The sequence below is a fragment of the Cornus florida genome, unplaced genomic scaffold, assembly GCF_030987335.1.
Source record: "Cornus florida cultivar Cherokee Brave unplaced genomic scaffold, ASM3098733v1 CherokeeBrave_3.0.0_Hap2_Chr04, whole genome shotgun sequence".
Classification (NCBI taxonomy): Eukaryota; Viridiplantae; Streptophyta; class Magnoliopsida; order Cornales; family Cornaceae; genus Cornus; species Cornus florida.
Genome location: NW_026775574.1, coordinates 74,796,626 through 74,868,714, shown reverse-complemented (window position 1 = coordinate 74,868,714; position 72,089 = coordinate 74,796,626). Strand labels below are relative to the sequence as shown.

General features: G+C 36.5%; 1 protein-coding gene and 2 long non-coding RNA genes across 3 annotated transcripts; 2 read left to right on the top strand and 1 right to left on the bottom strand.

Moving 5' to 3' along the window:
• The first annotated feature begins 8,740 nt into the window (after positions 1-8,740).
• LOC132303555 (uncharacterized) lies at positions 8,741-11,078 on the top strand. Its single transcript, XR_009481278.1, has 2 exons — positions 8,741-9,207; positions 9,589-11,078. It is a non-coding gene; the product is annotated as an uncharacterized LOC132303555 (long non-coding RNA).
• A 9,988-nt stretch (positions 11,079-21,066) lies between these two features.
• On the bottom strand, positions 21,067-22,010 carry LOC132305133 (cytochrome P450 71D11-like). Its single transcript, XM_059802814.1, has 3 exons — positions 21,854-22,010; positions 21,251-21,720; positions 21,067-21,135 (listed from the first exon to the last, which is right to left on the bottom strand). The coding sequence occupies exons 1-3, from the start codon at positions 22,008-22,010 to the stop codon at positions 21,067-21,069; spliced, it is 696 nt and encodes a 231-aa protein (XP_059658797.1).
• Positions 22,011-36,887: 14,877 nt separating this feature from the next.
• Positions 36,888-40,829, top strand: LOC132302266 (uncharacterized). The gene is made up of 2 exons (XR_009480796.1): positions 36,888-38,263; positions 40,546-40,829. It is a non-coding gene; the product is annotated as an uncharacterized LOC132302266 (long non-coding RNA).
• The last annotated feature ends 31,260 nt before the right edge of the window (positions 40,830-72,089 follow it).

Sequence of the window (72,089 nt, the reverse complement as noted above, 5' to 3'; positions counted from 1 at the left end):
GCAAAAAAGCAAAAGCTAAAGCAAAAGATGCTTTTTCACTTTTTTTGACACCTTCATTATTGCTCTGTCATCATAAACATGATTGTGACAAGAGCAACCGTCACGCCTGACATCAGCATCGATGAAGCATTCATCTATCCGGCTACCTTGTGGTGCTATCTGATTTCCTTCCCTATGCTCATCCACTCATACCACACCACTCATGCCCATTCCAGGTCTTACTGTTTGGATCTTGGACTTACTGTTTGGATCCAGACTCACGGGAAGTGGTCTGAAGCCACCACTTTCTCAGCAGCCATAAAACTCATCATCTTCATAGCTGAAATGGGTGTTGACTGATCGCCACTTGGCTTTGATACCAAAATACATTTAATGAAGGACATCGTCTACAAAGTGTTAATGTGTGCCATGATATGCTCTGAAGTGGCGCCTGACCCGGAACAGGATCAAATCACTTTGTGCTCGTTGGAGAAATGACTGGTTTCGGCCTGCCTTGGCCTCATCAAGGGAACGGCTCCAGTCCCCGACCAGTGTTGTAGAAGAAATGAAAGTCACAGGGCTGGCACCGAAGTAGGAACAGTCTAGTCTGGGCTTGCACCCATCTCATACTATCCCGCCTCGGAATTTTTCCCCGGACCCAAACCCATTCCCTCCGCAAGACGCTGAATGAAGGGAGCATCCCTTTATAGGACGCGGCAGGTCACATCAAGAAAAACTTTCACCACATGGGCAAAAGCTGTTTGTCCTTTTTCTCTACCGACAGCAAAAAAGCAAAAGCTAAAGCAAAAGATGTTTTTTCACTTTTTTCGACACCTTCATTATTGCTCTGTCATCATAAAGATGATTGTGACAAGAGCAACCGTCATGCCTGACATCAGCATTGATGAAGCATTCATCTATCCGGCTACCTTGTGTTGCTATCTGATTTCCTTCCCTGCACTCATCCGCTTATGTCGCACCGCTCATGCCATCCCAGGTCTTACTGTTTGGATCTTGGACTTACTGTTTGGATCCGGACTCACGGGAGGTGGTCTGAAGCCACCACTTTCTCAGCAGCCATAAAACTCATCATCTTCACAGCTGAAATGGGCGTTGACTGATCGCCACTTGGCTCTGATACCATTTAACAAAAAGAAGATCGATCGTTGGCACACAAGATGATGATCTAGCCATCCGGAACAGGATCTGGTCATCTTATGCTCGGAAGAGAAATGACTAGTTTCGGCCTGCCTTGGCCTCATCAGGGTAACGGCTCCAGTTCCTTAAACATTAAAATAGATAAGGCGGTGTATAATCAACGAAGCACATATATATATAACAGAAATATAAAAGGCGGAATATAACCGACCAAGATATATAACAAGATAAATAACTGAATATTAAACTGATATTAAAATCAGAAAGTGATTACAAAAGATTACTGAAAATAACTTACAAATTAATGTAACTGTTAGAAGTCTGAAGAATATAGCATATTGGTGATGTATTACACTCAGAAGGGGAAAATAAACAAGAACTGAATATTACAAATGGAACTGAATTTTGAAAGCTGAATTATCTCTCAAAGTTTGTAAGAGAAGCCTGAATGAAGCCTCCTGAGCAATGGGACTGACCACTGCATTTATAGGCGAGGCTCGAGACATCTGAGGTGCAATTTCCAGCTTTCAAAAGTAACTTTTGACTTTTCGAACTGCTTTTAACTGTTGGTAACTGTAGGTGAATAGTGAGTTGCTATTCCTGTCGTTTGTGCCGACGGTTACTGTAAATGAATAGTTCTTTGTCGGGAGCACTGTAAAAATAGTGATTCTGCCGACAGTTACTGTAGAAATGTTGACTTTGTCCTGTTACTGTAGAAATACTAACTTTGGGTCAATCCAAGTTTTTAACAAAATGGATCATTTTGGTATGGGTCTTGACTATCCTGGAATACAGGGTCATCATATAAATGAACTGGGTGACTAGACTCAGCTTCAGAAGATGCATCATCAGCTTCTTCATCTTCTTGTAATAGCTCTTGGAGGCGATCAGTTAAGGAGGCAACCATTTTCTTGAGCTCTTCAATCTCCAACTTGGGAGTTTTCTTTGACTTAGAGGTGGTTGTAAAAGAAGGTTGTTTGGGTTGAGTTACTTGTTGTGGTTGTGAAACTGTTGTGAGTGGTGTTGGCAATTGCTGGGGAAATTCTCCCTCAATGTAACCAACGATTCTGTCAATTTGGAAAGCGTCCCACCATTTAACATAGTGACGACGGATAACCAAGGTTCCTTGGATATCGTATTGCCATTTGAATATCCATGGAACTTTGTATTTGTATAAGAATAGGAGGAGAATAGGGAACTGAGAGTTATGTTTATTAACTTTGTAAATAGTGTGGAAGTACTTGATTTGGTTGGCAAGGGTTAGGGGCAAGATCTCTGGAATGGAGCCATACTAAGACCACCATTTAAGAAACCAGGTAGGGATTTGAGCTTTGTTATTGAATTGGTTATCAAAATTGAGAAACCAGGAATGGGTGAATGACTCATTTTGGTGAAGCAGGATGATAAACCAGGCATTCATGTAATCATAGTAATTAAACATGTATTCATTATCAGGTAATGGTTTGCATAGAGCAGGGTGACTATCCCATTCTTCTAAGGACATGATTTTTTGTATATAGAGAGAATGGTAGAGAACCTTTTTCTTATCAGTTTGTCAAAGATTTGGTTAATACGGATGGACTTGGTGGAATACAGAATATTTTTGTAAAATTGAAGCGACTTGAAGGGATAACTGGAGCAATAATGAAGATTAGGAGGAAAATAAGACTGGGCCAATTCAATGGGGTCCTGTATGTGACTAAGAGAGGGCTCAATGTAGAATAAGGGATGAACCGGTTTTTTAATGTAGTTACTTGGTGATTTGGGAGCTGGTCTTGGCTCATATGACTGGGGGGAGCTTCTAGTAGTTACTTAGAAAGGATCAGGTGCAGGGTTAACGAGAGTAAACTTGAAGGTTGGTAACTGAGAAGTAAGTGGTTGGAATCTATTGGTGACTGCTAGGGCAGAAGATTGTGACTAGGATTGTGATCTGGTGACTGGGGTTTTGCCAGAGCAAATATCAAAAGGTTTAACTCGGTGGGGCCTCTGGGGAGGCTGTCTGTCTACCATCAGTTTTCTGCAAGAATTCTCTGGTAAGAAAATCTGGAATAGAATTGTTACTTCCTTTGATATAAGCTATATCAAAATCGAATATACTTAATATAGCTTGCCATCGGGCAAAAATCTATTTAGAAGCAATATTTTTAACATCTTTTTCTAAAACATATTTTGCACTTTGACAATCAACTCTGACTAAAAACTTTTGATTTAAAATATTATCTTGAAATTTACTAATACATAAAACAATAGATAAAATTTCTTTTTTAATAGTATTATAGTTACTTTGTGCTTTTGTCCAAACACCAGAATGGAATCGAACTAATTATTTAGGTGCATTTGGACTGACTCGTTGTTTGAGGATGCCACCCTAACCAATGTCAGAGGCATCAGTTTCAATTATTTTGAATGAATCAGTAATAGGAATGCCAAGACAAGGCAATGACTTGACATAGCGCTTAATAGTTTTGACTATATCAGTATGGACAGAGGTCCATGGAGGGGTTTTATTCTGAAGTCGATCAAATAGGGGCTTACATTGCTGGCGAAGATCTTTGTAAAAATCAGCAATGTAATTTAGAGACCCTAAGAATCGCTGTAACTGTGACTTCTCTAAAATTTGATTTGGGAATTTATCAGCAAATTGAAGAGACCTATCAATGGGACGGATTTGGCCTTGATGGATATGGTAACCAAGAAACCTAATATTGGTTTGGAATAATTTGATTTTTGTAGCAGAAACAACTAGACCATTCTTTTGAATTGTTGTTAGAAACGATTTCAAATGTTTCCAGTGTTCATCAGTTGACTTGGAGTAGATAAGAACATCATCAATATAAACAATGGAAAAGTGACTATAAGGATTGAAAATATCATTCATGATATTTTGAAATTCACTAGGAGCATTTTTTAATCCAAAGGGTATTACTTTCCATTCATAATGACCAAAGGGAGTAGTGAAGGTAGTTTTGTATCTATCGTTCTTTCGGAGACGAATCTGCCAAAATCTTGACTTCATATCAAATTTTGAGAAAATTACTGCTTGACTGAGGCGACTAATAAGATCTTTTTTTTATTGGGAATGGGATACCTAATCCATTCTAAGACCTTATTTAGTGGTTTGTAATTGATAACTAGGCGAGAAACACCTCTTTCTAATTCAGAATTTTTCTAAACATAGAAAGCTGGGCATGACCAGGGTGACTTACACTTTTTAATAATCTTCTTATGTAGAAGATCATTAATTTCTTTTTTACAGAATTCCATGACTTCAGGGCTCATTTGGATAGGCCTTGCTTTAGTGGGAATGTGCCTTCTCTTAAACCCTTTAATGTAAGGGAACTTCACATAATGTCTTTTTCTATGCCAAAAAGCAGTGGGCAGATCAGAACAAACTGTATTTTTAATTTGTTGTTCAAAATCTTGAATTTTTGTTTGAAGAACTGGATCAGTTAACTGAACATCAATTCTTTTGTAATTGACTTATTCTTTTAAAAAACCTAACTGTTAAGTCTTACTTTGAAGTAGATTTATTGATTTGGACACAGAGGAATCTATTACTGATTTCAATTCTTTCTTGGAAGGAGGACTCAGGAACTTAAACTGAACTTTGTGTCCAAAGGGTTGAGTGACTAATCCATCATTATCAGTGCTGAATGGGTAGAGGAGGTAGATGAATGGAACACCTAATATTAGCTTATCAGTCATATTTTTTACCAAGATAAATGATGTCTTAAAACATACATTGTTTTGGCAAATATGAGCTTTAGAAAGCTTGTATTTTATGTCCATTTTACTACCATTAGCTGAGCTTAGCCTTTCAGAGGTTTTCTCATAGTATTTAGTTGGTATGAGACCTTCCTGAATGCAATTAAGATCAGCTCCTGTATCAACCAAAGCAACGACTTCAAGTTTGAAATCTTTGTTGATGATAAGGGTAACTTTAGTATACCATTTCTGGAATGAAATGTGATTTAAAGTTTGGAGTTTATTAGAGGATTCAGAACCAAAGGGGTTTGAATGTTTTGATTCTGCTGAATGAGTAGAAGTTTCCTCATCAGAGGATTCAGAAGATTCTTTTCCGATAAAAGAAAAAGCAGGATTTTGCTTTAATTCCTGAATATCATTTTTGGTAACTTGGTGATCTGTCTTGAGATTTTTAATCTCAAATTTTATTATGTTAATTTCTGTTTGCAGATCTTGGATAGTGACTTCTTTAGGTTTGTTATTAAACATTTCTAAAGTTTTATATAGACTAAAATTGGGCTTACTAATTGTTGGGGCTTCAGGTTCTAAGTTACCTAATAATACCTTAAGTTTTTTAAGATATAAGGTTTTTAACTCAGGGTCATCTACCTTACTGATTAGATCAATGAGTAGATGTTCTTGTTCATCATTTTTTGTAAGATCATTAAGCGACTTACTAGGATTGCAGCAACTATCTTTACATCCTAGGGTAATATTGGGAGAACTAGGAGAAGCATCAGATGACTGGGAAGAGGAACCAACTTCTAGATCACTACTGCTATCATCGGTGTCTTTTAACTGGAGAATTTGGTAAATGGATTTTTTAATTTCACTAGGGATTTGTAACTGATTGATCTTGGTATTTGCATAACAGTCTTTTGCAAAGTGACCTTGACGACCACATTTGTAGCATTTATCATTTGTGGCAGGGGTATTCTTTTTCTTAAAATCCTTTTTCCTAAATTTCTTTTTAGGTTTAGGCTTTTGAGAATAATATTCATTTTTTGGAAAGACTGGTTTTTTATTTTTGTAATTCCTATGGTAACTTTTGTAACTCTTTTTTTGTGACTTGGGGTGTTGTCGAGAGAGAGATATGGGTGGAAAACCATATTGTTCACAAAAGGTTCCCATTTCATATTTAGCTCATTTTCTATCATCCTGTAACTGGTTACTAATTTTCATATCAATACACATCCTTAATCCTTCCTTTTGGATTAAGCTGATGATATTGCCATATGTGAGGTTATCATAATCAATGTTACCTGTGGCTTTACTAAGAGTATCTCGAATCTTATGGGCAAAGAGATTAGGTAATCCATTAATGAATTTTTCTTTCCAGAATGGTTTGTTACTATCATCTCTCATCATGACTCTGGATAAGAATACATCTTTATACCATCTAAAATCACTCATGGTTGGACAAGAGAGATTGGTAAGCTGGTCATGTATTCTAGAGGTGATGTTACTGGGAGTACCTATAAAATGATCAACTATGGTATAAACAAGAGTCTTGACTCCATCAGGAATAGCATGACCTATGGCTTCATAAAAAATGGGAAGACCATCATTGTCTTTTTGAATAGCATTTTTGATTTGTGTTCGAGAATCTTCAGTTAGATGTTTCTCCCACCAAGATTTTAACATCCCTGAAAATCCTGAAGCCAGCAGATCAACTATTTCGGGTTGACTAAGATTATGTGAGGTAACATAATTATTAGCCACCATGAAAATATGACTGAGTTTATTTAGAATTTCCTATTCTGATAAACCATCTATATTCCATTCATAGAGTTTATCAGAGGATACAGAAAATTGATTTTGAATATTTCTTTCTTCATATTGAAGATCAGGGGGTGTTGGCCTAGGATACCAATTTTTGGTAAGACTAGTTGGGTTGACACATTTATTGACTAATCGATTAATCTCTAGATTAGAAAAAGCATGTTCAAGTTGTTGAATATCAGAGGGGTAATTAGAGGTGAAAGAAAAACTATCAGAATCATCAGTATTATTGATGACAATGAGTGTTTTATCTTCTTTAATGGCTTTGCCTTTCTCCATGGTTTTGAGAAAAGTCTCAATCTGGAGAATGACAGAAGGATCAGGAAGGGTTTTGGGAAGGCCTTTTCGCTGTGTAGGCATAGAAATAATTGGTGACTTAAGTGGGGTAGAGATAACAGGTGGAATGGGAGGCTTATTAAGGGAAATTTCAATTTTATCTAGTTGAGTCCCAATAGTATGTAAATATTGGTTGGTAAAATTATTTTGTTCAATGACTTTCCTTGTGTCATTATCAATGACTGTGGTAGTAACTTTTAAAGGAGAGGCTGGGTTTTATGTTCCCATGTGATCTATAACCAAGGAGTCTAGTGGAGGATGGGAGGAGGAAACTGTTGATTTATCTGGTTTTTTCCACTTGACTTTAGTTAATACATTGACTTGATTATAACAGTTTTCTAGATAATCAAAAATTTTGATTTCTAGTTGATGCTCTATCATAAATTTCTGCCAATGACGGAGGATTCTTTGTTGTTCTTTCTCAGTATGAGTTTTCTGAAAATTTTTTCTTTTTTCTTTGTTTTGCTGAGAGGAATATTCATCTTGTAACTTGGGGAGATTATATTTAAAAAGTTTACTTATGGTGTTTAACGAAGGGTCTACTAGGTTGATGTTACCAATGAAATCTGAAGGGGAAGGTGAATTAGGTGCAGATTGAGACTTAGCTGGAAGAGTCTGCTCATAACAAGGATGACTAATTTGTTCTTCAATGTGAATACCTTTTAACTTAAGATCTTTGAACTGAGGATTAAGTCTTGAATTTTTTCTTTCAAGAGGAGGGACTGAGTTATTATCTTTGTCAGGATCTAGTCTGGAGGAAGTAGAAGGACGAGAATGAGTCAGAAGGCGTTGTTCATCAAAGCCTATTCTAACTGTTCCGTCAATATATTCTTAGATTCTATCAAGATTGTAGATATCATTTTGTATTTTTAATGGATGATTTTCATTCTCAAGAAACCACTCATTTGGTAAAGAAATATATTTCCAAGCAATAGTTTTCTTGAGTTGAATATTAGCATCAGCAGAACTACTTTCAATTAATAGAGTATGGCCCTTAGCATCCTTTTTTATTGCTTTAATGTTGAGATTTGTTCCTCTTGTCTTATAATAAATTCGGTAGATAAGACCTAGAGGTTGTGAACCAGGGTGCATTTTGTAACCAGAAGTTTTAATGTTAAGGGTTAATGCTTTTAATAAGTGAGGATCGATTAAACTGAAGGTTAGATCAAGGTAGCAATTAAAATGAACTGGACCATTACAGAGACTGGTTTGGACTATTCCTAGGAGACTATCATCATATTCTAGGAATCTAGCATCACGAAGAGCTAAAAGAACTGAGGCATTAAGACCAGCACCACCGAATGGATTAATGGCCACTTGGACTAATACTATGTGAATAAAATTGGATCCACGATCTTTATGTTTCTTGATTGCTTTACTAATGAGTAACTGGCATTTTTCATGTTCTATATATATATATATATATATATATTGTAATTTTAGTGGTGCAATATTAAAATTTCATAATATATAATTCCAAAAAGAAAAAATCACTACTATACTAGGGTTAAATGATCTAACACTCGTTTCAGTTTATTGCTATTGTATTAAATCTCATCCAATTTTGCTTTCACACCCCTTTTTAAAGTACTAAAAATGTGAGTTTATTATTATATCATTGACTTTATTTAACCATGAAAAATATGTTGCTGATGTGTATAAACAAAATGTGAAATGACAATATTACCACCTCTACTCTACTGTTATGAAACTTCACCGTTCTCTAAAATGGCTTCCAAGGCCGAGAGAAGAAGACAGCTGCCAAAGGAGGCGACGTCCTAATAGAAGAAGAAAATGTCAGAGAAGAGTGGAGGACCAAAGACCATGGGGATTTCAAGATGAGTTTCAGAACGGTAACCATGGGGATTTCTCGATGTCCGGTGAAGTGAAGGACCAGAGATTGGTTGGGTGTGAGGACCAGAGAGTTGGTCGGCGAGTTGGCAGGGGCGACAAGGATGGTGGGGTTCGATGACTGTTCTGGCGGTGGGTTGGCTGACAGAGGCGAACCATATGTTGTTGCCGACGATGATGATGACGGTGAAGTGATTGGATTGAGCAAGAAGAAACCCGGCCAGACCCGGACCCATCCATCGTTTAACGGCGTGCCCACACCTCACAAGATCCACAACGTCGTCGAACACCAGCAGCCGCTGCTACAACCGATTTAGGGCCTCTCTAAGCATAAATCCAGTCATCGTCCCATCAAAGGTACGTAATACCTTGTATATAGATATGTTATTCATATACAAATTCATACAAATACACGCATATATACACACACGTTGATTGTTTAATGGACACTATGCGATTTGACTAATTTTGCTGCTGTTGTTGGTACTGTAATGAGTTGGAATTAGAATTAACAAATGAAATTCATGAAGTGAGTAATCAATTGTGCTAAATTTAGTGAGAAATGTATGTGAATTTTAACTTGATCTGTATTTAATTTTACAATAAAATCATTCGGTGCTCTTTTCTGATATTTTAGTCCTTGCTACTTGGGGACCGATTAGTGTTCTTCAGAACTGTATTTTTTTTTTTCCTTCCGCTTTTGAATTGGTAATTTTGCATTCATTTTTTTGGAATTAGGTAAGGATAGCAGTTGACGTCAGCATCTTATCCTTTTTTGAGCAAAATCCTCAATCCTCGTGCATCAAAGACAGACTCTCGTCGTCATCGGTGGCACGTACAATTGCTGGAGACAAATGATAGAGATGGATCTTGAACAAAACAATGGATGTGGCGATTGTAGAAGTCGTGAATTGTGATCATCGGTCATCCCCATGGTCGTGATCTCCTCTTTCATCTCTTTCGTCTCTCCATTCCTTCTCTTTGAGCAAACCATCAAAAGATTTGAGAGAGAGAATGAAAAAATTGAAATCTTCTAATTCATTTGTTTACTGATTTTCTAAAGAGCTTCTCTCTGGGAGAGGATTTTGAGAGAAACCCGGTTGTTTTCTGGTCATTATTTTGCTTCTTTCAGTCTCAAGGCTTCTGTTTACGGCATTGTATTATTGATAAAGGGAAAACACATTGGTTTCTTGGACTTTTCCTTCATTTTCCTTCACTTTCTCTCCTTTTAACTCCTGTGTTCATCTGGTTTTTTTTTTTCTTTTTCTTTCAATCCAATGAGTCTTCAACACATCAAGAACTTGAAGATTCCAAGCTCAAAGAACTTGTTACCTAGTTTGGTCCTCTTTTAATCATGTACTCTCCGGTATTGATTTGTGAGAGGACTGGTGATGAATCCGTCATAGGAGAAGTGCATAAGAAAGAGAGGAAACGAGTGGAGGGTAAAAAGGTCTAACAATTTTTAAGAATAATAATGTATTTGAAATAATAGAGGGTAATTTAGGTATTTTATTTTACAATTTTAAAAAGAGGGGATGTGAGAGTTAATTAAATCAAACCTTAAGGAGTGTATTAGCAACTTTTGCTTAGGTTTAATATGTGAGCAATAAATTGAAACTCAGAGGATGTGAGAGCACTTAACCCAAAAAAAAAAAAAAAAAAATAGTGGACCCCACTAACATGCTAAGGATATCTAAGTTTACCTTTGGTGAGACAACATTTACTTTCTTGATATCACTAGTGAATATATTTTGTTAACAACCCATCAATTCTAAGAGTTTAAGGGAAAGGATGTAATTTTAATATTTAAATCCATCGAGACCTTCCCTAATGTATGTTGCATTATTTTGGCCCAACATGTTTCAATTTTAATTGTTAAGGAAAGAGGTGAGGTCTGATACTAATTTTAATTATTGGGGAAATGGGTGAGATTTGATACCATGTGGTCCATGTTAACAACCATAGGAAAGGATATTTAGTTAAGAAAAAAATTATACCTTCCACATTGAAATAAAAAAAAAAAAAGAAAAAAAAGTGAGATTTTAAGTAAGTATTTACATTTTACAGAGAAAACAAATGATAGAGAAAAAAATCATAAACGGATAAGAGAAATTTTACAATAAGAAAGAAAAGTGATAAAGAAAAAAATCAAATAATAAAAAGGCTAAAAAAAAAAAAAAAAAAACAAGAGAACTAAAAATATTTGGATTAAAATAAAAAGGTAAAAGGTTATTGGAAGAAAGAGATTATAATTGTGATTTGTTCCTTTTGGACTCAGCAAGAAAAAAAATTTGGATGATTGATTATGTTTATATTGAATGTTTAGTTTTGGATGTTACAAATAACAATAATGAATTGGAGGAGTAGATTTTCATCATCGGTTTAAGTTTTTATTATTGGATTATCATGACCTTGGATCTTAAAAGTGGTAGAGTTTTGAGATATCTATTTTATTTCCTTTTCTTCGGTAATTATGCTAAGATACCTTCTTTTTTTTTTTAATTTTTTTTGAAAGGTAAAGTTAAATTTTTATAAATAAAGACCAAATTACAAATGTTGATAGTTAGCCCAGTGTCATGCCCCGCAACCAAGAGGCTACACCACGCAGGCGCCACGCAGACGATGACATGGAATCTGCATGGACCGGAGCTTTCCAGACTTCTCTACACAAGTATGGAACTTTCCAAAATTCTCTAGATTAGTGTGGAGTTGTCTAGCCTTTTTCTGGACTTGTCTAGAGTTGTATAGAATTCTCTAGACTTGTCTTGAACATTGTACATAGTTCAAGAATTGTGTAGATATTTCTTTGAAGGAAACTAGACACTCAATCTAGGCCACACATTTGTATACATCTAGAATGTTCTTGTAAGGCCAAAGGCCTATAAATAGGATGTGGGAGTTCATTTGCTCCTTACCAAGTAACTAAGTTGTAATCTTCTCCTTTCAAGCAATACAAGTTCTATACATTCCCAAACTCTCTTGCTCACTTACCTAATCTCTTCCTACACACCTAAGTAAGCAAAACACTTGTCTAGCCTTAGTCTTCACTAAGCTAGCACACTCAGGTAGGCTGACTTAGCACTTCAAGGGGGCTTGAAAGTGTCTAAGGCTGCACAGGAGCTTGGAAAGGTTCAAGTCTGTGACAGTTGGTATCAGAGCTAAGGTCGTGAGGCATCACACCTTGTGTGTAGGAAGCTATGGCGGAGTTATCAGACGTAATTGGCACCCAAGAGGAGGATCTACGTGGAAGGGAAACAAATCTCCCTCCAGTCGGAGTGACGACGAGGGCTAGGTCGAAGGACATCATGGCAGGCTTAGAGGCATGTGTGGCAAACATGGAGGGGTCCATAGCCAACATGTTGGAGCAGCTTAAGGATGCTCACCAGCGCATGGATGGGCTAGAGTCGGAGAACGCTAAGGTCCAGAATGCTGTCAAAGGGTCACTCAATGCCTTAAATGGTGACTTTTGGTAGGAGCTCCAAGTACTTCAAGAAGTTATGTTGGGCGAGTTTGCCACCCTACGTGGCTATGTTGATCGGGAGCTTGGCACTTTCCGCAAGCAAATGGAGGAAATGCGAGCGGACTGGGCATTGTCCAAATAGGCGGTGGCGTTCGGCATAGCTACTATAGGGGTAGTAGTACCCCGAGTTGATATTCCCAAGCCTAAGTGCTACGGTGGGAACCGGGTAGCGAGGGAGTTGGAGAACTTCCTCTTCAGCATGGAGCAATACTTTGAGGCTACGGGCATGACAGATGAGACCATCAGGATACAAACGGCGACCCTTTACCTCACCGACCATGCCATGCTATGGTAGAGAAAAAGTATGGTGACATGGCCAAATGTACGGTCTCTATTGATACTTGGGCTGATTTTATAAGGGAAATTAAGAAGCATTTTTATCCTGAGAATACCGAGGATGAAGCCAGGGGCAGACTCCAAAGGCTAAAACAGGTTGGGTCGATCCGGGACTATGTGAAGGAATTCACTAATTTGACTCTTGAGATCCCGAATCTATCCGACAAGGACTCTTTTTTCTTCTTCATGGATGGTTTGCAGTTGTGGGCCAAGACGGAGTTGAGGCGGTGCAACGTGCAAGACCTTGCCACAACTATTGCAGAGGCGGAGTCTTTTATTGATTTCAACTCCAAGAAGGAACCCTCCTCCAAGCCAAAAGACAAAGACAAGGATAAGGGGAGGTATGCTGGCAAAGGTGGGGGAGACAAGGGCGCTACACCCCATAAGGATTGGTCCTGTAAGCCAGGTGATGGTGGCCATGGTGGCAAAGAGGGAAGGGAGAACAAGGAAGGAGCACCCAAGCCTAAGGGCTCATGCTTCATATGTGACGGGCCACATTGGGTGAGGGATTGCCCTAAGAGGAAGACCCTTAATGCCATGACAAACCACTATGAGGAGCAACAACAGCAACAGAAAGAGCAGATGGGTTCACTGCAAATCCTTAATGCCATCAAGGCTAAAACTGAAGTCCCTAAGGTGGCGGCTAAGGGGCTAATGTTCGTGGAGGCGAGCATCAATGGGACACCCACACGTGCTTTGGTGGACACGGGTGCATTCCACAACTTTGTGAGCCTTGATGAGGCCAAGAGGTTGGGCCTCAAGTATAGCAAAGAAGGGGACTCCATGAAGGCAGTTAACTTGGCAGCAAAGGCTATACATGGCATGGCACACGGCGTCCAAGCATGCATTGGCGAGTGGGGCGGCCACATAGATCTATCGGTGGTACCCATGGACGACTTCAAACTAGTCTTTGGGTTGGAGTTCTTAGACAAGGTGAGAGCTTTCCCCATTCCTTTTGCTAACACTATGTGTATTATAGAAGGCAACACAGCATGCATGGTTCCAGTAGAGTGAGGCGCTAAGTTAGAAGCCCATGCCTTGTCAGCCATGCAGTTCAAGAAGGCCTTCAGGAAGGGGGAGACTAGCTATCTTGCTACGTTGATGGAGATGCCCGATTATGAGCTAGTCCCTTCCCCACAAGAAGAGGTACCTAAGGAGGTACGAGCCGTGCTAGATGAGTACATGGACGTGATGCCTAAGGAGCTACCCAAGAAGCTTCCACCTAGGAGAGAGGTGGATCATAAGATTGAGCTAGAACTGGGTTTTAAACCCCCTGCTTTAGTGCCTTACCGGATGGCACCCCCAGAGTTAGAGGAGTTGCGGAGGCAACTCAAGGAGCTATTAGATACGGGCTACATTCGACCCTCGAAGGCCCCATATAGCGCACCGGTGTTGTTCCAAAAGAAGAAGGACGGGTCCTTGCGCATGTGCATCGACTACCGGGCGCTCAACAAGGTGACTATCAAAAACAAGTACCCCATTCCTCTCATTGCCGATCTTTTTGATCAGCTTGGTGGAGCACGCTTCTTTACTAAGCTAGACTTGCGCTCGAGGTACTACCAGGTGCGGATAGCGGACGAGGATAAGCCTAAGACTACATGTGTGATGAGGTATGGCTCTTATGAGTTTCTTGTTATGCCGTTTGGCCTCACCAATGCACTTGCTACTTTTTGTACTTTGATGAACAAGCTCTTCCATCCCTACTTGGATTGCTTTGTGGTAGTGTACTTAGATGATATTGTTATGTATAGCACCACTCTAGAGGAGCACGTGCAACACTCGAGGGCGGTCTTCCAAGTCCTACGAGAGAACGACCTATATGTGAAGATAGAGAAATGCTCCTTTGCCCAAGAAGAGGTGTTGTTCCTAGGGCATAAGATACGGGATGGCAAGCTGATGATAGATGAGGCAAAGGTGAGGGCCATTCAAGAGTGGGAGCCGCCTACTAAGGTGACAGAGCTATACTCATTTCTTAGGCTTGTTAACTACTACCGCCGCTTTATCAAGGGTTACTCGGCGAGAGCAGCCCCATTGACAGACCTTCTCAAAAAGGTGCGTGCTTGGAGTTGGACGGAGTCATGCCAGGGGGTATTTGATGACTTGAAGAGGGCAGTTACAGAGGAGCCGGTACTTAGCTTGCTCGACCACTCCAAGCCATATGAGGTGCATACGGATGCATCAGACTTTGCTATTGAGGGCATGTTAATGCGGAAGAACACCCCATAGCTTATGAGAGATGTAAGCTTAATGACACCGAGCAGCGCTATACAGTACAGGAGAAAGAGATGACGGCGGTCATCCATTGCCTACGTACTTGGAGGCACTACTTGCTCGGGGCACAATTTGTGATCAAAATGGATAATGTTGCCATTAGCTACTTCCAGACACAAAAGAAGCTTAGCCCCAAGCAAACTCAATGGTAGGACTTCTTAGCGGAGTTCACTTATCATTTTGAATACAAGTCGGGCAAGGCCAATGTTGTGGCGGATGCACTTAGTCGCAAGGTCGAGCTCGCAGCTATTAGTCGGCCCTAGCACCCTCTTATGGAGTGGATCAAGGAGGGGTTGTAGCATGACCCTCTAGCCAAAAGCCTTATTCAGCTGGCTAAGGAAGGGAAGACTCGGTGCTTTTGGCTAAGGGATGATTTACTTCTCACTACAGGGGACCGAATCTTTGTGCCCAGGTGGGGCAACTTGCAAAAGGAGTTAATACGGGAGTGCCACGACACCAAATGGGCTAGTTACCCAGGTATGCGATGCACACTAGTACTCCTTAAAGATTCATATTATTGGCCTTGGATGCGCGATGATGTGGAGACATATGTGAGGACTTCTCTTGTGTGCCAACAAGACAAGATTGAGCAACAGCATCCTGCAAGCCTATTGGAGCCATTGCCTATTCTAGATAGACCATGGGAGAGTGTCTCTATGGATTTCATCACTTGCTTGCCCAAGTCAAAAGGTTGCAGGAGCATTATAGTGGTAGTAGATCAGTTTAGCAAGTATGCCACCTTCATACCCGCACCAGCAGATTGCACGGTAGAGAGGGCAGCAGAATTATTTGTTGACCATGTGGTCAAGCTTTGGAGAGTTCCGCAAAACATTGTCAATGACAAAGACCTGTGCTTCACGGGTAGATTTTGAATGGGGCTCTTCAAGAAGATGGGGATGGATCTTAACTTCTCGACGAGTTTCCACCCCCAATCAAATGGGCAGACGGAGCGCATCATCGCTCTCCTGGAGCTTTATTTGAGGCACTATGTGAGTGCTAATCAGCGAGATTGGGCCAAACTCCTTGGGGTGGCACAGTTTTCTTACAACTTGCAGCGAAGTAAGGCTACCAATCATAGTTCATTTGAGGTTGTTACCGGACACCAACCTATGACACCCAACGCCATTGCTTCAACTTGCGATGGTAAAAGTCCGGCAGCCTACAAATTTGCCAATGGGTGGCACGAGCAGTCCGACCTGGCCAGGGTGTACCTTGACAAAGCGGCAAAGAAGATGAAAAAGTGGGCCGACACCAAACGAAGGCTGGTGGAGTACATAGTGGGAGACCAGGTGATGATTAAGTTACTACCCCAATAGTTTAAGTCCTTCTGGAGCGTGCATAAGGGGCTAGTAAGGAGGTACGAGGGCCTGTTCCCCATTGTCAAGCGGGTGGGCAAGGTCTCCTACATGGTGGAGCTTCCACCCAAGTTGAAGATACATCCAGTCTTCCATGTCAGCATGCTCAAGCCTTATCATGAAGACACGAAAGACCTTACTCAGGGCATATCGCAAAGGGCACCCACGGCCGTTGTCATATCATTTGACAAGGAAGTTGATTGCATCCTTGCGGATCGTGTGATGAGCAGGAGAGGTGTGCCCAAGTATACAGAGTATTTAGCGAAATAAAAGAACTTGCCAGATAGCGAGGCGAGTTGGGAGCACGAGGATACACTTTGGCAGTTCACGGAGCATATCTAGCTGTTCAAGCAAGAAGACGTGACGAGGGCGTTGCGAGCTTAGGTGGGGGAGAATGTCACGCCCGCAACCAAGAGGTTACGCCACACAGGCGCTACGCAAACGCCCAGCAGACGATGACATGGAGCCTGTATGGACTAGAACTTTCCAGACTTCTTTACACAAGTATAGAACTTTCCGGAATTCTCTAGATTAGTGTGGAGTTGTCTAGCCTTTTCTGGATTTGTCTAGAGTTGTCTAGAATTCTCTAGACTTGTTTTGAACATTGTACATAGTTCTAGAATTGTGTAGATATTTCTTTGGAGGATTCTAGACACTCAATCTAGGCCACACATTTGTATACATTTAGAATGTTCTTGTAAGGCCAAAGGCCTATAAATAGGAGGTGGGAGTTCATTTGCTCCTCACCAAGCAACCAAGTTGTAATCTTCTCCTCTCAAGCAATATAAGTTCTATACATTCCCAAACTTTCTTGCTCACTTACCTAATCTCTTCCTACACACCCAAGTAAGCAAAACACTTGTCTAGCCTTAGTCTTCACTAAGTTAGCACACTTGGGTAGGCTGACTTAGCGCTTCAAGGGGGCTTGAAAGTGTCTAAGGCCGCACGGGAGCTTGGAAAGGTTCAAGTCCGTGACACCAAGCAAACTAAAGGAAACCAACCCAGCTTACAAGGCTCGAAACCTGAAGGAAACCTAAGCTCCAAGAGCAACCAAATGACAATTATCTAATGCAGGATATAACACTACAGTGTGCAGGAGGAGAAGTTTCTCCCCAAATTAGGAATGATCTGGAGGTTTTGCCAGCGGTAGAATTACAGAGGCTGTGAGGTCCTATTCGTAGATGATATGCCTGGAGATTGGTGAATCTTTGAATGTAGAGGACATAAGTTTCAGCCTAATCCCATCCACTATTTGATGAAGCAGAGCATTTTGGGTTAGAAATTTCCTTTTGAAAACCCTTCTGTTGCTTTCCATCCATAAATTGTACACAAGGGGTGTTAGTGCTAACTTTGCAATTGAGCTACTGTGTACACCATTGCTGCATTTCTAGTGTTGGGATGCCAATGAAATAAGATTCTGCTATGATGATTGTTGGATATAGTACCCTCATTTTGCTTGAAGAAAAGACCACAGAGGCTTTGTGGAGTAACATTTGAAGAACAAGTGGTCATGAGACTCTGGATGAGAATTACACAAATTACTTAAAGTGGCATTGATATGAGATGTACACATTCTGTTCAGTGTGGATAATTTCTGCTGGATAGCCACCCAAAGGGTAAATGAGTGCTTTGGGATAAACCTCTTAGACCAAACAAGATGAGTCCATGGAAGACTTGGCAAGTGGTTGTTGAAGTGCTTCATAATGTGAGCAATAGAAAAAGCTCCAGTTGCAGATGGTATCCATTTCACTTTGTCACAGTTTTGTGGGTTTGGTATGGAAGTGTTATTAGCTTGCAGCAGTTGTGGAAAGAGGTTGGTGATGGCAGATGGAAACATCTAAGTGGAGTTGATAATGAATGAACTCAGCTTAGTTTTGGTATCAAAGCCAGTTTGAGTAAGCTTTTGAGGATTTAGGAAAAGGTGGAGTGGCCCAAGGCTACACCAGTTGTCAAACCAGAATTTAGTTGTTGATCCATTACCAATTTCAAGCTTGACAAGACGCTTGATTGTTGATCTTAGGCGGAGAAGTCTTCTCCAACTCCAAGAGCATTGGCCTGGAGTCTTGATTTCCCAAATGTTTCTTCCTTTGAGCAAATAGTGATTAATCCGCTTAGCCCATAGCATTTGCTTGGAGCAAATGATATTCCAAAAATGTTTCATAACTGCAGCCTCATTCCACAATGCTAAATTAGGGATGCCAAGCCCTCCATCTCTCTTGGGTAGACAACAAAGGTCCCAAACAACTTTGCAGCCTGTCTTCTTGAGGGAAGGGCCAGACCAAAGGAAGGATCTCATTAAGTTGTCCATGTCATGAATAATGGCCATTCGGAGGATGTTTTTAGAGCTCCAGTAGATTTAAGTTGAGAGAGATAAATATGTGAAAAGGAGAGACACGATTAAGATTTTTCTCGCTCTCTTTTAATGTATTTTTCCTTTAATGTAATAGGAAACTAATGTCCCTTTTCACATTCGTTTACAACTTCCACTTTTATTTATTTTAAATTACAGTTGAAATCTAAGTCACACCGAGCAGGAGTGAGTACGAGAGCGTGAAAGCGTTAAAGTCTAAAATAATTTTTTAGAGCATTTGTATATTAGGTTTAAATAAAATTATATAAGGTCATGACATATATATTTTATATATTTTAATTTATTTAAATTCATATGCAAATATATTCAAGATTATTTATTCCATTAATGATATATGTAATAAATAAGCTAACTTTTCTCACATACGTGATTTATTTGTGATATTTTCTAATTGGGAAGTTTTTTAATAATATATTTTGAAACATGTATAATTTATATATATATATATATATATATATATGGTAGTATAGCAACGCCAAACAGGTAGGGCACACTGAAATTTAAGTAATTAATGTATATATTGAGTAATAAGTAATAAATGCATATATAGTAATATAGGTGTTCCATATCAGTGAGACTAACAAATTTAGCTATATAAAGTAAATTCGTATGAAATTCACGAATTAAGAAAACAAATTCGTAAATTGCAAAAACTGAATTCACGTATTTTGTGCAAATTTGCTCCCAAATCGCAAATTTGCCTGCTGAGCTTGATAGCAGGGCCTCTTTGGACGAATTGTGTGACTAAGGTTGAAATAAGATAGTATACTAAAGAGGGCGCCCTTTTAATAGCCTTGCACTTATATTTTAGATTGCAATTGAAATAAGATAGCAATAATTTTGTACGAGAGATGATACTTTGTACTTCACTTTTTTTACGTTTGCACTCCATTCTTAGAAGAAATGACAATTCTAACCCTAATTTTATAAGTAAATGATTATAACTTTTTCAAATAACACAACTATCCTTTCAAATTTCTCTATTTATCTCTAATCTAAAATATTTTAGGTCTCTTTTGACAAGACAAATATATATATATATATATATATATATATATATATATATATCTTATTTTTTTTTAGAGGACCAATATATATATATATATAACAAAAAATATCTCTAATGAATAAATTATCCCTTTTGACGGGAGAAAAATCCAAATAAAAAATATCTTTATTGAAGAAATTCTCTCTTTTGTCAAGAACAAAAATGAAAAAGAAAAAGGAGGATTGGAAAAAAATTATCTCTTTTAATAAGACGAAAAAAAATAAAAAAGGGAGGTTATTTCTATTAAATAAAAACGAGGGCCTTACGAGTTCGTACAAGGGAGAATATTGTTACAAGTGGAATTTGTCCCATATCGGATTCGGATGAGAAATTTAATGGGTACATATAAAGAGATTGGGTATTAACTCCACCTAATAATCTAACCTTTTAGGTGAACACCCTACCCGTCACAACAAGATTTTTCTAAATTTATTTACATTTATAAAACTCTAAATCTTTTTTAATCCAAAAATTAGTAAGGAAAGCTTATGGCTTTTGACCCATGGCCTTTTAAAAAAAAAAAAGGTGTTTTAGAGGTTTATTGAACTTATCAAAGAGCTAAGCTTTTGAAATCTCAACACTTGCAAAACTTTGCAATAAAAACACCAAAAAGGAACAATACTCTTTATTCAATTATCTATGGAAGTCCATATAACACCGATTCTTATTTTACCTTTCATCTATATTGTTATACATGGAGGCTCACACTGAAATTGGAAATTCAATGTGACCATCCAATGCTTTCTACCTCCTTGTCTTAATATCTTACTCACGAGTTGAATGATGATAAGTAACAGGAATCAAACACAAATCCCTTTTCCTACTAATTGCTGAACCAAATATCTTAGTCATGTCTAGATTTTCTGGCTTCTACCCCTCAAGAAGTTTCTAGTCAAAGTGATACAATAAATTAGCAAGTGGTAGCTTAATATTAGCTATCCCGAACGATATGCCATGACATATTCTCCTGGCAACACCAAATGGTGTAAATTGGAAATGAGTCCCCTTGTAATCAACTGAACTATTGATGAATCTTTCTGGATGAAAGCCATCTGGATCACTCCAATTTTCAGGATCTCTACAAATTACCCATACATTGACAATGACTTTGGTTTTCACAGGTATCTCATATCCATTGATTTCACATCTCACTTTACTTTCTCTCGGAATTAATAAAGGGCTAGGAAGATGTAACCTCAGAGTTTCTTTGATAACTAACTCAATTCATGGATATCATCTTCATTTACAATATCTCCTTTTTTACTTAAAACTTGTCTCACCTCAACTTGTTCCTTTTCCATAACTTTTGGGTTTTTCAGCAATTCTGACATTTCCCAAAGATTACAGTTGAGGATGATGTCTCAATCCCTCCAGTGAATATGTCCTGAAAGAGTATTGAAATTGAGTTAGAATTAAGAGTAGAGAATACTGTAAAAGTAAATATTTGTGGAAGTTAATTTATTGATAGAATTGAATTAGCAAAAAGTAAATGTACTAACCATGAGAACTGACTTGAGTTTTGTCATAGTTAACGGGATATTAAGGTTACCCTTCTCCTGAACTTTTAAAAGTACATCTATCAGATCTTCGCAATCAACCTTACCATCTCTAGCTTTATGTTCATCAATAATGTTAGTAAATATCTCATCAATTTTTCGATGAATATTCTTAGCTCTAGGCCTCAGCCCACTTATCCAACCAAGTATTTTAACTGAAGGAAAGAGATCGGCAACATTGAAACCTCCTGCTACCTCCATAGTATCCCTGATAAGTGATAAGAATTCTTCTTTACCATGAAATTTTTTACCAATGACGACCTTAGAAACAACGTTGTATGTCATGGAGAAAAGCTTTTCAGTGAGATTGATGAGAGATCCAGCTATATGGGTCGAAATAGATTTGATCAAATTCAAGGCCTCTTCTTCCCTGATGGGTCGGAATGATTGGACACGCTTGGCACTTAGAAGCTCTAGTATACAAACTTTTCAAAGTTGTCTCCAGTGATCCCCATAAGGCTTGAAGGCAATGTCATTCCCAGATATGATATTCATAGCAAAAATAAAAGGCCTGCTAACAAAAATGATGTCATGTGTTTTCCTCACCTCTTTGGCAAATTCTGCTGAAGTAATCACAACAATAGGAAGTTGTCTGAGTCGCAGGTGCATCAGAGGTCCATATTTCATCGCCAAATCTCTTAGGCGGTGATGGGGTAGAGATCCGACAAATTGATGAATGTTTCCTATTAAAGGTAGCTTCCATGGCCCAGGAGGCAGTTTTGGAGAAGAACTGGTCTTGGTTTTCAATAGCATGAACAGAAACAGTAGGACTGTGAATAGAATTAGGAAGGACAGGATTGGGAACTCCATCATCACTTATCCAGATTTATGCTTGCTTGCTATGGCACATATAAGGTGATTAATTTAGTAGTCTGACAAATAATCATACAGTTTGGATAACATAAAATATAAAGCTTTGAATCTTATTTCAATTTGGATCGACTCTTTGTTGTTAATTAGAACTAAAACCTTATAATTTCATCAATCAGGCCAAGCCAAACAAGCCCTAAATTCGTAATACATCAACTGGTATAGATATATATATGTGTATGAACGGCTAGGCTTCTAAGTTTTTCGGTTGATAGATCAGAAAACATCCCAACTTGCATTTGGAGAGGGAAGGGCAACTAGAGCATCTGACCTCACTTAAATTTTTGTTTAATATTAGCCCCCATTGATAATTACTAGATTCGCCCTTGCCCTTATGGTATGCAAATACGATATATAAGTCCCTGTAAATTCTTAAAAGTTCATAATCTTTATTTTTTATTGTGAACAAGGACATATTGTCAGTAGAGTAATTACAAGACTAAAGTGTCCGTATGTATTTGAAGAAAAAAAAAAAAAAAAAAAAAAAAAAAAAAAAAAAAACAGATCTAAAATGATTAAAGTATTCTAACCAAAAGAGGAAAAAAATGGTGTTTATATGTAAAATGGTATAACGGTATTCTGGGAAGACCAAAATAGCAGTTTAGTAGTATTGTTTCCAAATAGCTGGTTTGAGAAGGCGTAATTTAATTATTTCGCTTTAGTGGCGTTAAGTGGGAGCAAGGCTTGGCTGTTTGATAGGCATCCCCTATAAAACGCATAACTATTTCACAGCGAAAAGCAACCCCTCCATATTCATGTTAGCAAGAAAACAAGGTGCATGAATCGCATTGCAAGTATTCTAATTACATGTAATATAAAAATTATTTCTAAACCATGAAATGTTATATGAAAATTAGGGTGAAAATGGGGAAGAGAGTTATTACTTATGCTCCATGAATTGTTATTATAAACACTGGCAAACCACAAACACAATCAATTCATGGATGTCATCTTATGTTAGAATGAAAATGTTATTTTTGCATTAAATGCCAAAGAGAGACAGCTGGTAAACGCGTAGAGGCGGCTTGCAACACTAGAGGACACAAAAATATCTTTGGTTTGTCAAGAGGAATTAGATATTATCTTAAGTGAAAACGCCGTTTCTGTGAGAGTAACCCAAACCATTTTAAATACCAAAAATATTATCTTAGTGAAAACAATAGTTATAGTGATTTTTTTTTAATTATTTTAATTATTATTATTATTTTTTACATAGGGCAAGGAGGGGGAGGGGGAGGGGGAGATGAGAAGGTGCAAACTTGGCTCCCAAGCACCATACGAGAGATGCACTCCACTAGACTACTAAGGCCTTATCAACAGTTAGAGTGAATTGAGTGATTTAAAAGTTTTGAATTGAACATATATGTAAAAAAAAAAAACAAATAGAGCCCTCCACTTTTTTTTTTTTTTTCCTAGGTGATACTCACACACACATATCTCTTTTAAGACTCGAACCTCGGACATCCTTTTGGGAAGTAAGAGGCTGATACCGTTAGGCCAATGGCCCGTTGGTGCCCTCCACTTTTTTTATATAGTGCGAACATAATTAATTAAAATTTGTTTAGCTGAGACTTTGAGTGATAATTATTGTATATTACATTCTTTTCTTATAATTAAATATATATATATATATATATATATATATATATATATATATATATAGTTACAAAATAAAAATAAAAAATGCATGCATGGGGAAGGCAAGAGGAGAGAAAGAGACTCACAGTGTTGGGGATATACTTCTATAGAGATGGAACTTTAGTTAGCATGCCTCTTCGGTGCAGAGTGGAGAAACAGAGAACAAAGAATGTGATTGTGGATGTAGAGACATTTTTTTTTTTTTTGTCCTGGAGTGTAGAGACAACTTTGCCCTGTATATTTATAGAGAAAGTTTAGACAGAGTAGTAATCAATACCTGTTACAGTCCAAAAAGAAGAATTAAGTTTCTTTAGGTATCAGTCCCTGTTAACAGTCCAAACTGAATGACTCCAGATAGATGGCTATGTCAACAAAAGACAATAAGATCACAGCCGTCGATCCACAGGGCCATCAGCCATGCACCAATTATTGAAGATGGTCATATCATTGACAGTTAGTGGAGACAATTGCACCCTGTTCGCGCAGTTTTTTGGTCTTACGCAGATCGATGAATTTTTGCGGGCATGTCAGAATATTTGTATAAAATACCCAAAATTATAAAATGAACACTAGCCTATCCCTTTTTCTATGGCTGACTTTCAGGCAATTGTGTTGGAGAGAGACTAGTAAGAACTCCCAGCAAGGTTCTTTTATGCCTTGATGCAAGGACTTTTTATCCAGGTGCTAAAATAAATAAAAATGCAATGACTAAAGAAAATTAGAATGAAAAGGGCTGAATTTAAATTGACTGTAAAGAAAAATGGCTGAAATGTGCATAATTAAAACTGACAGAATGGAAATTGACCGAAAGAAATGCAGTAAAACAAAATGCAGTGACAAAAATTTAAGTGATTGCCAACAAAATGCAATGACAAGAATTTAATCAATTGCCATTGAATTTAAAACATTTTGAATTGAAATAGCATAATTAAAACTGGTAGAATGGAAATTGCATGGAAAATAAATGAATGAAATAAACTGGCCGAATTAACATGACGTGAATCTAATCACAGATTGGCCATTGAATCCGTTTGCATGAAACAAATGACTGATAATGTAAATAACATAATTAAAGCATTGCAAAAGAAGAGTAAGTTACTGAAATTTAGTTTCTTTGAATGAAAATTGACATTTGGACAAAAAAAATAAAGAATTTGATAAGATAACGTAGAGTCAATTGAATGAATTTTGATTCATATTTTGTGGGTGGTGCTTAACGGTTTGGAAAGATTACAAATTTTCCTATTTATAGAATTTTCTCTCAATTGATTTTCTTAACTTTTTGCTATAAAATCTCTGCTGCCCTTGATTCCTTCCTTTTTGAAATTAAATTAGGCCAACAAATTATAGCCTAATTTGCTCCTTGCATGACACATGCCATCCCTTATCTTTGACTCCCCTTAACTGAGCCTTTAGTTGCTATTTTGAAGTAATATATTAGGCCTATTACACTTCTCTTACTTCTCTTACTGACACAATATTACCTTATTTGAATAAGTCAACTTTACGCTCCTTAAATATAGAAACTTCTTTGTCAACTTGGCAACCATATCTCCAAAATTATAGCAGCCCCAAGTGCAATCCATTTTATTTCTTCACATTATCTCCAAAATGACCTTCTTTTGGTGCCATGTCAAAGCCACTTATCACTATTTAATTCATCCACGTCATCGCTGAGATGGCTGCTAATTTTTGGTGCCAACAAATGCCCCCTAAATTTTAAATGTCTTATCGGCCACTCAGGTTGATAAGATTTTTGGAAGTTTAAAATGTATTGAAAAGAAACTGGCAGCTTACGAGTTTCTAAACTTTATTTCTTCCAGACCACCTCAAGTTGGTCTTTATTTTGCGTCAGCCAGGACTGGCCGATCCTAGTTCTTCCATTATTCCTACAGAGCTGGTTGACACCCCTCAAGGTATCGGCCATTTATAAATCCATGATAAACCTCACCATTGAAGTTTCCTAATTCTACTAGTAAGGTATAATCGTGATCGGTAGGGATCAAGTTGTTATGTAATGTCATTTGGGTCGATCTAACTGACTTCTCTATTGGAAGAATAATATTCTGCCAGTATGGAGCTTTTCTAATGGCTGATCCTCTTGAATTTTTATACTCCCATAGAGCTTTTGAAAGCACGTCATCCCATGTTTTTGAATATTCATCTTCTTTAATGATTTCAGTTATATCAGCTGGAAATACCAAGAATAATATTTCTTTTGTGGCCTATTTTTTCTCAGCCGAGTAAGCTTTCAGAATGTCAGCAGCCATAATTGTCTAACTCCTCCTTAATTCTTTATTTGGCACCTCAACAGCTGGCCGATGAAGCATTATCCTCGACCAAAATATCTTTCTGATTAACCCATTAGCCAGACTTCTTTTCATTGTGGCCCATACTGGTCACCCCATTTTATTTGTTCTTTTGAACAAAATAAGATTCTCTTCATGTAGCACTGTATCGGCCACGTTTTTTTTTTTTTCATTAAATGGCCGATTTATTTTCTTCCACAGATTTCTCTTTAACCTAACATTTTTTAATTTCCATTGCCGCTTTCTTTTCTTGAAATTCGGTTGAGGTCAAAGAGGTAAAAGAATTCTCTTAGCCAATGATGGTTCTGGCTGAGGATTAGATACCACTCTTGGCCAAGCATTCTGGTAATATGGCTGATTTGATCCTTTCCATTCAGGGCAGCAACCGTGTTGTATGAGAGCCTTTACATTTGGAATGGCTGATAGTGTCCTCTCGGCAACCTTAGGCTGATTCCCTTTATCAACCTTCCCTTTGGGGGCCTGGTCGATCACATTACTACCTGTTACGAAAAGATCATTGTCGACCCCCATGACTTTATCATCCGCTTCATTTTTAGCCGATACGATAAATGCTCGAGTGTTGGATGTGGCTAATTTTGGCTTTTTGTACATTGGTCGGCCTATTCTCTTAAGACCATTACCATATTCTTGCTTAATAATATTAGCCACCTGAACATTATCGACCGTCGTTAGCTAATTAGGATGATCAACGACCAGTCGATCCTGATTGACTACTAGCAGCTATTTACCATTTGCGGCTGATTGGCCATCGACTGCCCCCGAGTACCAAAGGTTTTGGCTGATATACCACTGGTGGCTAATTTTTTGCTAGTGGCTGATTATAATTCGGCCAGCTTTGTGGTTGATTAGCCATTGGCTACCCCCTGAATATCGAAGGTTGTGGTATTGAAGCAACAGGTTGATATTCTGGCCATTCTTGTTGCGATTGATTTACCACTGGCGGCTAATTATCCATCGGCTACCCCTCGAGTCTAAACTGATATACCATTGGCGAATGATAATAATTCGGCCATCCTTGTGGCTGCTTAGCCATCGGCTGCCCCCCGAGTCCCGGCTAATATACCATTGGCAACTGATAATAATTCGACCAGCCTTGTGGCTGATTAGCCATTATATTTGGTTGAAGTAGAACCATTGGTTGCTACCGGCTGAACAACCTGTGATGAAATCGGCTGAGTGCCCGATTCTTAATTGCTGGAGCTCCCAGCCTAAGCCGGACTATTTATAATGGCGGCTGAAAGCTAAGATATTGTTTCATATAGGTGATTTTGACTTGCACTCATTCTTCTCATCACCTCTAACAGAGAGCACACCTGTGTTTGAACCATTGATACTTTTGATGGTATAGCTAGTTCATCCACAGGGCCCAAGGTAGAGCTACCTACCTGAACTGGCTGATGTTCTTCTTTCAGATCTTCTTCAGTGGCTACGACCTTTGAATTTTTCATAAGTCGTGGCATTTTTGCTTCTTCTAACACCTATTAGTATCCCACCGGGCGTGCCAAAACGTGTTCGCGCGGTTTTTTGGTCTTACGCTGGTTGATGAATTTTTGCGGGCTTGCCAGAGTATTTGTATAAAATACCTAAGATTATGAAATGAACACCAGCCTATCCCTTTTTTCGTGGCTGACTTTCAGGCGATTATGTTGGAGAGAGACTAGTAAGAACTCTCAACAAAGTTCTTTTATATCTTGATGCAAGTACTTTTTATCTAGGTGGTAAAAGAAATAAAAATACAAAGACTGAAGAAAATTAGAATGAAAGGGCTGAATTTAACTTGACTGTAAAGAAAAGTGGCTGAATGAAAAGGAATAACAAGAATTTAATCAATTGCCATTGAATTGAAAACACTTTGAATTGAAATATGCATAATTAAAATTGGCAGAATGGAAATTGATTAAAAGAAATACAGTAAAACAAAATGCAGTGGCAAGAATTTAATCGATTGCCAACAAAATGCAGTGACAAGAATTTAATCAATTGCCATTGAATTTAAAACATTTTGAATTGAAATAGCTTAATTAAAACTGGCAGAATGGAAATTGCATGGAAAGTAAAGGAATGAAATAAACTGGCCGAATTAACATGACGCGAATTTGATCACAAATTGGCCATTGAATCCATTTGCATGAAACAAATGACTAATAATGTAAATAGCATAATTAAAGCATTGCAAAAGAAGAGTAAGTTACTGGAACTTAGTTTTTTTGAATGAAAATTGCCATTTGGACAAAAGAAATAAAGAATTTGATAAGATAACGTAGAGTCAATTGAATGAATTTTGATTCATGTTTTGTGGGAGGTGCTGGATGGTTTGGAAAGAATACAAACTTTTCTATTTATATAATCTTCTCTCAACTTATTTTCCTACCATTTTGCTAGAAAATCTTTGCTACCCTTGATTCCTTCCTTTTTGAAATTAAATTAGGCCAACAAATTGTAGCCTAATTTTCTCCTTACATGACACATGTCATCCCTTATCTTTGACTCCCCTTAACTGAAGCCTTTAGTTTCTATTTTGAAGTAATGTATTAGGCCCATTACACTTCTCTTGCTGACCCAATATTACCTTATTTGAATAAGTCAACTTCACACTCCTTAAATATAGCAACTTCTTTGTCAACTTGGTGGCCATATCTCCATAATTATAGCAGCCCCAAGTACAATCCATTTTACTTCTTCACATTGTCTCCAAAATGACTTTATATTGGCACCATGTCAAAGCCACTTGTCATTATTTAATTCATCCACATCATCGCTGAGATAGCTACCAGTTTTTAGTGCCAACACACCCACATACCTTTAAATAAATGACATGTTTGAACATTAAACCTTCAGGTTAAAAAATAAAAATAAAAATAAAAAAAAACTAAACCTCCAACTATTTTTTTTTTTTCTTTTAACATTTTTGCCCTTGGCCTAAGTCTGTAATACCACCTTATTTTGAAAGGAAGGTTAAATGACGGATGTGATGGTTTACTTTTTATAGATTCATTGGAAAAAAGTCATAGTTTGCCGAATGAGCTGATATGCGACGTATCGATCGGTACATAACTCTTTTTTAATAATCCGATACCGTAATACACTTTCATGAACTAGCCAGTTTATATCGATATTCTTTGAAATCCGTTACACCGCGATCACGATCGATACCGTGACTGATACCGAGACTGCGAACTATGAAGAAAGTAAAATTAATATTATTAAAAATAATAATACATTGACTTTTCAAATTTGATGCTTTTTTAGGCCTATAAAAATGAAAAGGTGAACACGAGGAAGAGAGTAATTTATAAAAGAAATCATGGTTTGCATATCAGTCGATACGCGAAGTATCGTCTGGTTCGTGACCCATTTTCAAAGGTTCAATACCGTTACACACTTTCATGAACCGACCGGTTCGATCGGCTTATACCGATATTCACCCAAATCTATTACACCGATATCGCGACTGCAAATTTGCTGTGAAAATTCCACATATTTCATAAAATAACACAAATACAAGAAATCAACTCAGCATTACATAACGAAATAAAATAATAATTGATGAGTCTCGCCCCTTCCTTTAAGTGATTAAGAAAATGGACTTTGTAATGCGAGAGGTCGCTTCGCAAGGTCAAAATATGAATGTGGTTTAGGAAGCCTTTTTAGTCAAATTTACATTTATTAAAACCATTATTATAACTAATGAAGTATAGTGAGTAGGGATCGTCTACAAAAATCATACGTGTTAGAATTTAATTTCGACTCTAATGTATCAATTGATTGCAAAAGAGAGAGATTGATTGATTAAACTAAGATGCAAGGAAATTAAAATGCAATTAAAATAAACTAAGTTAAGTTAAGGATTTTAGAGATAAGAAGTGAGGTCTTGGGATGCATTACAATCACCACCAAGCTCATTCATCAAACCACACACTTTCAACTAATTTGGGAAAAACATTCTTGTGAACAAAATGCGATTACCAATTGTAATATTAAGCATGGACCATCAAATTCATGTATGAATTTTCTACTTAACCGACAAATAAATTAAGTGTAGCACAACCTATTAATTCTAAACATGACCCATCAAACTAGTCACAATTGTAGCACACATCAATCTAGAGAATCATGGAATTTGTAATAATAAGTCATGGAATATCAAATCAAGTAAAGATTGTCTACCTACCTACAAGCATGAATTAAATTGTAGAACAACCCATCAAGTATAAATATAATCCATCAAATTAATTGACAAACCCATCTAATAAAAATTATGTCTAGCTATCACTAGATTCTCAATCAACCACACATAGACATGCAATTAATATAAAAAAAACTAGTGTAGAGATCAATTCTCAAATAATCACACATAAGATAACATGTAATCATATAGAGAATCAATAGAAATAATTAATCGATAGAAATCAAAGGAGAACCCAAGATTCATTAAATTCACAAGGCTAAAACACTAATCACAAGATATTATTTCCTAAAAAGTATGAATGAGATAGAGGTTTAGATTACAAACTTGGGGATCATCAAAGCCCCAAGGAGAAGTCTAGCCAATCATGGAAGAGGTGGGTATAATCTTGGAACCCTTAAGGGTAATCCCCAAACATGGCTCAATCTTTTTCTTTTTTTCTTTATTAAATTATAGAGAGAGAGTGTGTGTAGATCTTGAGATGTGTTATTGGTGCCTCCACTCTTCTCTTTTCTTCTAACCCTAATCTCTAACTTTTCTAGAGAGAGAAAATAAAAATTACAATAAAATAAAATTGGAGACAAAAAGATTTTATTACAAAATGGTTCAATTCCCTTTTAATAAAAGGTCCTTAGAGTAGTGAACAAGTCAGATATATAGCTTACGATCGGAGGAAATTCGTAGTTACACAAGTTAAGTAGAAATCGGCGCACTTGGAAATTAGACAACTCACTGCCAACAACATTTTTTATCGATTGAAGATTCTCGATCGATCCAACATATAGCTTCGATCTATCGAAGCTGACGTGGCATCAAAAATATCTTCTGGGCCTTATCCATTTGGCTGAGCTGGCACCGCCTTATTTTGATCGATTGTAAACATCTTCGATCAATCGGGATTCCTTTCGATCGATCGAAGCTCCTTTGGTGCATTTTCTTGGCTTCTCTCCAACTTTGTTCCTTAGCTCCAAAATTGAGTTAAATGGCTCTTTTTACCCTATTTCAACTTTATTGACCTGAAATAGGAAAAAACACAAATAAGTATCTACTACATGAAAGTAAGATAGATGAATGGACTAAAATACCCTAACTTAGGTGCTAAAATGCGTCACATTTGAGCACTTATCAATAATAATCCATTACTGAATAACTTTGAATAATACATTAATAACACTTTACAATTCTTTCAATAAAATGAATACAACAATATGAACAAAATGAATATAAATATGAACAAAAATTTAACAAGATAAATAATCCAGCAATATAATATTAATATTAAATTAATAATATAAATTAAGAAGTAAAACGATAGTAATAAAATATGTAAGAAAGTACTAACCTAATTATTGAGGCATGCATAAACACATTGACCTAAGGCTGATACTTCTCCCCTTCGTGTGGGTATTGGCAAAAATAGTCAACTCCAATATACAACCCAAGCAACTCGTAGCGTCGTCTCCTCCATGTGCACGACCACACAATGACTAGGTCCAAGTCTATATGTGTCTCGTTACCCAATATGTAAAATAGTATATGTTAACATCGATCTCACACAAGAAAGAGTTGTAGAGATAGATAATAGAATAGAAAGAAGAGTCTCACTCACTCTATATCATCATTACTTATACATAAAACACTCCTTGATAGAAAAATGAGAAGTCTTCCTCTTTATATATAATGATAATTATAACGGTTATCCACACTTAATATGATATTAAGTAAAAATAAAATGATTATATTAAATATAATTTAATAGTTTTTAATATATTATAATTGAATAACAATTTATTATATATTTATTTACTTTTATTAAAATATTTATCAACAATCCCCACCTATTTTAATAAAATAAGTAAAACATATAATTGAGAAACTGTATACTAGGCAATCAGTGTAAGTGCTTTCTAAGCTTGAACCTACACTTAGTGTGATAGTCTTGTATGTGTGCTCGTGCATGTGACTTTTATTAATTCTCTCTAATACCACTTTCAATCTCCATGTTGCTAATGAAGCATATGCTAACAATTGTATCTGGATACAATAACTAACAAACAATCAATCTATATCCAAAATTTTCTAACAAGGTATTATTCAATTTTGTGGGAGGAAAAAAAGAGATAAGATTGGTAAAAAGGAAGTGGTGGGGTGTAAAAAAATTAATGAAAAAAAAAATAGAGAGAAGAAAAAAAGAAAAAGAAAATAAAGGGAAAAAATTTAGGAGAAAGGAAGAAAAATCCAAGAGTTGGCTTGTGAAGAAAAGAAAAGAAAAAAAAAGATCAAGAGTGTGTCGAGGGGGATGGGCCTAAGTCCCAAAGGAGTCACCTACGGAGGTTACCCAACCTTTTGATTGGTGACGTATATCACATGATGAAAGATTCAATGAGTAGAAACAATCTGCACTGCGTAACCCATTGACAACACTCTTTTTAATATAGTCTTTTTTCATGGAAGCAACGTCTTTGGAAATGTACATCATTCCCAAGACACATCCGTGACTTCCTATGAAGTCACGGAACTCAAAAGAAAGCAAAGCGGAAGTAATTTAAAAAGGAAAATGAAAAAGTTTAGCCCTAAGGGCAAAAATTGTAATTTTTGAAAATATTTGGGTGTTACCGAGGACACCAATGAATAGATAATGAAAAACTAATCAAGTTAGACTCAAAAATCGCTTGATTCGGAATCCGGACGAAGAAAATATAGACTAACGACGAAAAATAGACAATTAAAGCCCTAGGGGCAAACTGGTAATTTTTCAGAAAGATTCAAGTGTAACCGAGTATATTGTTGGATAGACGACGAAAATCAGTCAAGTTAGGCTCAAAAATCCAAAAACTGAGTCCAGGTAAAGGAGAAACACTCTTTGAAATTCAAATATCGAAGAGGCAAAGGGGGCACAAGGTAGCCCCTTTCATACGGGCAAGTGCAAGGGAAGCCCCGCGCGTGCGCTGGGCAGACGCATGGCTAACAGCAGCCCCAAAAAGTTGTTGTGCATTTTTTTCTAAAATTTCCAGAACTAAGGCTGAATTTGGACCCTTAAACGATTTTTTTTGCAAAAACACAAAGAAGAAACCCCCCTTAAAATCAAGTTTTCTACCTAACTGTGTAGGGAAAAAAAAATTTAAATGCACTGTGAAATGCCCATAATGCCCCTGGATCAGTTTAGGTCAAAAACATTTAAAAAGCAACTTTGCACCGAGTGTTCATTTGACTCTAATGCATTTCTAGGCTAAAACGATTATGCATGCAAACGTATTTAGTGATTTTAAGTGCGCGGAAATAACCCGTGGGCCCCATAAATGCCCGATGCAAAATTTGACTTTAAAATGAAAATTTGAAACTCAAAATTACAAAATGGTTTCAAATGACTGTTTGGCCCTTGGCCATACTTCATACATGATTGAAGAGATCTTATGTAAGTGTTAAAACCTACTTCCCACCACCCATGCAAATGTAATGGAGTTAGAGCATTGCATTTTTCTATTTTTCAATAAAATAGGCTTGAAAGTAGAAGTACTTAGAATGTAAAATAAATGTTCATGACCTATGGCCTTATCTCATATATGTCAAATACATCTCAAAGGGTGTACTTATGTACACATTACATATTTAGAATCAAATATATAAGTTTTGACATTTTAAATCAAAATAGCATTTCATGCTAACATTTGCATGAATTAAATACTTCAAGTCTACAAAAACATTCAAGGGATATTGTGCATTCCAAAAACCACGTCTTCTTGCCTGAAACATGTCGCATTCAACGAGGGGTGATTAACATGCATTACTCGTAGGGAATGAGCATACATGACCTAACATTTTATAAGGTTATCATATTAATATGAAACAATTCAAAAGGTTATGCCACCTAACGTCTAGGTCAAAAGTGAGACTCAGGGATCATCTTAAGCTACTTTAAAACATTTCTAGCATAAACCAAAATACCTATACAATTAAACAATATAAAAGCATACCATACAACGCAACAAGATATAAATTCTCAAAGTCATCAACTTGAAATCTAAAATACGAAATCAACTAAAGTGGTTCATGCCATTTAGCGTCTATGTTTCAAAGCGAACTAAGGGATCATCTCAACTACTTAAATGGTTGAAATGAAATACAAATTACACAAGTCTTTAAAGCAATTTTAGAACTTTAAATACCAAAATCACAAGTCACAATTAAGCATTGATTGTCAACTTGTAATTAAACGAGAAATTAAAAAACGGAACATCGAATCCAGGAATAAAACCAAGACGTGGCAGTTGATCAGGCTACTAACCCACGGGAACAACCCTAGTGCGCACTAGACGTTAACAGTTACTTTGGGCTACTAATCCCCGGGAACAACCCAAGTGCACACTATATTTATAGAGGGAACTCTCATCCCCCCGTACTAGGACCTTACCCTAGCCATATCAAATTGTGTGATGTCCTAAGTGTTTCCAAAATAAGTTCAAAACTTATATAAAATTAAATAATGCATAGAAATTGCCTTCCACGCACAAGTAGAGATGAAACCGCACAAGTCATGTTCTAGTGTTTCAAGTCTACAGTGACATTTAAAATGTCGAATATTCAATGTGCGATTCGTTACGCGCTATAACAATATTATTTCAATATCGAAAACATAATCTCATGAATATAATATAAGTTTGAAATCATGATTTAAACATTCAATCAATGTCAAATACATGACTAAGTCATTAATGCACTAGAATCGGTCTCTAGATTTTAAATCTCATCCAAATACTCTCAAATTAAGCTATGTTAAAGAACATGTCAAGGCTTGATTTAACATCACATTACAAGTTACTATCATGCAAGGTACAACCATGAGAATTAAACTTTCATACAAGAAAATAATTAAATAAAAGTTTCAAAACTTATTCAAATACTCTCAATTTAATATATATGAAAGAATATAGTATGCTCATCAACAATATCAAGTTAAAAATTCAATTAAGTGATTAGAACACTTAAAATAAAATTAATTAATCTAATTTATTAATTTTCTCTAGATTTTAGAGGAACTCCAAATATTCTCAAATTCACATATATTAAAGAATATACCAAGGCCTAATTTAATATCACATTACAAGTTGATTCCATACTAGTTACAACCATGTGAATTAAATTTTCATACAAGTGAAAGATTAAATAAAAGTTTCAATACTTATTCAAACACTCTCAATTTAATATATGTTAATAAACATATCAAGACCTAATTTAATAGTATACCACAATTTAATTATAAGCTATATACAACCATGAGAATTAAATCTTATACAAAAAAAAATAATTAAATTAAATTCTAAATAAAATACATAAGCATGCATACAAGTTGTATAAACTTATAAAACAATCAATACAACAATTATATAAACCTATAACATCCCTTACCTCACTTTGAGATGAAATCTCAAATCCCCAACAAAACGGAACTGCTCCGAATCCTACGATACTTCTGGGGTTTGTCGGGGACAACGAGGGAAGCAACTATCACCTTTGAGGCACCATGAAAATTCAAACCCAAACTCAAAAATGGTTAAAACCATCTTCTAATAAGGGGGAAAGGACCGCCTCGCCAAGGCATACGATAAACGGTAAAGCACTACGGCAAAATTCAAGAAGGAAGAAAATGGAAAAGAAGAAAGAAGGGTGGCAACCCAAGGGCTGCCATGGATGGCTAGCCAAGAAAGGAAGGAAGAAGGGAAAAAGTTGACTTTTTCAAAAACCCTAAAACTGGCGAAAACGATCGGAAGGAAATCCTAAGTGTACATGACTCGACGAAATGTGAAAATGAATCCCGTACAATGATCCAGGCTCAAAATGAGGCATTTTACAATAACTTTCATTAATTACACAATGGCCCATCTAAGAAAGGATAATTGCAAAACTGCCGAAAAAGAAAATATCTTCTAAAAATATTTTCTTAAAAATCCCCGAAATAAATGAAAAACACCCCAAAAAAGAAGAATGTCTCTGAAAAAACTTTGCATCCATACCCTTATGAACACCGGAAACAACCATAGTATTTTTCTACAAAAGTAAAGATATGTATTTCGTGGAAACCACATAGAATAAAGGTATGTGAAGTCAGAAATCAACTCCGAGCAAAAAAGTGAGGTTACACCAAAAATGTGACAAAAGGGGAAAAAGACGAAAAAGGAAAATGTCTGAAAAAGAAAAAAGGAGACGACATGGTCTTCACTGGAACAATACCAATCTCCCAAAAGAATAAGTGTTGAGAATTATTCTCGAGCACTCACGATGATCCCAAAGGTCAAAACTTGTAATACCTCTAAATTTTCCAAGGTTTTATTTTTTTTATTATTTGATTTCATTTTATTTATCCATGTGGCTATTTGAATTTGTTGTGCATTTATTTTAGGATATTATTTATTTGTCGTTTAAATGTTAATTTTTTAGTAGAAATTCTTTAGTTAATTGTATATGTTTATTGGTGTCATTTTATATATATATATAAAGGTATAATCCGTTGGTGGTATTATTTAGTTATTATATTATTAACTATATAATGACTATTTATTTAACTATTAAATGACACAGTCGTGTCATTTGGTGCTGTGAAAGTTTAATTGTTATTAGGATTAGTTTGTATTAGTTAGTTGTGATTAGTGGTGTTATGGTGGGCCTACTAGTGTATAGGTTAGAAATAGGTTAGTTCAATCACATCATATACATGTATATAGGTTATATTCTGGCAGAACTGGGTGTTAAGGGAAAGAAAGGAAAGAACAAAAAATGAGCGACGGCCAAAAAAAAAAGCCGAGAGAAAGAGGGAGAAAAGAGAGGAAAGAAACAGAGGAAAGAGGGAGAAAGAAAATGGAGATTTATGAGACCGGAGCAGTAAGGGTAGTTAGCGGTGACTCGAAAGTCGCCTGCATCAAGGAAAATCGGTGATTAATGGTGTACCGTTTCGACCCAAAGACTCTAAACGGCAAGTCTTCTTCTACTATAGGGTGTAATTACAGAAAAGAAAGTCTTTAATTACATGTTTCAATCAGGTCTTTATTGGGTGAAATTAATGTATATATTCTTGATATATATAAATAGATGCTATGTTGAAATCTATTTCCTAAAGGGTTTTATTTTGGAAAGTCAGTGATGGGTTAAGGTGGTTTAATATTTGTATATCTTTAGGGTTAAGTGCAAAAAACCTCCCTTTACTGTCGGTATTGTGCATATCGATTCCTGTGTGGTAAAAAAAAAACTCATATACTATTAATTCAGTGCAAATAAGTCCTTGTGTGGTGTAAAATAATGATAATATCCTCACTTCAGCTGAATAAATTAATAACTATAAATATAGGCCATGTAAAACGACCTTTTTACCAACTTATCAAAAAAATAAAATAAAAAAAAAAAAAAAATTGAGCTGTAGCCAAATAGAGGTACTTGGGTGTAGTGTATATATATATAAGATATATTATATATATGTCTCTGCGAAGGGGAAAGTACTGCAGCCACGGGGACGGCGATGAGGATCGACCGCAACGGAGGAACGGCGATGAGCACGACTGGTTCGGATGGTGATGGAAATGGAGGCTTCCCTCTTCGAAGCCTTCGAGAGACCCCACGATGACCGGTCTTTGAAATGGGGAACAAGAATTTCGATGGCGGTAAATTAAGAGGACGACGATTCGCGATGAAGAAGCGGTTGTTGCAAACGAGCAAAGCAGTGCTCGGTGAGGAGGATCCCACGGTGAGCACTGATTTCTGGCCCTTGTGATGTTGATGAAGAAGGTGGTCTCTGTATTGCCGCCGTTGACAAAGATGGTGCTGTGTCCGGTGAAGTTGTGTTGTCCGGCGTCGGTGAAGGTGAAGGGACCGTAGGTGGCGAGACGGTGGCAACAAGATGAATTGATACGGCGGCGAGATCAGCGGTGGAACCGCGAGAAAGGGGTTCGTATTACTTTTCACCCACTTTTCCTTAAGAAGCTGATCATCAAATCGATTTTTTCCATTTAATTGCGATTTGATGACCGTAATACACCAGGCAAAAATAGAGGGATTTGTGAATGAATAGGTTAGTTTGTGCATGGCATAAATAGAGGGATTTTGTGGCTCTGTTCAAGTGAGGTGAGAGAGTTGAAGAAATGGGGAGCTACAATTACAAGATGTTTGGGTACTTCAACCGGAAGTTCAAGATCAGCGAGGCGGAGCCACCGCCGGAGGTCAAAGAGGCGTTCGCGACTTAAAGAGTAGTATATAGTTTTCCCTCTGTTTTTGGGTGAATTGGATTTGTCTTACTTTTGGTTAAGTATGTTTTCTTTATTTCTTGTTTTTGCTAGCATATGTTTGAACATTGATGGTGGTGAGTGGGAAATTAGAGCTCCAAGAGTTCAGTGTCTTTTGGTTGTGAAATTTGGAGTCATATGCTATGCTCATGGCTTAATTGATGGTTTCTGTTAGTAGATTAAGCGTCTCTGTTTTTTACATTTTTACTTAACAAAACATATTTCAGTCATTACCTTTAACTTGTATTGTATTCTACCAAAATGCATTGAGAAGCTTAAAACCAGGGGTGATCAAAGTCAGAATTACATGCCTTTCACACTGATCACTGATGTATTTTTAGGCGGTCTCTCCTTCCTCTTCCATTTCCTCTTCATCTCCATCATCATCATCATCATCATCCTCTCCGTGCTCTACCTCATTATCTTTGCTGCTCGTCCTTGCGATGGATCGTCATTGCAATTCTTGGTCCATTCACATAGACCTTAGGTAGAATTCTAGAGCCTTTGTACATCCTGGACTGCAACGCCAACTCTAAAAAATTCATTTTTCCGGTGAGAATCAAGTCACATCTACGGCGAGTCGAGCCGTTTAGCTAGTACCAGCTGAGCCATATATGCGTGAGGGCAAAATAGAAATTAAAAGGGTAAAATAGGATTTTTTATATTTAATTTTGGTCAAAAAAATGATCAGAGGTGCTTATTTACACTTTTTTTGAATTTTATGGACTAATATGCACATTTTAAAAAAATAGGAACTACTTTTGCACAATTTTTTTGCACTTAACCATATATCTTTATATATATTCTTAATTCTTGATTTTCTGTTGGGTGGGTCTTGCGACAATACTACTCATGGCTGCTACTATTCTTTTTGGCGGGTCTTGCGATTTGCGGTGGCATCACAAAATGAGATGTTCTGTTGGGTTGTGTGAAATTCAATGGCATCATGGGTGGACCATGAATTGGGCATTTACACAGTCTGTTTGCATAGTTTTATACCATGTGACTATTTTTATTATTATGCTACTGTTATTTCCAGACTCTGAGTTCATTATAAGTTAATTAATATGATTTAATTATATAATAACTACTGTACGGGTATGGTGTAATATAATGGAATTTTTTTAAGTTGCAAGTTATTTATTTAATAAATATTGACGGTCACCTTGTTATAGAAATTATCTTAGAGGATATTATAATGTAAATCGTACATGTAACGATACATGGCCTTACTTGTATGTTAAAGTACTGTTATGCTATTTTTTTTAATAGCTCGTATTGTTATATTTATTTCTATAGTTGTTGCTATGACAATTGATCATGTATAAGTTAACGTAAATAATTTTACTTACATTATAAGTTAATTGCATGGTAAAATATTCGGATAAATTCTAATATTAATATAGGTGAATTTTTAAATATACATATTTGTATATACATGTATAATGTCTTAGAAGCACCATTATTAGGATATGGCTTGCTGATACTTATGTGAGCTGGCTAATAAGCCTAGACTCATACTTTTTATTATATTATTGTCAGGATATAGTTATGACTTTAGATTGTGCCATTGTCAAGATATGGCTATAATTACTTACATATGTATATTTTGAGAGTGTACCATGATACGAGCTTAAGATCTCAGGATCGATGGCTAGGGTTAGCGTATATTGCCAGATGAGATGAGTAGCTAGTTATAGGGATGTGTGTGCCCTGGTAAAAGAGGTATTCATGACCACCTTGTGTGTGCTTGCATGAGACCTACTATCCAGTTGAGGCTGTCTTATGATCCAGTGAAAATCTATAGTGTGTATACTTATGTATATTGACCTGCATAGATATTGCATGAGTCGGACTAGGATGTATCGTTTATCGGGTCTCTGTTTGGGACGTAGTAGAAAGGGCTTGTTTATGGGTTTTGACCCACCTTTGTTGTTATCTTTTCAGGTCATCGACAGTTCCAGATGTAAAGTTAGTTCGTGCAGAACAGAGGTCAGTCTTTATCACTCTTCTGGTGTCATCGGCGTAGGTCCTCCACTATGTTTTTCATCATTATTTATTACTTTTGAGTTAGACACTTATTTATTTCATCTATTGGTTTGGGATTTTTATTAGGGGTCCACATTGTATGGATTCCCAAGTTGTACTTTGGAGGTTATTCTTATAAAGAAAATTTATTGGAGATTACGTTATCAGAAGATTCATTATTTAATTATTATTTTAGATTTCTCTTTCAGCGATATTTATTTATTTTATCGTCATTTCTTTTTTATTCTATGTTTGTTTATTATTGATTGGCTGATATTCCCTGATTTTGTGCGCGGACCTGATCAACCCGTGTTTCGAAATTAGGGGGTATCATATTTGGTATCAAAGCACTCCAGATTCAAGTGTTTCTAGGGTTTCATTCGTTATAAGACTTTCGCGTAGTGTATTCTTTTGATTAGAGCCTAAGTTTTAGGGTTCATTATATTCCTTTATGTTTCTTTAGATATATATTGACGTCTACCTTTCGATGTTAACTGAATGGTTAACATTGGAAGAAGATAGGAAAGAGAGTGGGTTAGGAGAACAAGGCAATAAAGGAGAGCAGTGCGTAGGTAGCAGAATCTCTTACGACATCAGCAGATTGTAGAGGAGCAATAATGGCCTTTGTTTCAAAAGGATAAGGAATAGGTTCCTATAATTCAGGAGGAGGAACAGCAAACCCTGGAGTCTCAGGGTTAGGACCAACATCAGGGTAGAGGTTTAAAGTATCCTCATCAGCTAACTGACATTATTGCTTAGGCTGTAACAGCAGGCGTAGCAGCTGCACTTCAAAATCAGCCACATGTTCAGCAGGCACCTGTACCAATACCTGTAGTTCAGGCTAATTCTTGGGAAAAGGCTAGGAGTTCTTTCACAAAGGGGAGCCTAGGCTCCACCGATATGAGAATAGTTCATCAGGGATAGGTGTTCCTGGTTTTACCAGCGCCACTGCCACTACAGGGACAAGCATCGCAGCAGTTGCATTATGGTAGGATGTATAACCACATACCACAGGACGTTCAGACTCCTCAGGCTATTGAGGGTATGTTTCCTATACACGATAGATATGGGCATGTTTTGTTTGATACAGATGCTACGCATTCATTTGTATATAGTTCATTTGTTGCATTATCTGGGATTACTACACAGTTATGTGATCAACCTTGTAGTATTGGTACACCTATAGGTGTTACTTCTATTTGGCATAAAAGTGTTGGGCTTGTGACACTAGATATTGGTAGACTTAGATTTTTAGCCAACCTATTGGTCTTGGACATGCATTCTTATGATGTGATACTTGGGATGGATTGGTTATCTCACTATCATGTTCAGGTTAATTGTCACGATAAGTTTATTGTATTTGCGATACCGGGTCAGGATATGTATATTATTGCTATGCCACGTTCTAATAGGGGATCGAGCACTCATTTATTGTATATTAAGGAGGAGTCTGAGGGGGAGATTACTATAGCACTAGATAATATACTGATTGTATAGGAATTTCCAGACGTATTTAAAGAGATTCCAGGGTTGCCACTGAGTCGAGAGATAGACTTCGTGATTGATCTAGCTCCAGGCACTACACCTATTGCCAAGGCACTACACAGGATGGCACCAATAGAAATGCGAGAGCTGAAGGATTAAATTTAGTAACTTCTAAGCCAGGTTTCATTTGTAAAAGTACTTCACCTTGGGGGGCACCAGTGTTGTTTGTGAAGAAGAATGGTGGCTCACTTCGCCTGTGTATAGATTACAGGGAGTTGAACAATATTATTATTCGTAACAAGTATCATTTGCCCAAGATTAACGACTTATTTGATCAGTTAAAGGGAGCTACTTGATTTGTGATCTGGCTATCATCAGCTTCGAGTTAGGGAGTAGGATGTTCCTAAAACAGCATTTCTCACTAGATATGGATTTTTTGAATTTCGAGTCATGCCTTTTGAGTTGACTAATGCGCCAGCTGTCTTTATGGACTTGATGAACAGGGTCTTCAGGGCTTACTTAGATCAGTTCATAATTGTTTTCATCGATAATATTCTGGTTTATTCTAAGTCAGAGAAGGACCATGCTAGATATCTTCGTATAGTGTTGCAGACACTTCGTGCGCACCAGTTGTATGCCAAGTTTGAAAAGTGTGACTTTTAGCAGCAAGAAGTGAAGTTTCTGGGTCACGTGGTGTCAGAGAAGGGGATAACGGTGGATCCAGCTAAGGTCCCAACTGTTTTAGAATGGGGACAGCCTACCTCACCCACTAAGATTTATAGCTTTCTGGGATTGACAGGATATTATTGCAGATTCATCCAAGGGTTTTTCAAAGGTAGTAAGACCACTCACCTATCTGACTAAGAAGGGTTTACCATTTGTATAGGATAAGCATTGTCAGACTGCGTTTGACACACTAAGGAATAAGTTGACTTCTACACCTGTTCTAGCCACTCCCCAAAGAGGGATAGAGTTTCTTGTCTACACAGATGCTTCTTTGTAAGGTCTAGGATGTGTTTTAATGCAGGAGGAGCGATCGATTTCTTATAGGTCTCGTAAGCTTAAGTATTATGAGCTTAACTATCCGATGCACGATTTGGAGTTAGCAGCTGTGGTCTTTGCCTTACGCATTTGAAGGCATTATCTGTTGGGAGAGTCCTTCAGACTATTTAATGACCATAAGAGTTTACAGTATCTCTTCATGCAGAAGGAGCTACATATAAGACAGCATAAGTGTTTAGAGTTTGTGAAAGATTACCACTTCTTTATACAATACCATCCAAGGAAAGCGAATGTAGTGGCAAATACACTTAGTCGCCGACCCTATGTTAGTCTTTTTATGATGTTCGCTACTGATGAGCACTGAAAAGTACACTTTTAAACCCCTTAAGCTTGAGTATTTTATGACCTTTATCTATCTTATTTACCCGTTTTAGCACTTATTTGTGTTTTTATCTATTTCAGGTCAATAATGTTAAAATGGGCTAAAAATTGTTTCTTAAGGCTTTTTTGAAGTCAAACTAAGTCTTAGAGAGGATTCGGAGCAAAAGGAGGCTGATTTGGAGTAAAAAGAGGCTGATCCTGAAAAGCTACCAAGTGAGATCGATCGTGAGATCGATCAGAAAAGTGAGATCGATTAAAGTCTGATCGATCGAACTTTTCTCTGATCGATCGAACTTTTCTCTAATCGATCGAACATTGCTGGCAGCGAGCTATCTTATTCCGTGCACACCCAAAAGTCCACCTATCACATAGTACGGGATTAGATATTTTTGGGGCTATATTCCTGACTTAGTGACTAAGAAAATGACTTTCTATATAAAGGAAAGAGACCCATTTGTAAAGAAGCTTTTATCTTTTTATTTTTACGTTGTAATTTTATATTTCTCTCTCTAGCAAAGTTAAAGATTAGTGTTAGAAGAAAAGAGGGAAGTGGAGGTACATCTCAAGATCCATCTCTAGACCTATCTCTCTCTCTCCATCTCTAGAGATTCAAAGAAGAAGAAGAAGAAGATGGAGCCATATTTGGAGCTTGATTCCATGACCACATCCACCTCCTCCATGATTAGCTAGATCTACACTTAGGGCTTGGATGAGCCCTAAGTCTTGTGTAATCTAAACCCTTGTATTTCTATTTTTGGGGATTTATATATATATTGCTGTGATTAGTGCTCTAGCCTTGTGAATTTCATAAATCTTGATATATTTCTATGATTTCTATAGTTTAATTCTTCCTATTAATTCTCTAGTTTATTTACATGTCTATGTGTGATTAAATTTGGAATTATTTCTTACATGATTCATATGGATTAAATCTTTCTATTGATTCTCTATTTGATTACATGTTATCTTATGTGTGATTATTTGGGAATTAATCTCTACACTAGTATTTCTATATTAATTGCATGTCTATGTGTGGTTGATTGAAAATCTAGTGATGGCAAAGCATGGGGTTTCATTGAGTGGGTTTGTCAATTAATTTGATGGTTTATACTTATACTTGATGGGTTGTTCTACAATTTAATTCATACTTGTAGGTAGGTAGACAATCTATGCTTGCTTAGATATTCCATGGCTTATTATTGCAAATTCCATGATTCTCTAGATTGATGTGTGCTACAATTGTTGCTACTTAGATGGGTCATGCTTAAAATTGATGGGTTGTGCTACACTTAGTTTAGGTAGACAATTCATATATAAATTAGATGGTCTATGCTTAATATTGCAAATTCTATGATTCTCTAGATTTATGTCTGCTACAATTGTTGCTACTTAGATGGGTCATGCTTAAAATTGATGGGTTGTGTTACACTTAGTTTAGGTAGACAATTCATATATAAATTAGATGGCTCATGCTTAATATTGCAATTTGTAGTCACATTTTGTTCACAATAATGTATTCCCCATTAATGGAAAACAAGTGGTTAATTACATGAGCTTAGTGGTGATTCCAACACCCTAAGACCTCTCTTCATATCTCTTAAATCCCTATCTCTCATTAGTTTATTTTAATTGCATTTTCATTAATTGATTTCTAGTTTAATCAAACAATCAATCTCTCTTTGCAATCATTTAGTACATTAGAGTTGAAGTTAAATTCCAACACGTATAATCCCTTGGGACGATCCCTACTCTCCCTAGCTATATTTATAGTGAAAGGTAGTAATGGCTTCTATAAATGTAAAACTCTTGGCCCTCGCCTTAATGCACACTCTTAAGCTTATGGTAGGACGACGACCATAGTTTTTGGCGCCATTGCTGGGGATTAACGATTTTGTTGGAATTAAACTAGACAATAGTGTTCATTCGATTGCTTCTATTTTTATTTTATTTTTCATTGTATATTCTTTTCTCTTGTTCTCATTATTATTTGTTCAATTAGGTACTTGACTATAAGGAAGGCAAACTTTGGAACTTGAAGCAATCATTGAAGCTTAAAGCTAATATTAAAATTTGAAGTTGCTTAAGGACCGTTGTGAGCAATTCTTTAAACTCTTGTATTTTAATTGTTTCACTTCTTTGCATGCTTGTGATAGCCCTTATTGAAACTTATTTCATTACTTTATTTTAAGTCCAAGCACAGGCCTTTGTTGAGGCCAATATTTTCTTGCATTTGGATTTTAATTGTGAATGGAGGAATTGTTTGATCCAAGTTTGGGGGGAAATTATATCCCTTCACCTTATGCCCCTCCATCATATTTTAATCCTTATGAGATTGAGTCCAATTTATTTCATGCATCATCTTATTATGGACTTGATCACTCATTTAATCTTTCTTATGACTATTGCCCTCCACCACAATTTTATGAAGAACCAATTCCACCACCTTCTAGGTACTCACCTGGATTTGAAGAAAAATTGTTAGCTTTACTTGATGTGCATATTTCACAAACTCCACTTATTAATTCTCATTCTCAAACTTTAGCCAAGCTTGAAGCTCAAGTTGAGCAAATTGCAAGTACTCTTTCTCGTTAAGAGGAGGAGGAAGAGGCAAATAAAAAAATAGCAAGAACTTCAATGTATATAGATGAGGATAATGAGAGTGAATAGGATGAAACAAGTGAGCTAATGCCTAGCACTCTATCTTGTATAGAGGAAGAAGTGGCAAGTGAGTTAGTGGCTAATCCAATAGAGCATAACATGATTAATAAGGATTTTCCTTCTTTTGATTATGATTTTATCTATAACCTTGCTACTCTAGATAGTGAGGAGATGTTTACCACACTTGAGGTAGGAGAAAAGGAGGAGGAACTTGTTGAAGAGGGCCTTCCTTCTATTATCTCCAATGACCCTCTTGAGGAATGTCTTTTTGAAATATATAAAAATTGTGGTTTTGACCTTGAAAGCTCCAAAAATGAAGTGAACTCTCTAATGGATTCCTTAGCTAACTTGGAAGGTGAGGAGATGGTTATTTTTGAGGAAATGAAGAGGGATGAAGAGAGGGTGTTTTTTGATATTCCAAATGAGTTTTTGAAAGACATTGACTTGCCAATTCACATAGGAAGTGATTCTTTGAAAACACTTCAAGAGCATAAAAATGAGGCAAGGCTAACCATGATTGATTTTGTTTTCAAGACCGTGGATGAAAGGAGCAATATCATCTCTTTCATTTCTTTTCAAGTCATTCTTTTGGAGGATGATTTCATTGTTGTAAGTGGGACATTAAATGAGAAAAGTGAAAAGAGGATCAATAAGGATGTTTCATATCCAGTTTTTGATTCTTTTTATTAGTGAGTTGGCCCAACGTCTTGCTAGAGACGTTAAACACTAGTATTCGTAGAGTTTCACAATTCTATTCCTCCATCATTTCTTTTTGTATTTCATTTCTTGTGAAGCCTAAATATTTGTTTTGGGTTCATATACATTGCTAGGAACTGTGATAAGGATTGCATGCACTTTCATATTGAAATTGAGCATTTTGCATAAGTTCGATCGATCTCAAATTAGAGTTCGATCGATCGAACTTCATTCATATAGTAAATCTACATCCAAATCACTCTCTGTCTCATCGATCCAAGGAAAATTTGGGATCTCAGTTCTTTGTTAGATCGATTAGAAGACCTTCGATCGATCCAGTTTCCAAGTTCGATCGATCTTAAGTTTTGACACTTAGAAAAATTTTGAGCTTGCATCAAGCTGCATATTTCAGCTCTCTGTCAGATTGATCGAAAATATTCCTAGATCGAACTAAAGTTCTTCGATCGATCCAACTTCATTATTGGATCGATCTTGAGTTCCAACACTTAGAAAATTTTTGAACCTCAAAAACCTGCATCCAAATCACTCTCTGTCAGATCGATCGAAAAGTTTCTTTGATCGATCGAACATGTCTGCAAGTTTTGAAAATTTATTTTTACTTTTACTTTTATTTTAATTTTTGTTTATATTTCAAAAATCCCAAAAATATTTCTTTTATTTTATTTAGTTTATTTTAGTTATTTTATTTTATTTTATTTTTCAAAAAAAAAAAAAAAATTTTTATTTTATTCTATTTTATTTTGCTTCATTTTATCTTATTTCCAAAAATCCAAAAATATTTTGTTTAACTTTAACTTTTAATTTTTCTTAATTTTTAAATTTTAATTTAAAAAAAAAAAAAAATTGCATTCTTTATTTCATTGCATTTTTATTTATTACATTTTTATTTCTTTACATTTTTATTGTGTGTGTGTACATACTTGTTATGTCATAAAAAAAAAAAAAAATGAAAATGAAAAAAAAGGTAAGAAAATTTTGTATATACTTGCATTGTACATATTGTTTTTCATTTCTTGCGTTATATATATTCTTTCATTGCATTTTGTTTTCTTTATTTTTACTTTTGTATTTTGTTCATGTATTTTATTCTTTGTTTTTCTTGCATTTTGTATATACTTGCATCATTAAATGAAAAATATAAAAACTTTTCACCATTGTGCCCTTATGTGTAGTTATGCATACTTTATGCTTTAGTTAGGGCTTGATCTCATATCTCTCTTTCATCTTGTGATATATTGCCTTAGAATGCTTGATTATTCTTATCCCATTTGATATTTGATGAAGTTTGCTAGTGTGGTTATTAAAATAGGTTGTTGATTCCAAGTTTGGGGGAGACGTCTTTCAAATTGGATCATTGCCGGGCTTCACGTTTTCACCACCATGGTATACTCTTTCCATCTTTCCCATTGTTCTCATTACACATTGAGGACAATGTGCGGTTTAAGTTTGGGGGTAAGGTGTCTTTGTTGCATTCTACTTAAGTTTGAGACTTAAATGCATGATTGAGATTTGAGATTGATGTTAACGATGATTTTGATCTTTTGAGGACTATATTGCTTAAAATTTAAAATTTAAAAATTACTTGACTTGAGGGTCCAATACTCCTTGTATGCCTTGTGGATGCCATTAAGGGGAAATTTTTTCGAAAGATTAATATCATGCTTGCACTTGTGGTCCACATCATCCTGATTTTGTGATTGTTTTGAGATTCACTCTAGTATTCTACACTAGCACAGGCGCATACTAGCATTCATTTGTAGGGTACATGCTTTGTTGACTATTGAATTGGTTATATCCCAATTGAGCTAGTAGTGCATTGAAAGCTTTCATTCTTGATAAAGGTGGATAACAACCCCTTTTTACTAAGTAGTCGGGATTCTAGCCTCATTAAGCAGCGAACTTCTCGCGCCGAAAGGTGGAGGGCCCAAACTCTAGGTTAATAATTGAATTGAAAAATAAATAAATAAAAATAAAAAGATAAAGAAAAAGAAAAATAAAAATAAAAATAAATAAAAATAAAAAGAAGTTGCAAAAGTAATAAAAGTGAGGACTTCTCCCAAAAGGTGAGTAGTGGGAAATGATTAGATGGAGGTTGTCTTGATTTGTAACCTAGTTGATTTGAGCTTGTAAGTCCGTAGAGGTGTCTTAACACCTAGTGCCCTAAAGCCATTTGGTTTGGGAGTCATTGACCTAACGCTCAACCTCATGAATCACTAGAAAGATTAATAGATCACTACATTACACCATGCTTCCATCTTTGATCCTATTAAAAAAAAAAAAAAAATGATGAGTGGAAAGAATAATCGCACCTAGAACAATAAGCTTTAATAAAAGGTCCACTTTTGTCTTGATGATCGGTACTAGATTTGTGTGCTAGTTTGAGGGTAAAGATGTGATTAATTCTTTAGTTGGCTAAGATAGCAACATATTTGATGCCGGTCCACTCAAAAAGGATTTTAGAGTTGTTTTGATTTGCATGATCATTTTCTTGATGTGTAGAGGACCATACTTGCTTGCTTGATGTTGAGATTTTGGGAGATTGCTTAGAAATGTTTGAAAAATTGCATACTTGAGGTAGTTTTCTCCCAATACTTGTTTGCAATATTGGTACATCTTTTAAAAGAATGAGCTTAATGTTTGTGGGTATCATTTCTGGAAACCCTCACAAGACTTCACTCGTCCACTAAGGGTAACCTAGGGGTTTAAAAGGCTTGTTGCATGTGCCAAGTGCAATCGTGTTCCCTACGAAAGTGGCGCTATCATTTCATTACTTTCTAGTTATAGTTGTTTAGTTGTTCATTTCATTTCGTTACTTTGTAGTTCATTGCTAGGGACTAGCAATATTTAAGTTTGGGGGTGTGATGAGCGCTGAAAAGTACACTTTTAAAAAAATAGAATGCTTTGGAGACTATAGATGAGTTGTCTAATGCTTTTATGGCGTGCATAGTGATTACACCTACGATCATCCACAAAATACTGAAGACACAACTTATAGACCAGCAGTGCATTGATAAAGTTACGGAGTTAGCTTCTAGTGATGTCCCATTTTACTCTATTTGGAAACATGGGGGCTTGGGGTACAAAGGTCATCTAGTAGTACCTTCTGCTGATGATTTGAGAAAAGATGTGATGACAGAGGTTCACAAATTTGAGTTTTCTATCCATCTAGGTGGAGATAAGATGTATCAAGAAATGAAGCGACAGTTTTGGAGGTAGGTATGAAGAGGGACATAGCCATCTTTGTCTCCAAGTGTAGTACCTGTTAGATGGTCAAGATTGATCATCAGAGACTGCCTGGTTCCTTGCAACCATTTCCTATACCTGAGTGGAAATGGAAAAGTATCTCTATGGATTGTGTGGAGGGGTTACCCTATTTCAACAAGAACCACAATTCTATTTGGGTTATTATTGATAGGTTGACCAAATCAGCTCATTTCTTACCTATTCATACTGATTTTACTTCAGAACAGTTGGCGAGGCTTTACATTGCGGAGATTATGAAGCTGCATGGCATATCGATGTCTATTATATCAAATAGGGATTCCAGCTTTGTATCGGGATTTTGGGATAATTTTCAACAAGCTTTGGGTACCGAATTACATCTTAGCACTGCTTATCATCCTCAGACTGATAGGCAGACCGAGAGGGTTAGTCAAATCATGGAGGATATACTTCATGCCTGTGTCCTTGATAAAAGGGCAACTGGGAGGATTATTTGCCACTTGCAGAGTTTGCCTACAACAATAGTTTTTAGAAGACTATTGGTATGGAACTATTTGAGGCGTTGTACGGTCGACCATGTCGATCTCCTGTTTGTTGGTTAGAGGTCGGTGAGAGCAGATTTCTAGGTCCTGAATTTATCAAGGATACCTCTGAGAAGATTGCTCGTATTCGTGACTGCATTCGCATTGCCCGGAGTAGATAGAAGAGTTATGTAGATCATCATACTTGCAGTTTAGAGTTTCAGGTAGGAGATCAGGTGTTGCTTAAAGTATCTCTCATAAAGGGAGTAATGCGTTTTAGGAAGAAGGGGAAGTTGTCACCACGTTTTGTCGGCCCTTTTATGATTACGGATCGAGTGGGAGTTGTAGCATATCGGTTAGCGCTTTCGGATCATCTACATCGGGTCCATAATATCTTTCATGTGTCCATGTTACGGAAATTTCTACGAGATGAGGATAACTATCAGCATATAAAAGTTGGCAAGATTGAGTTGTAGCCGGATGCGACGTATGTCGAGCCACCGTGTCGTATTCTTGATCATCGTGAACAAGTGCTTCACAACAAGACTATCCCTTTTGTGCATGTTTAGTGGACATAATAAGGCCGAGTCCACTTAGGAAAAGGAAGATGTCATCCGTTCAAAATTTCCAGAATTGCTGAAATAAGGTAAAAGGTGAATTCCGATGACGGAATTCCTTTGTTAGGAGGGAAAAATGTAATACCCCTAAATTTTCCAAGATTTTATTTTTTTTATTTGATTTCATTTTATTTATCTATGTGGCTATTTGAATTAGTTGTGCATTTATTTTAAGGTATTATTTATTTGTCATTTAAATGTAAATTTTTTAGTAGAAATTCTTCAGTTAATTGTATATGTTTCTTGGTGTCATTTTATATATATATATATTTTTTAAGTTAGTTGTATGGATATATATATATATATATATATATATATATATATGTTTACATATAAAGGTATAATCCATTCGTGGTATTATTTAGTTATTCTATTATTAACTATACAATGACTATTTATTTAACTATTAAATGACACGGCTGTGTCATTTGTTGCTGTGAAAGTTTAGCTGTTATTAGGATTAGTTTGTATTAGTTAGTTTGTGATTAGTGGTGTTATGGTGGGCCTATTAGTGTATAGGTTAGAAATAGGTTAGTTCAATCACATCATATATATATATATATATATATAGGATATGTTCTGGCAAAACTGGATGTTATAAGAAAGAAAGGAAAGAACAGAAATTGAGCAGCGGCTAGAGAAAAAAGGAAAAATAAAAAAATAAAAATAAAAAAAAAAAAAACTGAGAGAAAGAGGGAGAAAAGAGAGGAAAAAAAGAGAGGAAAGAGGGAGAAAGAAAAGGGAGATTTATGAGATCGGGGTAGTTAGCGGCGACCCGAAAGCCGCCGGCGTCAAGGAAAATCGGCGATTAACGATATACCGTTTTGACCCAAAAAATCTAAACGACAAGTCTTCTTCTATTCTTTCCCTTAAACTTGGTATGCGGTGCATATCTAGGATGATTATAGGATGTAATTACATAAAATAAAGTCTTTAATTGCATATTTCAATCGGTCTTTATTGGGTGAAATTAAAGTGTATATTCATGATATATATATATATAAATAGATGCTATATTGAAATCTATTGCCTAAAGGGCTTTATTTTGGAAATTCAGTGATGGGTTATGGTGGTTTGATATTTGTATATCTTTATATATATTTTTAATTCTTGAATTTCTGTTAGGTGGGTCTTGCGACAATACTACTCATGGTTGGTACTATTCTTTTTGGTAGGTCTTGCGATTTGCTGTGGCATCACAAATGAGATGTTCTGTTAGGTTGTGTGAAATCCAATGGCATCATGGGTGGACCGTGGATTGGGCATTTACACAGTCTATTTGCATAGTTTTATACCATGTGACTATTTTTATTATTATGCTACTGTCATTGCCAGACTTTAAGTTCATTATAAGTTAATTAATATGGTTTAATTATATACTAACTACTGTACGGATATGGTGTAATATAATGGAATTTGTTTAAGTTACAAGTTATTTATTTAATATATATTGATGGTTACCTTGTCATAGAAATTATCTTAGAGGATATTATGATGTAAATCGTACATACAATGATACATGGCCTTACTTGCATGTTAAAGTACTGTTATGCTATTTTTTTTTTTAATAGCTCGTATTGTTATATTTTTTTCTATAGCAGTTGCTATGACAATTGATCATGCATGAGTTAACATAAATAATTTTAATTACATTATAAGTTAATTGCATAGTAAATATAGAAGCTTATACCATCATATAAAATATTCAGATAAATTCTACTATTAATATAGGTAAATTTTCAAATATACATATTTGTATATACATGTATAATGAAGGACCATTGTCAGGATATGGTCTTAGAAGCACCATTGTTAGTGTCGTGACCCAAGTTTTTCAACCCGGGGCGTCAGAGATGACCTGAAAGTTAACCCGATACGGATTTAAAATGCGGAAGCAAAAGATGAGACTAAAGTCCTTTGAGACATAAATCATCTCTAAGACACCAACGTAACATTCCATGAAACCACGGAACTCAAGAAAAGCGAATAAGGAAACTAGTGTTAAAACGAGCTAAATACGTTAATTAAGGGCAAAGTAGTCAATTCACAATTAAAAAAGGGAGAATTGACTCTAAACAAGTCAAAAAAGGTGAATACAACCTAATCTAATTATTTCACAACATTCCAAGAGGTTCCAAGAACATTGGCTAAGAATACCACAAAATACTATTTCCCTATTTAAGCGAAAACTGACATTATCCCACTAAAACATTAATAACTCTCATTATAATTTGAATCAGAGAATGGCAATGGTACCATTGGAAAGTTGACTCAAAATTCTTGAGTTTAGGCTCAAGAATCACCCTATTTGGGTTAGAAACGAAGAAGTTATGATCGTTTGAAGTTGGAACTTTAATGCTGAAACATAACAGAGAGACTGTGAGAATGTATGCTATTTTGGTTGACCGAAATTGAGTTTCAGATGACCAAACTAGATAGAATGTTTTCTGAAGACATGTTTTTAAGGGTTGGTTGGTTCGGTAGACCGAATTGAGGCCATCGGTCGACCGAAATAGAGTTTCGGTCGACCAAAACACCTCGAAAAGCTGTTGTAAGGCTGCTGTAAGCCTAAGGTGTTAAGGTTCAACCTATGTTTTGAATCCCATGATAATTTGGTTCAAAATTGAATGTTTAAAATTGATTTTCAATGAGATATGGATGTGTGGACATGCCAACAACCTTAATATGAATTATTTATACATAGGACAATGGCTCATGGCCTCATACACATCATTTACAAGAATCTCACATGCTAAACCTCTAAAGTTTGTTTAAATACATTCTTAAAGCAAAAGATGGTACCAAATGACTACAAGTGCTAAATTAAACATGCTTGGCCCTTGGACTTAGTACGTATATGTTATTTAAGCATCAAAAAGTGTACTTAGGTACACATTATATATTTTAAAACGAAAACAGCATTTTATAACAAAATGATACTACATGCTAACACTTGCATGTTTTCAAAAATACAACAAAATACATCAAAACTTCAAAGCAACTTAAGGATGTGATGCATCCCAAAATAAAGTTTCTTTACCTACAAAATAACCCAAACAACTAGGGTGAGTAATTAAGTTGCTCGTAGGATGTGGTGCATGTGCATACCCTATAGTTTCAAGTATAATGTGAACCAAATATAGATCATCACAAGGGTGTATTCCACCTAACGTCTATGTTTCCATGGTACTCTAAGGGATCATCTCAAGCTATACAAATGTTTGAAACGATAGACATATAGCATCCAAGTATACAAGACAAGTACACTAACCACATTAAAACTAAGATTACCAAATCACAAGCTACAAGAAATCCATGATTTATAACTTGGAAAGTAATACGAAATCAAATAATGGAAAGACTAGGATATGTGGCCACGAGACCATACAAGTTATTTTGGGTAATTACGACCCACAAGATACTACCTAGTGCGCACTATGACTTAGGAGAATTCCTATCCTCTATACTAGAGCCAAATCCTAGCCATCAAACATTTCATATCCTTACAAGCTTCCAAAAATCAACAAGTTCATGACATTTATGCAATCTCAATGGATGAAACTACCTACCAAGCACAAGTAGGGTAAAACCACACAACCCATGTCTTAAGGTTACATATCTAAAGTGGCAAGTTAGTGATACTACACATCATGTTATATCAATTTACTATCAATGTAGGCCACAATTGCAAATCATGCAATATAGTAATCTACCTACAAGTAGTTATAAGTGCCACGTGCAAGATTTTCAGACTAAGCTTTCAATGAAATTTATATAACCTAACAACATAAGTGTAATTTCAAGATATTCATAATAACCCTCAATGAAATCACAAGTATTAGGCAAATCATTAAACAATAATCTACTTATACAATTTAATAGTCATATACATGTTTAAATCTACAAATTCTAAATCAAGTATATCAAACCTCTATTTATATAAAAGTACAAGAATTTTAAAAAAGTGTGTAATCAATATATATCAAGCTCTAATATATATAAAACCCAAAGAGGATAAATACACAACCACCCCTACCTCACAAGAGGATTGTTCCTTTTGAATCCAAGGGAAACAAAGGAATTTCAAGTTTTCCTTCTAGGGTTATGAAGAGGAAGATGAGGTAAGACTTTTGTATTCCAAGCTTAATGGTTTAATGTGAGTGGAAGGGTATCAAAAATGAAGTCAAAGCTCTAAGTCAAGCTTTGCTCCAATGGTGGCTAAGTTAGGGTTCTTGAGAGGAAAGAGATAAATGAATTAAAAGTGAAAACCCTAAGTTAAAATGGTGGGATTCTTCACTCACTAGGTGCTCTTGCACTACCTCTCTCACACACACTAATGCAAGACCAATTGTGAAGCCTACACTTGTCATAAATCTAAGTTAGCTTCCAAGATTAAATATCCAACCTACGTTTGTCAACCATCCTTGCTAATAAGTGCTCCAATCCTAGACCAACAAGTGGGTGAATCTCCACCCTCCAAATGTCAATAGATTATGTTTCCAAGTCACTCCACCCCAACAAGTGGCACCATGAAAATATGAAACTTGTCACATTTTCCAATAATTGCAAAAAGGTCCTTTTTGAAAATATCTTCCAAATTATATTAAAAAAAGGTCCCTAAAACGAAAAATAATTACTTTATTTAATTACACAAAACCCCTCAAGTTATGAAAATTACTAAAAGGTTATGCATCCATGCCCTTTACAAGAAAAGTAAACATTTAATATGTTTTTCTATAAAAGTAAAAATGTAGATATCATGGAAATTAAATATCATGGATGTATGCAAAGTCGGAATCAAATCCGAGTGCAAAAAGTGAGGTTATGCAAGAAAAAATGAAAAATGACTAAAGAACAAAAAAGGGAAAAAGACAAAAAAAGAAATTTGCCGAAAAAAGAAAGGAAAGAAAATGACCGGATCATTACAACCTACTCTCCTTAAAAGGATTTTGCTCCCGAAATTGAATCGTACCTGAAAGAGAGAACAAATGGGGATACCGAGAGTGAACCTCCGGCTCGAGCTCCCAGGTAGCCTCCTCGACGCCGTGGTGTCTCCACAAGACCTTGATCAATGGAATGGTCTTGATCTACAAGACCTGTTCCCGTGAATCAAGAATCTGGACTGGACCTTCCTCGTAGGTCACGTCCTTATCAATAACAACATCTGTCCATCGTAAAATATGTGATGGATTTGACTCGTACTTCCTCAGCTTAGAAACATGAAAGACGTCATGAACCCTACCCAAGTCTGGCGACAACGCCAAAAGATAAACAACTTCACCAATGCGCTCCAGAATCTGAAATGGTCCAATGAAACTAGGAGACAACTTGCCAGTTTGTCGAAATCTCAGAAGTCCCTTGCGAGGAGAAATCTGAAGAAAGACATGGTCCCCTACCTCAAAAGACAAGGATCGTCTCTTCCTGCCAGCGTAACTTTTCTGTCTGCACTGTGCGGTAGCCAACCGCTGCCAAATCAACTTAATTTTCTCTGTAGTTTCAATAACAATGTCGGGACCCAAGGCGACGGTATCACTGACCTCGGTCCAACAAACTAGAGATCTACAAGGTCTGCCATACAACGCCTCAAAAGGTGCCATGCCAATAATGGTCTGGTAACTATTGTTGTAGGCAAACTTAACCAAAGGTAAGTAGTCTTCCCAACTACCTCTGAAATCTAAGATACAAGCCCATAGCATATCCTCTAATATCTGAATGGTGCGCTCCGACTGACCATATGTAATACCCCTAATTATAAGAGGATAGTCTTGGTATTTTAATTAAGTATTTAATTGTATTTTTAATTATTTAAATGGTTTTGTTGCTTGTTTATTTGAGTTATTTGAATTTATTTGAATTATTTAAGTTAAATGAATTCCTTGTTTATTTTTATTTAGCTGTTTTGTTTAATTAAATTATTATGTTTATTTTAATTGAATGTTTTAATTATCTAACATGGATTTATTACTTGTTTTTATTAAAAAATAAGTTAAATGTTTTGTTTATGCAAGTAGGTTTTCACGTATGTTTTAGGGGTTCTGTATTGATAGCCGATAGAATATGACTTAGGTTATTTTTGTGCCTATAAATACATGGTTAATCTGTATCAAGGGTTGGAAAAACCCTATTCATGTACCAAAGATACAGAGAGAGAAACAGAGAGTAGTTATGAGGAAACAGAGCGAGGCTTAAGATGAATTGTACAGAGAGGACCAAGGAGGTTGATAAAGGATTAGAGACGGAGTAGTAGGAAGCTTGACAGTGTTCAGAATTACCAGAAAACTTGGAGACGACGCCGGGATTTCATAACTAAAATCACAGGCAAGTTCTTTTCTTCTTCTTTCCCTCTGGCTTGTGTTCTGTGCACCTAGACAGCCTCTAGGAGATTAATTGGCCATTAACTGAACCATGCATGATTTGTATATGTCTATTTGATCGTCTTTTAACTGTAAAAACTTATCTGCAGAATCCTTCTGTGATGTATGTTGTGTTAGTCTTTGTTTTGGCTTAAAACGTCGCACTGTTTAATTTTGTTTTGAATCCTACTAAAACCAACCAAGGTTTGAATGGATAATAAATGTAACTTAAGACCTGTAAGTTTAAATTAGAGGAAGAACAGCAGGGTTCGAATGGCCGAGGACAGAGCAGATAGGCTGAAATGAAGTGAACAGAGGCTGAAAGTTCACAGGGGGAGAGAGAGCCGACTCTAGAATGCCAAGAGCCGGCTTCCACCTATTAGAGCTAGTTTCAAGGTGGATTTAGAGTAGGCTCTATGCCACATCGAGCCTGCTCCATTTTTCTAGAGCAGGCTCGTTCTTTGTTTTGTGCGTACAGTGACTTTTCAATTACTGTTTGGGCATTTTGGGTTATTGAACAGTTTTAGAAATTTAATGGGATTTTAAATAATTAGTTTAACATGTAACTAAGGTCTTGAATTGCATAAATTTACCCTTTAGTTTTAATATAATTAACAGTACGCTATTAGACAACTTTGCGTGCAGTTAACAGCTGGAAGGAGATTTACTGACTAATTTTAATCTGACGGTTTAGGGTACTATAAAATGATTCTAAATTTATTTTAAATGCACGGTGAAGTCTTTTAAATTAATAAATTGGACTTGTGGCATAGTGTGCGGCTCTGTGCTAAAAGATACAACAGGATATAAATATATAACTTAGTATGCTGTTACCGGATGGAAGGAATTAAATTGCTTAAATTAATTTTTCAATTTTTGGACTATAATATGATTATAGAACTTATTTTAAATACATAATAGAGTCCTTGATATGTTAAACTTGAACTATGTATGTTTTGGATGTTAATTGTTAGAATATTAAATTATTTGATGCAATTACATGGATTAATTCTGGATTTTAAATTGCTAGATTGTTAATCTTCTTTCTGCAATTATTTGGATATTGGTTTTGGATAATAAATTGCTCAACTGTTATATATATGATGCAATTTACCTGGTTATGGAGGATTGTATGCACCGGTATGGGATGGTGACATACTGGGAACGATTTAGCTCAAAACGCATTAACCTACCATAATGGAATAAAGGAATGGATTTGAAAATATTGAATCATAACTGTGACTAAGTCAGATCAGTCATATCAACTGAATAAGTTGAGTGACTAACTAGTTGGTTTATTGTATGTCAGTTTAATAAATAGTTGAACTACATACCCTGGATTGGACAGACTTTATATATATGTTTATGGTACCACGAGTTGAGCTTGAGTCTCAGACTCGTTGGTTAGGGTGCATATATGCAGTGGATGCGTAGCTGGTTATAATAGGTTAAGGTGTACCCTGTTAGGCCTAGGTACTCATGCCCACCTTTGGGTGTGTATTCGTATGTTGCCTTCTATTCAGGTTGAGACCCCTATTATAGACTAGTGAATGTCCCTTAGTGTGGATATATTTATATGTATGGACTAGATAGATATTGTGAGGTGTCTACGGTTTATCTGCGTATTGGGTCACTGTATGGATTGTAGTTAGATTAGAACTTACTCGTGGGCCTGACCCACTCCTTTATTATTCTTTTTAGGTATTGGACGGTTCCAGTCTCAAGCTTGATCGTGATAAGCAGAGACTCTTATTCATTCCACCAGCAACGTAGGATTTCACTTCACGCCTTAGTCTTGGATTATTTTTACTTTCAGTTATTCAGTTTCAGTTGAAGTTTTATTTCGGGGTCCACTAGTTGGATTCCCAAGTTGTAACCTTAGAGGTTTTGGAAGGATTGGATTATTAATATTTTTAGTGTGACGACCTAAGATTTTTCAACTCAGTGTGTCCTATGATGAACCAAAAGAATAACCCGATAACGGATCCAAAATGCGGAAACGAAGGAAACTAAGTGGCCACTAGAGATGTACGTCATCCCTAAGGCATCAAAATGACTCCCCATGGCATGATCAAATTGCATTATATGCTATTGTGTGATAATGTGAACATACACGCAAGTGTAAAATGGTATTTTAAACATGCTACAATGGCCCATGGCCTTATTACAACTCATTTACAACATTTGACATGTCAGACCTCCAAGTTAGAAAAATTACATTTCATAGACAAATCATGAGCGTGCTAACACTTGCATGTGAACAAGAATGTTTTTAAAGAAGCTCAACACAGCAAATCACCCAAGCAATTGCAATCTCCAATCTTGTATCCTGTACCTGAAATATGCCCCAGTATCGTAGGGGTGAGTAACATAAAGCTACTCGTAGGAAATAAGCATGCATCGACCTACGTTTTACAAGTGTACATGATTTAATCATTGTGGTTCATTCCACCTAACGTCTATGTCAAAGGTGAGACTCAGGGAGCATCCTAGCTACCTAAGATCATTTCTAGCATAAAACACATCATTTATGCAATTTCAAAAACACAAGAACATGCTACACATAGCAACAAGGTATAACATGCTTACACAAAGCAACCAGGTAGAAACACGCAGCAACCAGGTAGAAACACGCTTACACAAAGCAACTAGAAATAGATTCTCAAAGTTATCAACTTGAAATCTAAATGCTAAATCAACTAAATATAGCAATTTAGTATGGATGTACTTAACAACATCAAATCGCCAATAGCCAAAACCACAGTCACAATATAAACATGATTGATAACTTTGAATTGAATGCGAAAACAAATAGTGGAAGACTTGGACATCACGTCTCGGACTAAACCCAGAACAAATTGGTTATTCCGGGCATTAACCCGCTGGGAAGACCACCCTAATGCGTACTATCTCAATTGGGGAGAACTCATACCTCCCGCCCTAAAGTCAAACTTTAGCCATATCAAAGTAACAATGTCCCAAGACTCCAAAATAATCAAATAAGTTCACAACATATATGTAATTTATATAATGCACTAAGTCACCTTCCATGCACAAGTAGATTGTATCCACACAACACATGCTTTAAATCCACAACTACTATAGGATGACAATGTCGAATCTTCAAAGTGCGATTCGTTACACGCTATAACAATATAATCCAATATTGAAAAGTCATGCTTTAAACATAAATTCATTATAAGTCAAAAGTCATGCTTTAAACATACTATCAATGTCAAATACATGAGTTAATCAATAATACCATAGAAACGGAATTTAATCTATAAACTAATTAAATTCCCTAGGTTTCAAATCTCAATCAAATGGCCTCCAATTAATACATGATAAACAATATAGCGTGGTCATTACATACACCACATCAAAACTCGATTAGGCCATAAGAACAATAAAGTGGAATTTTATTAAATCATGATAATCAAATCCGTAACTTCTAAAACAACATCAAATGGTTCCAAATTAACATATGCTAGAACATAAGTCATAGTTATCACAAATATTAAGTTAAACACTTAATTAGGTCAATAGAACCCTTAATTGGATTTTAATTAATCATTTTAATTAAAATCTCTAGATTTTCATACTTGTCCAAATGCTCTCAAATTAAAGTATATTAAACAACATGCCAAGACATAATTTAAAAGCATATCACAAGTCAATTTCATGCAAGGTACGTCCATGGGATTTAATCTTTCACAAAAGATAAATATTAAATAAAATATGCAATTTTTATTCAATCAATACCAATTTAATAAGTGTTAACAAGTATATTAAAACATGATTTTCTAGCACGCCATAATTCAAATCAAAGTTATATATCATCATGAATTTTAAATCTTATACAAGGAAATAAAAATTACCAACTTTCTAAATTTGATACAAGGCATACATATAAGCTGTATAATCATGAGAAACACTCAATACAACACATATAAATTCTAAAACATTTCCTACCTCAATTGGAATGAAAATCCCAATTACCACCGAAATGAAATCGACCTAAATTGTTGGTCCGCAAGACAGATATTTCAGTTTGTTACCTTCAACTTGGGAAATTCATAAAAAATTCAATTCTAATCCAAGTTGAATGAATCCAAAGCCCAATGCAAGCTTAAACACTGTAATTTGATAATATCAATTTAGTTTAACAAAATATTTTCCCAATTGAAATAGTTTTGACCCACAACTTTGAAACAAATTCTGCCCAGAAAACACATTTTCAGCCTGTAGCTTCCAACTTTGAAAATTCATGAAAAATTCATTTGACATCGAAATTGGGCAAACCTAATTTATTTGGGAAGTAAACATATGAGAGTGTAAAACTGGAAATTTAAGCCATGATCCAATGTCAAAAGGTTAGTGAAATAAATCATCTGAAAATATGTTTTCTAGCTGTAATAAAAACATGGACAGCAGATAGTCTAAGATTTTTAAAAAAATTTAGAAATGCTCTAAAATCGTGAAAAAATTCAAAATAGTGTAAAATATATGGGACAAGTTCTAGTAAAAATTTCAAGGTAATTCAAGTACCACAGCTCCATATAAAAATTCATTTCCAGACTGGATAAGAAAAGATATAAATTTCCTGCAACTAGCTTGCAACTTCAAAAATTCATAACTAATTCATTTTAAATCCAAATTACATGAAACCAAAACTAAATGGAAGCTAATTAATTGTATTTTCACGTTATATATTTAATTTGACAAGATTTATTTCAAGTTAAAATAGTTTAAGGGAAGCATACAAGTCCTTCTCTTCTATGCATGTAAAACACTCAATAATGACATAAAAATACTTCAAAATAATGGATCAATACCTCACTAGAGAATTAAATCCCTAATTACCAAAGCAAAAGTAGGAGTTAAACTAGATCCTTCAAGGGTTTTGAAGAGGAGGATGAGGGGAACAAAAAGTATTTCAAGCTTTATGGTCTAAAGTAAGTGGAAGGGCCTCAAAGATCAAGGTCAATGCCTAAAGCTTCAAGCTTCATCCATGGAGGCTAGGGTTTTGTGGTGAGGAAGAAAGAGATGAAATATGAAAATGTGTGAGTGGAGGAAATATAAATTCTCCATTCACTATGTGATCCTACACCATGGTCAACACACACATCTATGGTCAATTGCACAAAAACCCTTCTTTAAAACCATAATCCCAAAGTGGCCCAAAGATATTTGCAAGACTAAATTGTGAACCTACACTTGTCACCAATCCATGGCTCCTTCCTAGGCTTAATCCCACAACTACACTTGTCAACCATCAAAGCAAACAAGTGCACCAATCCTAGGCCAACAAGTGGGTGAATCCTCACCCTCCAAATGTCATCATCCAATGCATCAAAGTGTTTCCACACAAATGTCAACAAGTGGACCAATGAGAGTGTGACACTTATCACACTTTTCAAAAATTGCAAAAAGGTCCTTTTTGAAAATATCTTTCAAATTTAATTGCAAAATGGTCCCCAAGATGAAAAATAATTACTTTATTTAATTACACTAAAACCCTACAAGTTAAGAAGAATTACCCTAAAGTATGCATTAATGCTCCTTTATGAAGGAAGTAAGCAATCAACATGCTTTTCTAGAAAAGTAAAAATACCACTATCATGGAAATCAAATATCATGAATGCATGCAAAACCGGAATCAAATCCGAGCACAAAAAGTGAGGTTGTGAAAGGAAAAAGGATAAACGAGAAAAAGACAAAATGTGAATAGTGTTCGGAAAAATAAAATATGGAAATGACACAATCCCCAGAGGAAGTTGTCAATCCAAAGAAAAGAGTCTCGGAAATCATTCCAGAGCACTCGAGACGAGATCAAGTGATGAAAAACCGAACCCAAAAAGGAAAAGACAAGGGAAAAAAATTATCCGTGAAAATTCGGGTTATTACAACCTTCCCACCTTAAAGGGATTTCGTCCCCGAAATCCAGCCCCAACCAACAAAAAGCGAAATCAGGATAACTACAGAGTACATCTCCGAGTATCTCACACAACACGCCACACTAGTGACCTCAAAGCTGAAAGGAACACACAAACCAGTGTCATTTGCACCCACGTGCTCATGACAAGACGACCTCTCAAAGGAAAAGTGACCACATGGCCACACGACAAGTCTGAACTTACACAGAGAACCCAAGGTCAAACAAAAGAATGGAAAACAACAACTGTAAGCATTCCTCATGATGAACCTCCAAACCGATCCATAAACAACCACCAATTGAACTCCAAGATCATCACAGATCAAATCAAAGTACCGAACAAAGACGACATGGCAATACGAATAGCGACCAGAACCCACCCACGACGTACTCAAATGTGTGGTAGCAATGACAGTGCTTAGTGCTCTCCCACACTTACTCGTTAGTAAGGTAGCATCGACGGCAACTAGTACTCGCCCACAACACACAACTTCGTATGGTAGTATGACAGTATAAGACACTGATTCATAACCTGCCCCCCACTAGGTCTACCCATGAAACCTCTTGATACCAATGACATCAATGTCACAAAACGATCATAGCCAAAAACAATATGGGAACCAGGCATCTGTGAGAGTTAGAATATGGTCCAAAGATGTTTCGGACCATCTCGGCCAATCCCAAACTCTGACAACAATGTCATAGGCACCATTATGCTTAAGGCCCCAAATCCTCAATACAACAAAACCGACTACTCTAATGTCTCAAAATACTACTACCAACAACATCAATCGAGAATCCAAAGCCTGAGAAGCGAATCAAGACCTCCAAAAATTAAAATGAAACTCACCATAAAACATTCCATCGAAAGTCCTACATTTCTCCCTGAAACAGATCAACTACATGACCAATCACCATGATCAAACATCAGATCTATAACCTTATCACGGATAACTAAATCCTCAAAATATAAGTCCACTAAGTGGCACTCACATCAAAATGCCAACAACCAAGGTCACAAAATGAATTTCTCAAAACCGTGCTTGGCATCACTAAGCTAAATCAAAATTCCTCAATTTCAATCCAAGAACCATCACTGGAACAACAATTCCTCAAAACTACGCCTAGTCATAACTAAGACGAGAAAATTCCTCAACAAGCCATATCTAACAGTGATCCTCCAAAACTTTTCCTAAGAGTCAACCATATCAAGGCCTCCAAAATGAAAACAAGTCTCTGAAAGACATTCTCAAAAATGCATCGAGCTCACCTCACGAATCAAACAAATCCTCAATGATATGGACATAAGTCCCCGAAAAAGAACCTCATATCAATTAACTCACTTTGAGCACCACAACTGTCAACAACCACGCAGGAACTCCCCAGGGAAGACACGAAAGAAAGGGGACCACTAGTCCTAAAAAGGACAACACCACAACTCCATCTCTGAAATAAAAGACAACAAGGTCAAAGACTTCACCCCCTACATGGAAGTAAGTCGAACAAAATCTATCAAATCCTCACCAGGGACTCAAGACAACAACGATGATCCTCATGGACCAACCAACCCCAAAACAGTGCACAACGCAATGGAGGGAAGAGACTCACTCCTTGTGAAGTCCCTAACACGAACCAACACAAAACCATTGTGGAAACTCGCATACAGACTACGTGCGACCAAGGGAAACGAATGGGAAAACCAAACCTGGAAGTCATGCATATGACAAGGAATGTAACTACCAGAAAGAAAATCTACTCACATAGATGAAAATCAAAAGCACATGCTGCACGTCTCCACATAAACACAAAAGCATGTCATTAAAGCATAATAACAACATGGCATCTCAAAGCATATAAGAAAGGCATGCTATTGCCACACAACAAGAAGGCAAATGTGGATAGACTTCCACCTACTCATGCATCACAATATCATAAATCATACTACTAACATGGTAGTAAATGAAACTGCAGAAAACAAAAGTGATGCAATAATGAACCCTATGGACATCGTGTCCTAGAGTGCCTAGGTAAAAAAGAAGGACCAGTCCTAGCCATACACTGACTCCAAAAACCAATGCAACAACAACCTGTCTCAAAACAAACGTAAGCCCTTACGACAATGGTAAGACTCTTACAATCCATCTCTGAATCTAAGGGTGACACTACAAGTGACACTAACAATGCAATTCTCTCTTTACCCGAAGCATCTATCAATCGACTTGATCCCAAAAGCGTCATCGCGCAAGGAGAACTCAAAGAAAATGGCAACTATAGCCATACCAACAACAACCAAATCAATTACCACAAATGATCTCCAAAACAACCATCATCATCACCGATCAAAGGATAACGCCTATCAAAACAAAACCAACATTGATTCCATCTGAACTGCGCTTATAGCTAGCCAGCACGGTAGCATGACAGTGCCATGCACCTGCCCACAAACGTACCCGCCTACGAAAAATGCAAGTTCTAGAGGAATATTCCTAGACAATCAAGGATCCTAAGAGGTCCATAACCTCATAATGGCCCAAAACCAACAAATCCACCACTATGGTAACACCAAATGACTCATCTCACAAAAGCCTAAACAAAAGGTGACCACCCACCTACCTCATAACCAATACTAGGTCAACAACAACCTATACTACCACGAAACTGTGACTACAATCACCATCAACCTCAACTCGTGCCTCAATGACCAATCCCATGTCATGCCAAATATGCAACACAATTATGCATATACAATTCTAATCTAGCATACGTCACATGTCATGCTCTTTACATTACAATAAAACAATGCTAAACAAACGGCATACAACATGTAGCACATAAGCGCATAAACATGTTATCACAAAGCATATAAACACATAAAGTATGACAACAAAAGCATGATATGCACCCAAAACCCGTCGTCCTGAAGGTTTTCGAACCTAGGAGCTCTGATACCACCTGTGACGACCCTAGATTTTTTAACCCAGTGTGTCCTGTGATGAACCAAAAGAATAACCTAATAACGGATCCAAAATGCGGAAACGAAGGAAACTAAGTGGCCACTAGAGATGTACATCATTCCTAAGGCATCAAAATGACTCCCCATGGCATGATCAAATTGCATTATATGTTATTGTGTGATGATGTGAACATACATGCAAGTGTAAAATGGTATTTTAAACATGCTACAATGGCCCATGGCCTTATTACAACTCATTTACAACATTTGACATGTCAGACCTCCAAGTTAGAAAAATTACATTTCATAGACAAATCATGAACATGCTAACACTTGCATGTGAACAAGAATGTTTCTAAAAAAGCTCAACTCAGCAAATCACCTAAGCATTTGCAATCTCCAATCTTGTATCCTGTACCTGAAATATGCCCCAATATTGACAAAGTTGCAGAGATAGCTTCCCGCGAGGTTCCATTTTACTATGTTAGGGCTGATGGAGGTTTAAGGTACAAGAGACGGTTAGTGGTACCTTCTGCTGATGATTTGAGGAAGGATGTGATGACTGAGACTTACCACTCTGAGTTCTCTGTTAATCCAGGAGGCGATAAGACGTATCAGGATATGAAGCGGCAATTTTTGGGGCAGGCATGAAGATGGATATTGCTCTTTTTGTTTCTCAGTGTAGTAGTTGTCAGATGGTTAAGATTGATCATCAGAGGCTACCAAGAGCTCTACAGCCACAACCGATTCCAGAGTGGAAATGGGAGAGCATATCTATAGATTTTGTGGAGGGATTGCTGAATTCTTTTAAGGGTCATAATTCCATTTGGGTCATTGTGGATAGGTTAGCCAAATCAGTGCATTTCTTACCTATTTGTACTGACTACACCTCAGAGCAGTTGGCAAGGCTTTACATTTCAGAGATTGTGAAGCTGCATGGCATTCCATTGTCTATTATATCAAACAGGGATTCGAGCTTTGTGTCTGACTTTTGGAAGAGTTTTCAACAGGCTTTGGGTACGGAATTGCACCTTAGCACTGCCTATCATCCTCAGACTGATGGACAGACTGAGAGGGTTAATCAGATCATGGAAGACATGCTACGGTCGTGTGTTCTTGACTTCAAAGGACACTAGGAGGATTATTTGCCACTTGTGGAGTTTGGTTATAACAATAGTTTCCAGCAGACTATTGGGATGGCGCCTTTTGAGGCATTATACAGCCGATCGTGTCGATCACCCATTTGCTGGATGGAGGTTGGCGAGAGCAGATTCTTGGTCCTGAGTTCATCAAGGATACTCTTAAAAAGTTAGATCTTATTCGAGATCACATACGTACTGCCCAAAGTAGGCAGAAGAGCTATGCTGATCGTCGTACTCGGGCACTGGAGTTTCAGGTTGGGGATCAAGTTCTACTCAAAGTGTCTCCTATAAAGGGTGTTATGCCCTTTGGGAAGAAAAGGAAGTTGTCTCCATAGTTTGTCAGTTCATTCATGATTACGGATCGAGTTGGAGCTGTTGCTTATTGGTTGGCGCTGCCGGATAATTTGGACCGTGTACATAACGTATTCCATGTGTCCATGTTACGGAAATTTTTGCGAGACGAGGATCGATATCAGCATATCGATGTTGGGGAGATTGAGTTACAGCCGGACGCAACTTATCTGGAGCCACCGTGTCGTATTGTCGATCGTCGGGATCAGATCCTTCGTAATAAGGTGATTCCTTTGGTGCGTGTTCAGTGGAGTCATCACAATGAGGCTGAGTCCATTTGGGAACGGGAAGATGTCATTCGCTCGCAGTTTCTTGAAATATTGGAAGAAGGTAAAAGCGAATTTTGATGACGGAATTCCTTTTGTTAGGGGAGAAGAATGTAATACCCCTAATTTTAAGAGGATAGTCCTGCTATTTTAATTAAGTATTTACTTGTATTTTTAATTATTTAAATGGTTTTGTTGCTTGTTTATTTGAATTATTTGAGTTAAATGAATTCCTTGACTATTTTTATTTAGTTGTTTTGTTTAATTAAATTGTTGTGTTTATTTTAATTGAATGTTTTAATTATCTAACGTGAATTTATTAGTTATTTTTATTAATAAATAAGTTAAATAAATAAGTTAAATGTTTTGTTTATGCAAGTAGGTTTCCACGTATATTTTAGGGGTTCTGTATTGATAGCCGACAGAATATGACTTAGGTTTTCTATGGGCCGATTAAATTACAGTCTAGGGTTTTAAGTAGACTTAGGTTATTTTTGTGCCTATAAATACACGGTTAATCTGTATCAAGGATTGGAAAAACCCTATTCACGTACCAAAGATACAGAGAGAGAAACAGAGAGCAGTTGTGAGGAAACAGAGTAAGGCTTAAGAGGAATTGTACAGAGAGGACCAAGGAGGTTGATTAAGGATTAAAGACGGAGTAGTAGGAAGCTTGACGGCATTCAGAATTGCCGAAAAACTTGGAGACGATGCCAGGATGTCATAACTGAAATCACAGGCAAGTTCTTTTCTTCCTTCTTCCCTCTGGCTTGTGTTCTGTGCACCTAGACAGCCTCTACGAGATTAATTGGCCATTAACTGAACCATGCATGATTTGTATATGTCTATTTGATCATCTTTTAGCTGTAAAAACTTATCTGCAGAACCCTTCTGTGATGTATGTTGTGTTAGTCTTTGTTTTGGCTTAAAACGTCGCACTGTTTTAATTTTGTTTTGAATCCTACTGAAACCAACCAAGGTTTGAATGGATAATAAATGTAACTTAAGACCTGTAATTTTAAATTAGAGGAAGAACAGTAGGGTTCGAATGGCCAAGGACAGAGCAGATAGGCTGAAACGGAGTGAACGGAGGCTGAAAGCTCATAGGGGGAGAGAGAGCTGGCTCTGGAATGCCAAGAGCCGGCTCCCAAATGTTAGAGCCGGCTTCAAGGTGGTGTTAGAGCAGGCTCTTTCTTTGTTTTGTGTATACAGTGACTTTTCAGTCACTGTTTGGGCATTTTGGGTCATTGAACAGTTTTTTGAAATTTAATGGGCTTTTAAATAATTATTTTAACATGTAACTAAAGTCTTGAATTGCATAAATTTACCCCTTAGTCTTAATATAATTAACAGTACGCTATTTGACAACTTTGGGAGCAGTTAACGGCTGGAAGGAGATTTACTGACTAATTTTAATCTGACAGTTTAGGGTGCTATAAAATGATTCTAAATTTATTTTAAATGCATGGTGAAGTCTTTTAAATTAATAAATTGGACTTGCGGCATAGTGTGTGGCTCTGTGATAAAAGATACAATAGAATATAAGTATATGACATAGTACGCTGTTACCGGATGATAGGAATTAAAATGCTTAAATTAATTTAGCAATTATTGGACTATAATATGATTATAGAACTTATTTTAAATACATAATAGAGTCATTGATATGTTAAACTTGAACTATGCATGTTTTGGATGTTAATTGTTAGAATATTAAATTATTTGATGCAATTACATGGATTAATTCTGGATTTTAAATTGCTAGATTGTTAATCTTCTTTCTGCAATTATTTGGATATTGGTTTTGGATAGTAAATTGCTCAACTGTTATATATATGATGTAATTTTCCTGGTTATGGAGGATTGTATGCACCGGTATGGGACGGTGACATACTGGGAACGGTTTAGCTCAAAATACATAAACCTACCTTAATGGATTAAAGGAATGTATTTAAAAATATTGAATCATAAATGTGACTAAGTCAGATCAACTGCGAATAAGTTGAATGGCTTCCTAGATTAATGGATGGTAGTTAAGTCATATCAACTGAATAAGTTGAGTGACTAACTAATTGGTTTATTGTATGTCAGTTTAATAAATAGTTGAACTATATACCCTGGATTTGGATGGACATTATATATATGTTTCTGGTACCACGAGTTGAGCTTGAGTCTCAAACTCGATGGTTAGGGTGCGTATATGCAGTGGATGCGTAGCTGGTTATAATAGGTTAAGGTGTACCCTGTTAGGTTTAGGTACTCATGCCCACCTTTGGGTGCATATTCGCATATTGCCATCTATTCAGGTTGAGACCCCTATTATAGACCAGTGAATGCCCTTAGTGTGGATATATTTATATGTATAGACTAGGTAGATATTGTGAGGTGTTTACGGTGTATCTGCATTTCGGGTCACTGTATGGATTGCAGTTAGATTAGAACTTGCTCGTAAGCCTGACCCACTCCTTTATTATTCTTTTCAGGTATTGGATGGTTCCAATCTCAAGCTTGATCGTGCTAAGTAGAGACTCTCATTCATTCTACCAGCAACATAGGATTTCACTTCACGCTTTAGTCTTGGATTATTTTTACTTTTAGGTTTCAGTTGAAATTTTATTTTGGGGTCCACTAGTTGGATTCCTAAGTTGTAACCTTGGAGGTTTTAGAAGGATTGGATTATTATTATTTTCAGTTTGGAGGATTTTCCATTTCTTTTGGTTCTTTATTTAAATTCTTAAATTTCTATTCTGTGTTCGTTTTAAAAAACTTGAATTATTTGATGTCCCTTGGGTTTGGGCCAGGGCCTGATCATCTCGTGTCTCGGATCTGAGGGGTATCTCAGTTGGTATCAGAGCACTACGAGTTCAAGTGTCTCTAGGACGTTTCGTATTAAGTCTTCCGCATAGTGTTTTTTCTTAATTAGAGCTTAAGTTTAGGATTCGTCGTATTCCTTTACGGTTCGTTTAGAAGTTATTGATGTCAAGTTTATTCTGTAATTGCAGAATGTTTGGCACTAGGAAGTGGATGAGGGCCGCGATGAAAGCAAAGAAGGGCCCAAGGCCGAGGAAGGTTACTCCGGTTGTTCCCCTACGAAGGCCGACCAAAAAGGCGGAATTGGAGACCAGGGAGTTGATTCCAATAGGCATTGTAGTGGAGTACAGGTTAAGGAGAGTTTCTTGTATGCGGGATTGGCCACCATACTGTGGACCTAACACAACGTCGGTGGAGCTCGAAGCTAAGCCAAGCGGAGAGGAAGACCCCGAAGAAGATCAGGATGGAAGAGATACCGTAGCATCCAAGATGGAGGGCACCGGAGTTTAAGGATGACTATTCTTTGTAGAGCACGTTTAATTTTTAGTATTGGAGGAGGTATTAGAAAGCATAGTATGGATTTAATCACGTACATTAGGATCTTGTTAAAGATTATCGTACGATTATTCGTATGACAATTTATAATTTGGAAAAGTTCTTAATAAAGTGAACTAATGGTTTTGGCTATTTTATTGTGTTTTACGGTGGCATTTTTTATGATTTTTACACATATGGTTTTATTAGATTATATTGGAATGTGTATGTTATGATAATAGATGATTATCACAGTCGAGTGATTGGGGGTTTATGGAATAAGCAAACAAATAGTTGCTTATAAATACATGGTGTAGAGACAGGTTGATTACTAAGAAGTTCATAAGAGAACTTGTGTAAATTAATAGGGTAGGTTTGGTTTAGAAGGTGGAATTCCCAGGATAGAACAATAATCTAAAAATGGAACGATTACGGAGCATTTCATTTTACCTTATGTGTTTTACTCTACGGAGTATTTGGAAACAGGGGATTTCCAGGGATTGGTTGGTGACACA

What these genes read in the sequence shown, in the direction of transcription:
- LOC132305133 (XM_059802814.1), bottom strand. Translation starts at nt 22,010, where the DNA reads ATGGAAGCTACCTTTAATAGGAAACATTCATCAATTTGTCGGATCTCT. An exon ending in CAGCAGAATTTGCCAAAGAG is followed by an intron (nt 21,721 to 21,853) that starts GTGAGGAAAACA and finishes TTTGTATACTAG; the next exon opens with AGCTTCTAAGTGCCAAGCGT. An exon ending in AACTCAAGTCAGTTCTCATG is followed by an intron (nt 21,136 to 21,250) that starts GTTAGTACATTT and finishes ATACTCTTTCAG; the next exon opens with GACATATTCACTGGAGGGAT.